At 42.8% G+C, this 72,089-nt stretch overlaps 1 protein-coding gene across 1 annotated transcript; it reads left to right on the plus strand.

Annotated features, from left to right (window-relative positions):
- Positions 1-6,930: 6,930 nt before the first annotated feature.
- SNX18 (sorting nexin 18) lies at positions 6,931-33,628 on the plus strand. The gene is made up of 2 exons (XM_017533214.2): positions 6,931-8,787; positions 30,952-33,628. Exons 1-2 carry the CDS (start codon positions 7,167-7,169, stop codon positions 31,203-31,205), a joined length of 1,875 nt encoding a protein of 624 aa, XP_017388703.1. The 5' UTR covers positions 6,931-7,166; the 3' UTR covers positions 31,206-33,628.
- Positions 33,629-72,089: the final 38,461 nt, after the last annotated feature.

Here is a 72,089-nt window from a genome sequence, read left to right on the forward strand (position 1 = left end):
GCTGGTCTTGAACTCCTCAGCCTCTGATTCTCTCACCTTGGTCTCCCAAAGTGCTAGGATTACAGGCATGAGCCACTGTGCCCAGCCAATGGCTTCTTTAAAATGCGACTTATCTTTTCTATTTAAACGCCTCTCTCTCATATGTAAATAGCAGTTCTGCTGGTACCCATCTCATGTAACTAAGATTCCTGGATTTGTACAGTTTTACCCTTAAAAAAAAGTCTATTTTGTAACTTGCTATACTCTCCTAGAATACTATGCTGATTAAGTTCTCAATGTGATAAATATTCTATTATATACATATTCATTTCTCTTCCAAGTCATTTCCTTGTCTTATAGACACATTAGTTAGTTACTTGCTATTCAATGAGTATCAGTATATTGTGAAAATCAATCTTTAGTACATTTTTAGTTAGATTTTGTTTGGTTGTTTATTCTTTTAGGCTTGATTGCTGATTTGCTTCTCTGAATTTTAGGTTCTTCTGTAGTTTCTGACCTCCAGGCAAAGGTGGATGAATGGAGTTCTGATATATTAATGAGCTAAAGGCCTCATTAGAATTCATCCAAGAGACACAGCTGCTCTGGGGAGGGCCACTGTCATTAGCAGTAAGGGAAAGTAAGAGTACAAGGCTCTTTTCCTAGAGCAACTGGGTGCTTATTTCATTTTTTCCCCTCTTTTCTTCCTGACCTCCATATTCTAACTTTACAAGTGATTTTTTTTTTTTCTTTTCCAAACTAAAGGATGAGAACTGAAGATTCTACGTCCACGTCCAGGAACTGAAGCTCACTATATTTATCCCCAAACGCCTCCCTCCATTCTTCTCTCGGATTTGGTTAATGTCCACATTTATATGCTTAATGTTTCCTACAGCTACTACACATTTGATCACTTCTAACATGAAACATTGGAATAACCCTGAATATTACTGCCACAAAGATAGCCATGGAGAATACAGGTTATGAATCAAGGATATTGCTGGTCTGTAAAGGTCATCACTTGAAACTCCTGGAATTTTAATACCTAAAATCCATGTAAATGGGGGCAGACCTAGAGACTGGTAATAAATCCTCACAACATAGTGGGATATATGTACAAAACAGGTCTGAACAGAAAGAGGCAAGAACACAAGGGAGGGAACAAATTGTTCTGAAGAGAGGCCAAGAAAAGCTTCTTGGGAGAAGAGAAACAAGGTCTGGAAGGATGACCTTGCAGTGGCGTGATCTCAGTTCACTGCAGCCTCCGCCTCCCAGGTTCAAGCAATTCTCCTACCTCAGCCTCCTGGGACCACAAGTGCATGCCAACACGCCCAGCTAGTTCTTATATTTTTGATGGAGACAGGGTTTTACTATGTTGGCCAGGCTGGTTTCGAACTCCTCACCTCAAGTGATCTGCCTGCGTCAGCCTCCCAAAGTACTTGGGACTATAGGCATGAACCACCACGCCTGGCCTGGATTTTTTTTCTAAATTCTTTTTTTTTAATGTTTTTAAAAAAATTTTGATCACTTTGTTTGTTTCTTTTTGAGATGGAGTTTTGCTCTTGTTGCCCAGGCTGGAGTGCAATGGCATGATCTTGGCTCACCCCAACCTCTGCCTCCTGGGTTCAAGTGATTCTCCTGCCTCAGCCTCCCGGGTAGCTGGGATTACAGGCACTTGCCACCACACCCGGCTAATTTTGTTTTTTTAGTAGAGACGGGGGTTTCTCCGTGTTGGTCAGGCTGGTCTTGAACTCCTGACCTCAGGTGATCCGCCTGCCTCGGCCTCCCAAAGTGCTGGGATTACAGGCATGAGCCACTGAGCCCAGCTTGATCATCATTTTAATCAGTTAATACGGATTATATTTTTTCCCCCACGAAGTCAGAATCAATATTATGGAACAAGAAATCTCCTACATTTTAAATACTGGTCAAATTAAGCATTAGACTAGATTCTGGCCTAGATTTGACAGTTTGTGGTTTCTGGTACAAAACACTGAGGAACATGCATTTGTAAACTATTAAAATGTGAGCTGGGTGCAGTGACTCACGCCTGTAATCCTAACACTTTGTGAGGCCAAGGCAGGTGGATTGCTTCAAACCAGGAGTTAGAGACCAGCCTGGGCAACATGTCGAAACCCTGTCTCTACAAAACATTCAAAAATTAGCCAGGCATGGTGGCGCGTGTCTGTAGTCCCACCTGCTGGGGAGTCTGAGATGGGAGACCTGCTTACACCTGGGAGGTTGAGGCTGCAGTGAGCTGTGTTCATGCCACTGCACTCCAGCTTGGGCTACAAAGTGAGATCCTGCCTCAAAAAAATAAAACAAAACAAAATGGGACAGTTACAGAGAAAATGGGAAAACACATCTACAAGAACACACCCATCAATCAAAAGCTGACTTAATTTAGTGAAATACATGTTGGAGAAAAGAGGAAAATTTATTTATTTATTTATTATTATTATTTTTTTGTATTTTTAGTAGAGACGGGGTTTCACCATGTTGACCAGGATGGTCTCGATCTCTTGACCTCGTGATCCACCTGCCTCGGCCTCCCAAAGTGCTGGGATTACAGGCATGAGCCACCGCGCCCAGCTAAGAGGAAAATTTATTAAGGGAGGTGTCAGGTAATGAATATTGAATCAGGTCCTTGATTTGATTTTGGAGCAGAAATGAGCTATATATAAAGGAGGTCCAGTAATAAAAACAATGGGAGATTTCTTCAATAGGGGTGGATAATTTTCTAGGAACTTGTACATTCTCAGCTGTAAAAACCACTGTAGAAGCAGCTAACATCATAGAACCCAAATATGAACATTATCCATGCTAATTATTCACTACAAGGATCAATTGCACAAGTTGGGAAATTGATTTTAACTAATGCTTGGACTATATTTTTAATTATATTAAAATTACTTTTCATCTTGAGCACTGTGAAACACTATACAAACTTATTACTTCATTAAGTCCTGATATGATCATATGAAGTAGATTATTTTTTTCTCACATTTGCTAAGAAATTAAGGTTTGGAAAGTTTCATTCATTCATTTGACAAGTATTTAATTTAGTATGCAGTAGTGAACAAAGCAAACAAAACCCCCTGCCTTCATGGAGTCAAGGAGTTTAAATTCCAGGTGAAACCAAATAAACAGATACAGTAAATAGCCTTCCTTTCAGATGCAGCACTGATTTTAAATGTAGGCTTTTTTTTTTTTTTTGAGGCTGGAGTACAGTGGCATGATCTTGGCTCACTGTAACCTTCACCTAATGGGTTCAAGCAATCCTCATGCCTCAGCCTCCTGAGTAGCTGGGATGATAGGCATGCACTGCCACACCTGGCCAATTTTTTTTTGTTTTTTTTTTTCAGTAGAGATGGGGTTTTGCCATGTTGGCCAGGCTGGTCTTGAACTTCTGATGTCAAGTGATTGGACCACCTTGGCTTTCTATTAAACCTCAGCTACAAAACTTCTAGTAAGTGGCTGATGCTGCCCATTTTATTTTATTTATAAATATATAAAATATATAAATATATAAAACAACATTACATATATATATTATATATATATATGTAGGTGTGAGCCACTGTGCTGGGCCTGGATGCTATATAAAAATAATCGTAGTTTTGAGGCACCAGCAGACTGCAGACCTGTGACCCTGTGAACAGAAGTTCTCAGGACAGCCAAGTAGCTGCTGGGTCACTCCCCAGCCACCTGACCTCAGCAGACCACATTCTCTGCAGCTGGCTGTCCTGCTCTGTGACAGTGGGGATGCAATATCTGCTCTATGCGTGGACGAGCTGGTATGAAAATACAGCAGGAAATAGCACAGGAAACGTGTAAGTGCATCTAAATTCATATGTACATATTTACATAATGCTTAACACATTACATGAGTGTTTTCCAGGGAAATATAAATATGGTGTTAATTATAATAACAATGACCCACTCCACAATAGTGAAATGTCTAGCAATCTGAAAATTTGCAGTGGTGATCTGTGTGGTTGTGACACTGTTAATATTGTTGATTTAAAGAGGAGTGTTACGTAGCTGCCTTAGAAACATTTAGCCACCCTCTGGGTGGCAGAGGGGCCCAGGCAAGCCGACCCAGACTCAGAGGTACTGAGGAGAGCTGACTTCATCCACGGAGGATGTAAGTGGGCATTCTTACATTCATCAAACAAATATTAACTGGTTTCCTACCATATCTGTTTTGTTCATTGCTATATCCTCAGTGCTCAGAAAAACTCATTGCCCTGAAAAGGTTTACGTTGTAATAGGGGGAGGCAGTTATCTTAGGTCACAAGTGCTTCAAAGAAAAGTGAGACTGGGGGATGGACAGGGGATGGGAGAAAGGGAGGGAAATTGTGTTAGGATAATTAATAGCAGCTGCCTCAACAAATAAAATCTGCAATTTCAGTGGCTTAGCCTGACAAAGCCACTGATTTTTCTCTCACAAAGTACGATTGGGGTCAGTGACTCAGGGACCCAGGCTCCCTCCGTCTTCTGGGGTCTCCAAGACAGGAGAAGAAAGGAGGGACAGAGAGCCCCATGATTCTGAGCGAATGCAGCGATGATGTAGCACGGTGGATCTCGAGGAAGAGGGCTCCAGGGAGGGAGGACAGCAAAGGCAAAAACGTCAGCGAGAAACGTGCTTGGCTTGTCCCAGAAATAGCAAAGAAACCACTGTGGCTTCTCTCAGTGGAAAAAGGGGTTAGAAAGATAGCCAAGGGCCAGGCCATCTAAGGCCTCTCAGGCCAAGGGAGGAAGTAAGAAAATGCAATTATTTGGGGTCATTTTGTGTCCCTTAAAAACTTTATAGAAGCATTATGGATGGTTATAATGATTGTGTAAACTAAACTATGAATAATATGCTCCATTTTCTAGAGAGATCTTTACAAAATGTGTTACTGCATCTATTTCCCTGATGGAACTGTTGTGGGTTGTTAATCCTTGAGCACAATTTTCTACCTATCCAAGACCCTCTAGAGGTAGGATTTTTCCTGCCACTAGAGGCATAGGGCCAAACATCATGGCAGCCCATCATGACAGCCCATCTTCGTCCTTCTGGAAGCCCGATGTGTGGCAAGCACGAAGGTCTCCCACTGGACTCCTACAAACTAAGCACCTGCAGATGGCTATGCCCCAGTGCCACAAACAACCTCAAACATGCAATAGTTCCTCAGCCACTGTTTCTAGAGTAGCTCAACCAGTTTGTAAAAAGCATCACTTTAAACTCCTGGAATTTTCACACCTGACATAAGCCCAAAGTTACTGTACTTAATTCTAAAGATGGAGTGAAACTAAATTTATTTATCTTACATATTCCAGGTTAACTTTTCAGAAGTAAAATGAATTGTTTTCTAGAGGTTTAGTTAATGTTGAGTAACTACTAAATGAATAGATGGGGCGAAACTAACTTTATGGATCCTACATATTCCAGGTTAGCTTTTCAGAAGCAAAATGAGTTGTTTTCTAGAGGTTTAGTTAATGTTGACTTCATGTTTCTGACCACATGAAATGTCTGCATTGAAATTCAAAGACCCCTGTTGCTTACTCTGAGAATCGTCAAACCCCAGAATTTTCAGCTAAAAATGTAATCTAGAATTTGCTTACTGAATTGAATTAAGGTTTTGCATTAGGATAAACACTGTGGGAGTAATTCTGGTATAGTGGGTTGGTGGTTTTGTACAAGATGCTTAGAATACCACAGCCCTTACAATAATTGTACACTCTTCTGGCCCGTTTCCCAGATTTCCTTGAAAAGGGTCAGAGGACAGGCTGCAATTAATGACACATGAATGCTGAAGTCCAATTAGAAGTGTCTTCAAAGGAATAATTAGCCTAGACTTAATAAGAGGGGATTAAGAGAAGAAAAAGTTTGGGCAAATTATACACTGAAGGAAAAGAAGACAGGAAACAAGGCAACCATAGATTGGAGCTGATTATTTCAGGAAGTGATTTTTGATCTGTTTATCTTAAAAATAATATAAATATAGTGAGACATAGAGACAACAGATGGATGGATGGTCATTGACTGCAGACTAGGAGTGGCACTGTGAACACTGGGACGCTTCCTGGTGCATGCACCCTGCAATTGTGGGTTTAGTACCCCTATTCTTTGTGAAAGAGGCCAGGAATTTTGCTTTCTCTAAATAACAATAACAGCAGCAGAAGCAGCAGCAAACGCTTCAAATCTGCTTACCCTGCCAGATACTGTTTCACTTTCCTCATCTGTGAAATAGGGATTACCTGATGATCGAATCCCCACAGCCACCCCTGGAGGTAGGTACGATCTAAGTGACTTGCTCCAGGTCATACAGCTAGTTAGTGTCAGAACACAGACTGAGATTCAGAAGCCTGGCTCCGAAGTTTGAGCTCTCATTCACTGCACTGCATATATCTTTGGGAGGACAGGCGACACATGCAGGTAATAAACGTGTGCGCATTTATTGCACTGGAAATTCTCCAGTTCCTCCCTCTGCACATAATCCTTTGCTTTTAGTTTTGTCAATCACAGCACCTTCCCTGGCCCTTACTTTGTTCTTGTCAATCTCCTCTCTTTGAGCAGAAGAGGGAAGGGAGCTTGCTTTCATAGGTGAACAACCCCTCGGCAGAGGAATCCTGTTTTCTTAGTGCAATCGCTAATTTGCATTGCAAAATGCTTTATTACGTGAGTGGGTTAAGACATTCTAGGAGCATTCACTGAGCTCTCAGATTGGGAACGTTTATCATGCGTGCAAATACTAACTTACCTTCTGGAGAATGTTTAACTTAAATGCCTAAAAATTCTCAGATAATTCGGAATAGAAACCCCAGTCAGCCGCGCTCGCTCCGGTGCACGGCTTCGCAGCGCCGGCCACGAGGGGGCAGTGGCAGCCGCAAAGCGGAGGCGGGCGGTGGGCTCGGCGGTTCGGCCATCGCTTGCTCTCGCCTGGCACGCGGCTCTCGGCCGTGGATTAGCGCAGCTGGAGACGTGGGAGGCCGCGGGCCCCGCCCCCGACCGGCGGCGGCGGCGGCCCAGCGCGGCAGTCGGCGCTGGGAAGCGGAGGTGCTGCGAGCCGAGCCGCGCGGAGGGCGCGACTGGCGGGTTCGGGCAGCGTGGGTGCACCGCCTCCCGAGCCCCAGTCCGCGCGCCAGGGCTCGAGCAGCACCGCGGGCCCCTCAGGCGAGCCTCGGCTCGGGGCGCCGGGAGCATGGCGCTGCGCGCCCGGGCGCTGTACGACTTCAGGTCGGAGAATCCGGGCGAGATCTCGCTGCGGGAGCACGAGGTGCTGAGCCTGTGCAGCGAGCAGGACATCGAGGGCTGGCTGGAGGGGGTCAACAGCCGCGGCGACCGCGGCCTCTTCCCTGCCTCCTACGTGCAGGTGATCCGTGCCCCCGAACCCGGCCCGGCGGGAGACTGCGGCCCAGGCGCCCCGGCCCGCTACGCCAATGTGCCCCCCGGGGGCTTCGAGCCCTTGCCCGCCGCGCCGCCCGCCTCTTTCAAGCCGCCGCCCGACGCCTTCCAGCCGCTGCTGCAGCCACAGCAGGCGCCGCCTCCGAGCACCTTCCAGCCGCCCGGCGCGGGCTTCCCGTACGGCGGGGGCGCCCTGCAGCCGTCGCCTCAGCAGCTGTACGGCGGCTACCAGGCCAGCCAGGGCAGCGACGATGACTGGGACGACGAGTGGGACGACAGCTCCACGGTGGCGGACGAGCCGGGCGCGCTGGGCAGCGGCGCATACCCGGACCTCGACGGCTCGTCCTCGGCGGGCGTGGGCGCAGCCGGCCGCTACCGCCTGTCCACCCGCTCCGACCTGTCCCTCGGCTCCCGCGGCGGCTCGGCACCCCCGCAGCACCACGCGTCGGGGGCCAAGAGCTCGGCCACCGTGAGCCGCAACCTCAACCGCTTCTCTACCTTCGTCAAGTCCGGCGGGGAGGCCTTCGTGCTGGGGGAGGCGTCAGGCTTCGTGAAGGACGGAGACAAGCTGTGCGTGGTGCTGGGGCCCTACGGCCCCGAGTGGCAGGAGAACCCCTACCCGTTCCAGTGCACCATCGACGACCCCACTAAGCAGACCAAGTTCAAGGGCATGAAGAGCTACATATCCTATAAGCTAGTGCCTACGCACACGCAGGTGCCTGTGCATCGGCGCTACAAGCACTTCGACTGGCTCTACGCGCGCCTGGCGGAGAAGTTCCCGGTCATCTCCGTGCCCCACCTGCCCGAGAAGCAGGCCACCGGCCGCTTCGAGGAGGACTTCATCTCCAAGCGCAGGAAGGGCCTGATCTGGTGGATGAACCACATGGCCAGCCACCCGGTGCTGGCGCAGTGCGACGTCTTCCAGCACTTCCTGACATGCCCCAGCAGCACCGACGAGAAAGCCTGGAAGCAGGGCAAAAGAAAGGCCGAGAAGGACGAGATGGTGGGCGCCAACTTCTTCCTGACCCTCAGCACGCCCCCCGCCGCTGCCCTTGACCTGCAGGAGGTGGAGAGCAAGATCGACGGCTTCAAGTGCTTCACCAAGAAGATGGACGACAGCGCGCTGCAGCTCAACCACACGGCCAACGAGTTCGCGCGCAAGCAGGTGACCGGCTTCAAGAAGGAGTATCAGAAAGTGGGCCAGTCCTTCCGCGGCCTCAGCCAGGCCTTTGAGCTGGACCAGCAGGCCTTCTCGGTGGGCCTGAACCAGGCCATCGCCTTCACCGGAGATGCCTATGATGCCATCGGCGAGCTCTTCGCGGAGCAGCCCAGGCAGGACCTGGACCCCGTCATGGACTTATTAGCTCTGTATCAGGGGCATCTGGCCAACTTCCCGGACATCATCCACGTTCAGAAAGGTAAACCCTGGCCCTTAGAGCAGGCGATATGGAGTGTATTGTGCATGCTGAAAGGGGTGACTTTGACATCAGTACCACTGTGGGTTTCATACTCAGTCATATTCTACAGGTGGGGAAGCGAGCAAAGACGTGGACGCCTGGGTCTTTTCCCTAGAGTGGAAGGTGGATTGCTCGACAGGCAGCTTCCTCCTCGAGTATCTCTCAGTAGGGAGTGAGTACTCTTCCTGGAAGGTTCAAAGAGTACCTTTGACGACAGTGCTATCATTTTAGAGTTTGAATAGTTGAGTCATGAGCTGCTCAGATCTGTAATCTTGAGACTAGGGTAGAATTAGAAGGAGACCCAACCATGTTAGGCATCTGTTTGCACAGTGCACTGTCACTTAGTGGTGGGTTTCAAAAAGTGACGAAATAATGGGGAAGAACCGGTGTCTGCAAATAAAGAGAGAAGTCTGCTTTCACCCTTCCATACCTCTCCATCTCTGCTTTGGTAGAGGAATTGAGATAATTCTCTGAGCTAAAGAGCTTCCTGCAAAGAATTCTTGCCTGCAGCCTTTGCGAAGTGAAGTAAAAGGCTCATTCCAATTTCAGGAAGAGCGTACTCATTTTGAGTTTGGATTCTATTAATGTACTGAAATTGAGAACATTGTTTAGGAGCATTGTATAGAGATACCACATAGAGTGAATCTAATCTGAGTACTGTACCTGAGAGCAGTGTTACTGGTATCCCAGTGAGTTAGCTGTCCAACTGTCAGAGCTAATGAGTTATTAATAGTTGTTAGTGTCTCTGACCTTTGCTAAAGCACTGGAATTTGCAAATTAAAAAAATAAAATATAGCAGTAGTGCTTGTCTTAACATTTCTCACTAATGCGCATTCTGATAGAATGCCTTGATTGAAAGAATGGGGAGGTGTGGGAGTTAGGGAGGCAGTCTTGCCTGTGAAAGTCCACTGTAGGGGCGGCTGGGCAGAGGGAGTCATCCAGTCCCACCTCCTGAGCAGGAAAACCTACATTTTCTGAGCCGGTCTGGTCGTTAGTGATGAGTGCTGGCTGGTTTTCTGGTGGGCCAGTCTGTTTATGAGCAGCCCTGATATCTGGCATGTCTTTCCTTGTATTGAACTGAAGTTTGCCTTCCTTGATTGTCTTTCTGTTCCCTGGAGCCGCCTTCAGACATTTGGAGACAGCAGTCTCGCTTCCTTCCTCTCTGCTTCTTTCCTTCCCTTTTCAAATGTGTGACTGGTCTTCTGACTCTTACTGGGGAAGGGGCTTGCTGGGGCAATGATCAAAGGCTTTGAAACTTGTGCTGCTGCTGAAATGGAGTACCCTGGACATCAGTACTAATTTTAGTAGAGAATAATAACTTTCTTGGCAATTTGCAATTTGTAAATGCAGTCTAATACTGAATTCGCTTTTTGTGCAGTCATACTGCTGTTGGCCTATATTAAACCTGTATTTACATTCCCTACATTCCCTATGCCCCTTTTTTTTTTTTTTTTAAAACATACATTGTTATGAATCTGACTTTTTTGACTGGTGTTGGTGGAACTGACTTTGTAAGCCTTTAATGGAGGAACTTAGCATTTAAATTCCATTGTGTTACATCATTCTGGACCTGTGCTGGCTGCCCTTTCACACAGTTCTGTGAGTTTGCGCAGACTGTCGGTAAATAGTTGAAAGGAGGGAACCGAGTACAGACACTTGGACATGTGTGCTGGGCTGCTGGTGTCTGTGTACTTTAGATTGGTATCAGTTCATTCACTGTCAATCACACCCTGCACTCAGCCTTTGTCCAGTGCCCTGCTTTTGAAATTATGTATTAGAAGAGTTATGGTGTGTGTTCTAATATCTATTTTGAGTTTACAGCAATGGTCTTCTTAGTCTTTTGAGCCATCTGGTTATGGCCAGGCTCACACCTGTAATCCCAGCATTTTGGGAGGCCGAGGCAGGAGGATTGCTTTAAGGCCAGAAATTTGAGACCAGCCTGGGCATCACAGTGAGACCCTTGTGCCTACAAAAAATAAAGAAGTTAGTGTGGCATGAAGGCTCATACCTATGGTCCTAGCTATTAAGGAGGCTGAGGCTGGAGGATTGCTTGAGGCCAGTAATTTGTTTGAGGTTGCAGTGAGTCATAATCACAACATTTCCCTCCAGCTTGGGTGACAGATCAAGACCCTGTGCCTAAAATAAAAAACAAAAACGTATGGTTTGTTTATTTATTTTGTAGAGACAGGTGTCTGGCTGTGTTGCCCAGGGTTGTCTCTAACTCCTGGGCTGAAGCAATCCTCCTCTCTCAGCCTCCCAAAGTGCTGGGATTACAGGTGTGAACCACCATCCCTGGCCTAGATTATCTTTTTTAAATTATAGAACTGGATTTGTCTCCTGTCACTTGGGATTTGAAAAACTTCCTTCATTAAAACCAGTATCATTTTATATGGCTTAAACAGATTCAAGAGCACTAAACATAACCTCTAGGAACTTTGCTCTTTCTATCGACCTCATAAAAAACAGCTGTTGATATTCAGTATAGTTTGTTTCTGCTGTAACCTTGGTTGTAATGTACAGTGAGCCTGTGTGTCCCTAGATGACATGTCTTTAGACTAAAGTACTACTGTTTAAAGTGACAGTGCGCAATACTTAAGGCTGAAAGCATTTGCTTACAGCCAGTGTTTCTCAAGGATGTGGATGTAGGCCATTTTTAGGAGCATAGATGAGACAAACATCGTAAGACAGGGTAAAGCTTTTTGAGTGTATTCAGGACTTGTGGTTGTAAAGAGCATCTCAGTTCCATTACCTCCCCCACCCCAACTGTTACACACTTGAAATCTGGCTGATGTGACTAAGGAACTGATTGTTGGTCAACAGAGATGATGGAACTTTCTGTCAATGCTGAAAGTTCTATTGAACAGTGCTGTGTTAAACTGCTGGCTGTGGTTTAACTATCAACCCCATCGTAAGTTTCTCCAGCAAATTATTATCTTTTGATGTGCTTTCCTTATAGCTTCATTTTTACTTGGTCATCTCATGGTATCTCCTCCTTACCATATAGGCTTAATTAATACAAACTGGTAAGGGGGAAGCAAGATCCTTCTTTGCCGAACTTCCCAGGCATTCAACCCGAGTGACATTTCAGTAGTGTGAGCATCTCTTGCAGTGTGCCTTTGTGTCCCATTCAGAAAACAACACTCCTTTCAGGATGGATGTTTGAGGCCATCCTGGTGAGAACCCAGCTACAAAATGAGGGTGGAAAACCCAAATACTCTTAAATATGGAGGGCTGACATTTTCCTGACTATACTGAATACTGAACCCATCCTTCAATAATGGTTTTAGTGTACATACTTTCTGCAATAGTGAAGAAAGCCATATAGTTCCTTCAGCTAAAAGAGAATTCTGGAATTTTGATTTTTTTCTGTCAACAAATGGAGTTTTAGATAAACAGAACTATGTAGGTTAATGGAATTGCATGAAGAAAGATGGCAGTTTGCTGTAGTTTGCGGTACATTAGATGGGAATTCAGAATCTGTTGTGATTTTATTTGTGTTTGGCTTTGACCTAACAAGAGTCCTTTAAGTTCTTTGTTCATAGCGAGCTCATTGATCCCGACCAGGCAGTGTGCACGTTTATTACCAATATGTAACCCCTGTGGTCCTGGTATTTTTTTTTTTTTTTTTTTTCCAAAAGTGTTAGTATTTTATCTTCTCCCTCCTTATCATGCCTGTCTGCAGTATACCAAATTCCTGATGTTGGTGAGTTTGGGGTTGTACTGAGGAATGTATTTTATTATTAGTTTCTTGGCATATTCAGTTTTGTTTCCAAAGATACGATGGATCTGTAATATTTAATAAAGCTAAATCTGGATGGCAGCAAATTGAGGTTTAAAAGCTTTAGGTTTACCTCATGGGGCTGTTGCAAAAAGGAAAGACTGTAGAAGATTATGAGAAGTATTGGTTTCATTCTTGTTTAGGAATTTGGACTAAATATAGATGACTAGAGGGAGTTACTTTAAGTGAAATGTCTTTATTCCAGAGAAAAGGTGTAAAATCGTGTTAAATTGATTTGTCAGTTTGGGTTGTGTGAAGCAGGGAGGCAGGACTAAATAAGTACATAAGCAGTCCTGTTTTCTGTCCTCTTAAATATGCAGAATCTACTTCATTGCTCTCTAAATGTTCCAGATATAGCCCTTTTTCAATAAAAAACAGTGCCAGGACCTCAGGAATGGTATACCAGTAGTGGGCCTATCAGTCTTGCTGGGTAGAATTTCACCATTGTGCTTCCTTTTACCACTAGTAGAGTTGACCTGATGTCCCTCAGACATTAATTAAAGATAGCTGGAGTCCCAGCAGGGCACACAAGGTACGGCTGGTCCACACTAAGACCTTCCCTGTCTGCTTCCCATTCTCCTGTAGCTAAAAATAGCCCTGAAAGGGTGGTGCCAGGAATACAGAGAAAAGCTCCAAGAAGTCAGGGCTGTTAGCAAATTCATCCTTATTTTTGAAACCTCTGGAATAGAGTTGAGGCCGTTCATCCTTTTTGTTTTCACTCCATCTTAGTTAAACCCATTTTTCCTGTCCCCTGCATTTACCCCAGCTATTATGTAGGAAGATGTGAAGTCTTTTTAGAGAACACATCTGGGGCTGCTTAGCCTTTGCCCCCAGTTTGTGTTTTCTTAGTGACAATAAGGTAACCTTTGGGGCTTTCGAAATACATGGCTCAGTTCCTTGGTTAAAATATAAATGTGATTGGCCAAGGACAGTTGGGCATGAAACTGGGTGTGGTCACTGCTCATACCACCCTGTCACGGGTTTCTCAGACTTCTTTTTTGAGCTGCAAAGCCTTCAGAGTCACACCGATCAGTGAGATTGGAAGGAGGCAGAGGACCTGCACTCCCACCCACCTTCTCCCAGTAACTCAGGGAGCCTATGGGGTTTCCTTGTTCAGAAATGCCATCCTGTGTGGTCATCTTAGGACTTCCAAGCATGATGCCAGAACTCAAAACAAGTGAGAAGTTCTGTGATTCTCTTAGAAACACTTCCCTTAAACTAATATGTTCCTTCTTTTTGGGCTGAATAAAAAGCTATTATTGTATTGCCTCATGTATTTTTAAATCTAAGTTTAAATATCAAGTTAGATTTAATTTGCCGCATATTTTTGAAGCTCCATTATCATTAACTAAAGGATTATAAAGTGGCAGAGTAACGCTGAGCTCCGTTTGATGCAGTTATATCTGGAAGGCAGACTTGTATCATATTCCCACGTTTATACAACACAGACTAGAATCTGCCCGTCTGCCAGTGTCTGCAGGAGGGGTGAATAGGCCTCTGGTCTTCAGTGAGTTCTTGGACTGGTGGTAAAGACAGGTCAGCTAGCCTCGGCAGCTCCCTGTGCCAGGTTTCTGAGAGCCTGGTTGAGGGGCTAGTCTGCCTGGAGTTGCACCAAGGGGATGAGATGGGGCTGGGTCTGCTGAGGGAGCTGTGCCAGTGAAGGGGTGGCATGCCAAGCCGAGAAGTCGTGAGCGCAGAGCCTTGTCGCAGTGGGAGCTGGCCTGTCTGGACCAGCGTGAGCTCTAGAAGGCCAGTGTGTGAGCGTGGGGGAGTTTTGGAAAAGTTACTTTAACCTGCATAACCCTCAGTTATCTTTGGCCAAGCGGGGGCACTTCCTCACAAGGTCAGCATGAGAATTAAATGTTATAGTTCATAGTAGCTAGTCACTAAATGTTTATTTTTGAAAAATCGTTGGGTTAATTTAAAAGGAGAAGGCAGCCAGGCATGGTGGCACATACCTGTAATCCCAGCTACTTGAGAGGCTGAGGGAAGGAGGATCACTTGAGGCCAGGAATTCAAATCCAGCCAGGGCAACACAGTGAGACCTTGTCTCTTAAAAAAATAAAAGTAAAAATAAAAAATAAAATTAAGGGCACTCTCCTTTGAAGGACAATTCCAGTAATTTTATCATTCTTCCTGGCAACCTATTGCCACCCGAATGGCAGGCAAAAGTACAAAAGCCTAAAGTCTTTAGCAATTAAATATGTACTTTAAACAGTTTGCCCTGTATTACACACCAGAAGTAATGGTAATAGGGATAAATGTAGATGTTATTTGCAATCACTGGTTTGCGGTTTTTACCTTGAAGAATGTATGTAAATTGTCTCCTGCTGGCTCCCCCAACCCATATCACTTATATTCTGGTGCAAATCACTTAATGTTTCTGAGCTTCAGTTTCCTCATCTGTAAAAGTGAGCTTCATGATTTCCCAGGTACCATTTTGTTAGTTGACTTCTAAAATAAATAAGAGTAGTTTTAAGTATGCAGGAAACTTTTAGATGTTGTTTCAGGCTAGTTTTAATAGTGTTCTGTCTGCTTATGTGACTGTTATCTGGGAACCTGAAAAGCCCTTATTAATTGATGTGAAAGAGCATTTATGCACATTTAGTTGAGATCAATGAACATGCATTGCAGGCTTACCTCATTAGGTACTTCCAGTGTGAAAGTGGCCTGTTGCCTCCTGGTGAGGGTTCCCAGGTGTTCCAAAACTGTGGTATGGTAGACAGCTGGAGCAACTTCTCTCTGACCCAATTTAATAGGACCACCAAAGAGATAAATTATGATTTTTTTTTTTTTTTTTTGAGATGGAGTCTCCCTTTGTCGCCCAGGCTGGAATGCAGTGATGCAATCTCGGCTCACTGCAACCTCCACCTCCTGGGTTCAAACGATTCTCCTGCCTCAGCCTCCTGAGTAGCTGGGATTACAGGCATGTGCCACCACACTTGGCTACGTTTTGTATTTGTTTATTAAAGATAGAGTTTCACCATGTTGGCCAGGCTGATCTTGAACTCCTGACCTCAAGCAATCTACCCACCTTGGCCTTCCAAAGTGTTGGGATTACAGGTGTGAGCCATCACACCTGGCCTCTGATATTGATCTTATAGCTTGATTAAACTTCAATTTGAATGAATTTTAGTTTACATGTCATTTCTGTACCTTTTCTTATGACTTATCTCTCACTGTGATTTGACTTTCCTCTTCTGCTAAATAAATTGTTCTTTAGCAGGTAACGGGACAGTGAAGGTAGGGGAGCTAAAATCATTAGATTTATTCGTAGAACCCTCTAAAAGATAAACTGGATTTTATTCAACAAATATGTATGTACCCATCATTGTCCAGGCACTATTCAAGATACTGGTGTTGCATCAGTGGCCAAAACAAAGATCCCCACCCTTGTGGAACTTGCAGTCTAGCAGGGTGGAGACTCTCATTGAAAAACAAACACAGGAAGTAAGTTTTAATGTATGTTGGAGTTCGGTATGTGCTAGGAGAAAAAAGTAGAGCAGGGAAAGGAGGGCATGGGAGGCAGGATGAAGTACTGGAAAGAATGCTCAACGTCGGTCTCATTGAGAAGGTGAGATTTAAGTGAGACCTGAATCATTTTGGAGTCGGGGGAGTCATCCAAGCAGGTATCCTCAGGGGAGAGCTTTTCAGGCAGAGGGGATAACTAAAGTAAGGCTCTGGGGTGGGCATGCGCCAGGCAGGCTGAGGGACAGTAAGGCCAGGTGGTTGGAGTTAAGAGGATCCTAGTAGGAGATGAGGTCATGGAAAGTCAGATTTGCAAGGCTTTGCAGGTCACTGTTAGGACTTGGAATGAAAGCCCAAGTCAGATGGAAGCAATTACAGGGTTTTGAGCCAAGGTATGACATCCAGCTGGACATATTAACAGACTTACTCCAGAGCGATGAGAATAGAATGGCGTAAGGCAGTCAAAGGTGGATGGAATCAGGGAGCCAGTAGGAAATACTCCAGTAATCCGGGTGAGAGATGCTGCTGGCCTGGACCAGAGTGAAGACAACAGAGGTGGTGGTGGGGCTACCCCTCTGGATATATTTTGAAGGTAGAATCAACAGGTTTCCTGAGGGATGGGATTGTGAAGGATGCGGCATGCCAGAGAAAGAGGAGTCATCAAGGGTGACTCCACAGTTTTGGCCTGGCCGACAATAAGAATTGTCAGAACAGGGATGGGGAGTGGCAATCAGGACTTGAGTTTTCTTCCTTTAGGTAGATGGGTCTCACGCATTCTCCCCCCACCCCCACCCCCAACACAGGCATTGTCAAGCTTCAGGTCTAGTCCCCTTCCTTGGAGTTATCCCCCTTGGATTGTAGTCCTTTTGTGAATAATCGTCATATGCAGTGCTCAGTTATTAGTGTGTGAATTATGTTTTTATGTTCCTGCGTTGTATAGCTGTTAAATACTGTTTTATATATGTGTAGCAAGTACTTAATGAATTCTTGTTGAATTAATAAAGTAGGCACTCAGTAGCCACTTGGTTGATCTTGAAATAGATTTATAAGATGTTTTGTTTTTCCATTTGTATTATGATGGATAACAGTCTAAAAGTGTACAGGAAGTAAAGATATAATCTGGATGTATTTTATGGATGAAGTCATTAACATGTGAGTGATTTAAAAGTCTTAGAATTATGTGTTTATGAGATGACTTTCCATAATTCATTGGGGAGGGGAGAGGAAGTTTGCAAATGCTTAAGGCACCAGAAAATTAATATTGTATGCCTCATGATTTCACTTTATATTGATTCTTGGTGTTTAAACTTATGCATGCACACACACACATTTTCCTCATTGGTAAGTTTTAGTTATATTTTTACTGGAGTCTCATTTGCTTAATTCAGAGCATAAGCTCCAGAGAACAAATTCAACCTTGTTGATTGACCTGGATACACATGGAGCACTGAGCTCATGTGTGGAGCAGTAGGTACCTGCCCTCCAGGAAGGCTCACTCAGCTCCACGAGGGGGTAGAATGTGTGCACAGAGGACTGAAACAAAAGGTAGATTTAACTTAGTGCTGAGAATAGGACAGTGCATGGGAGTCCAGGAGATAGAAGGGAATTGTCAGTTTGTGTTAGAGGCTTGAATGGGCAGCATTTGGAATCCCCATTTGAAACATGGTCACAGTGTGACTTTTGGAGGAGCATAGGTGGAAAGTGCACTCCTCATCTTGAAATGCTTTAGGATAGGCTTGATAAGCATACAGTAGTTGTTAAGCGAGGTATCCAGTGCTCAGGTCATTGAAGTGAGGAGCTGTCACTATACCGTGTGACACACAATTGTGGACATCTACCATGATGTGAAATAGGACAGAGGGAGTAATTATGGGAGTGGATGGGAGGGTTCAGGGGTGGCTTCTGCCAGTCTCAGTCTAAGAAGAGTTTTGAAAACAAGTGGAAGTTTACCAGGCAGGCAGAGTGGGGGAAGGGCATTCTGGGCTGAACCGTATGGGATCAGTCCTGGCAGCCTCTCAGAACCAGCCGCTGAGGGGATACAGCAGAAAATTGGGCCCCACCCTGGATCTGAATCAGAATGTCTGTGCTGCCTAGACATTGATGTTCTTTGAAAAGCTCCTCACATGCTTTTGATGTGCTGCTGTGTTTAGAGCTGCTGTCGGAGGTGATGGAGGAAACACAGAAGATCAAATGGGGTGCTGACATGGTCAGGCCTGCTTTAGATGGGCACGTCCTGGTGGCAGGTGTAAAACGTGGTTGGGGGTTAAGTGAAATGCAGAGCTCTCACATAACGTCCTAATGGGGGCAGTATCCATGGGGGTGAGAGGAGAACACAGAAGGGGCTGCTTGGCTGCAAGAGTGGGGTAAGGGACAGGGAGAAGTACAAAATAAGCTGCAAATGGGAGGCTCTGGGTCACCAATAGAGATGCCTGGAGATGGCCCGGAGCGGGGACTGCAGACTACAGCCCACGGGCCAGAGTCACTAGGCACCTGTGTTTGAGCTAAGAATGGTTTTTGTATTTGTTAATGATTCTGTGTTTAATGGTTCTCTAAGTACCTACATAATAAACTCAGTTTTCCCTCTTGACCTGCAAAGCCTAAAATGCTTACTGTCTGGCTCTTAAAGAAAATGTTTGCTGACCCTTGACTTGGAGGACAAGCAGGTTAGGGGAGTGGGAGTGGCTACTGTTTATTGAGTACTTACTATGTGATAGGCAGTATTCCAAGCATTTTATATATGTCTTTTTTTTTCTCCAATAGAAAATTCAGAAGCAGTACATTGTCTTAATTCCACGCAGGAGGGGGTAAGACAGCAGAGTGATTGTGAGCATGGACTAAAACCAGTTGGGTTTGACTACCTGCCAACTTCACTGTGCAGCCTTGAGCTCTGTTTCCTCGTGTGTAACATGGAGTAACTATGTTATTAATACGATAGCTGATCGTGCAGAAAAATATTTTTTTCAGCATTAATTTCAGCAAAAATATTTTTCAGCATTAATTATTATCTATTGCATTAGTTTCCTATGGCTGCTGTAACAAATTCCTACAAACTGGGTGGCTTACAACAACAGAAATGGATTCTCTTAGAGTTCTAGAGATGAGAAGTCTGGAAGGACAGTGTGGCAGTGCCATGCTCCCTTCACAGGCTCTAGGGGAGACTCCTCCTTTGCCTCTCCAGCTTCTAGTGGTTGCCAGCAGTCCTTGGTGTTCCTTGGTCTGCAGCTGTATCACCTCAGCCTGTGCCTTCATCCTCATGTGGCATTCTTCCTGTGTGTCTGTCTCTGTGTCTTCCCTTAAGGGCACTAGTTGTCCTAGATTTAGGGTCCACCCTAATCCAGAATGACCTTACCTTAACTAATTACGTATTCAGAAACCGTATTTCCAAAAAAGGTCACAGTCAAAGATTCCATGTGGATTTTAGGGTGACATTATTTAATGCAGTACAGTTTTTAACTCCCCCAAAGTGGTGTCATCCCACTTGGTGGCTGTGAAAACTGAGGCTCAGGGAAGTTAAGTGATTCCCAGGGTCACAGAGCTAATGAGGGGAATTAGGATTTGAGTACGTTATTTGCCTTAACTTGAGACTGGTGCTTTTTACACTACAATACGTAATATGCTTATTAGAACATTGACTTATTCTACAGGCAGCCAGGAGTCACTAAAGGTTTCAAACTGAAGAGTGACATTTAATTGTAATTAAAATAGCTAACATGTTTTGAAGATTTCCTGTGTGCCAGGCATGATGCTTTGTATTTTATATTCATTATATCTCCTTAAGCTTCATAGGAGCTTTTGAGGGAAACATTCTTCTTCTCCCCATTTTACAGACAGGAACTGAACCACAGAATTTTTTTTTTTTTTTTTGAGATGAAGCTCTGCTCTTGTTCCCCAGGCTGGAGTGCAGTGGTGCAATCTCTGCCTCCCGGGTTCAAGTGATTCTCCTGCCTCAGCCTCCCAAGTAGCTAGGATTACAGGTGCCTGCCACCATACCTGGCTAATTTTTTGTATTTTTAGTAGAGATGGGGTTTCACTTGTTGGCCAGACTGGTCTCGAACTCCTGACCTCAGGTGATCCCTCTGCCTCAGCCTCTTAAAGTGCTGGGATTACAGGCATGAGTCACCCTGCCTGGCCAAACCACAGAAATTTAAACTGTGAGTTCCCGGAGGCATCCTTCACCATTGCAGCCTGGCTTCCTGAGGCAGGGATTTTGGGAGTTACTCCTGTTGGTGGGCAGAGATGAGGAGGCTCTTAGGGTAGTCCAGGTGAAAAGGTGGCTTTGGAAAGGAACAGGTGAACCTGAGATACCTGCTAAGTAGCATGGCAGGACCTGGTGAGGCACTGGCTCTCCTGAGAAATCTAGTGTTACCTTAGAGGTTTTAAGTTTGGGTGACAGGAAGTAGTGAAGCCAGTGTAGAAGAAGTAGGCAGACTGAGAAGAGGAGCAGGATTAAAAGGAAAGACAATGAATGGGGCCGAAGGGAGTCTTAGAAAATCCTATTTTCCAGGTCTTTTATTGTGTTCAGTTATATTGACATTTGTGATTTTCACAAAAGCCACCTATTGTCTGCAGCAAGACATTTTTAAATACGAATAGATGTTAGCATGGATAATCTGCAAATTTTCATGTTTTATGACTTGTATTTCACGTATATTTTAAAATGTGATACATTTTTAGGTGCTTTGTTTTGTCTTTAGTTGGTTATTTATGATTTCATACAAGGAAGTCCAGATGCGGTCAGAGTGAAGACTCACAGTCACCGGATACCTGGGCGCTGCCAGCGCAAGGCAGCAGGAAAACCACAGGAGTAAGGAGTGTCCTTAGGTTTAAAATAGCTGATTTAGGAATTATCTCCACAGCGTCTGATCGTCTGATGGTAAAGGGATGTGAAGCGGCACTCAGGATAACAATGAGTGCTGTGCTGCTCACCGGTCAGTACCACCGTGGCTTATGTGGCAATTGGGACAACGGAGTTTACAATTTCAGATAAAAACTGGAGAAGTATTTGAAAACAAGAAATGCATTCTTTGCATTTCTGCTAACTCCAGCATGAACCACAGCTCTCAGATGGGGTCCCGTAAGTGCCTGGGCTCTGTGTGTGTGGCTCACCTTGCATTGGCATCTCTTCTAACTAAAGAGCGGGGGCCACTTTACTCTCCTCCAGATCCCATCTAGAAGGACATCTGTTTAGATTTATTTTAGCAGCTTCTATTTAGATTTATTTTGGCTTGGGTCTCCTTTTGTCTTTCTGGAAAAAAAGAAAATAAAGTTTTACCTTTCATTAAAGATACTTTCCAAAGTTCACTCTTTTCTTTGGTTACAGATATGCTTGTTGTATGTCATGTGTCAAAAGTGTTGGCAGCTTGCAAACATACCTATTGTTGCCTTTTTGGTAGAGACCAGTATCCGTGCACATGTCTCGGGTAATTAAAGAACTAGGCACTCCAGACCTCAGGCATCAATTTGTATTCTCTGAATTTGAACCATTACATGAGTTTTACTTTACAAAATCAGTTTTTTTTAAGTTTTATTGTATGGTCAGCATTGTCAAGGATATTATGTCTACCTTATTAAGATTCTATGGCTATCAGATCTTTATGAAAAGAAACAATACATGGTTTTCTTATTCTAAAAGTCTTCATCTATCTTTGCTTGGCTATAGGCAAATCAACATTTTAGCCATCATACCCAAAAACACTTCTTAAATAATGACACCGTGTTTTCAGAATTCTCCTGAAACTGTTACTCTGGTAATTTTATCACATATTTAATATTCATTATAAGCTAGAACACCTTTTTTATATATTTAAAATTACTCAGCAAGAAACAGTTTTACCAAATAAACCACAAGAGGTACAATCATGTGATTTCTCTCTTCATTTTTGGAATGAGGCAACCTGTATGAATATATATGCATAGTAAGTAAAAGTAATCATGTTTTAAGGTATTTATACTCAAGTGAATGTTTGTATTCAAACTGAATGTTATTCTTCCCTTAGACATTAGGTGATTGCTGAATGAGGCTAGAAGAGGTACTTAATTAGAATATAACAACACTTTTACCTGGAACAGACTAATGATCTTCAGAACGAAATCAAGCTTAGAGGCCTGAATTCTTTATGTGATTTCTTTTTTTTAAATCATCAAGCAACCAGGTTTTTTCTTTTTGCATTTGACTATGCTTGTCTTGACCCTCTTCCCTCCTTTTCAAAATGGTTCAAAAGTTCTCTTTGTCGTTTATTATATTTATGAATTAAAAGTGAATTTTAAATTCTTTGAATTTTGATTGTTACTAGCTTTAGGGACCTTTATGAGTCCCTTCAGAAAATTGCTTTCCCTGACTTGAGTTCAGTATTAATTTTGTACCCTCCAGAGTTTATTAATGTGGTCCAAACCTGGAGCCCACTTAGTATGAATCCATGCAGGAATAGTATTTAGGGTCTGGAGGTGCTTTGTGGGTTGCTCATCCCTATGTTAGTGGCATAGGCTCCAAGGAGGCTTGGGGTACTGGTGTCGTGTGCTGTGTTTTGAGGTTGATGTATGGGGCTTTGCGATCACCCTGGGTGAGGCATTCCCCCTTGGGCCACATCCGAGGGAATTGCCTGAATTGGGCAGACCCAGGTTCACATGCAGCTGAACAGTGAATAAAATTATTTAGTTTCCCTAAGTTTCACTTGCTGCCTCTGAAAATGGGAGCAGTGTTTACTGTTATTTCAGGGATAAAGAGAAGAAAATGAGACATGCAAAGTGCAGACCATAGTTGTGCACAGAGCAGGTGCTCCTCTGTGATTATTGCGTGGCTGGACGACTGTCCTACTTCTATATTTTAGGTGGATGCTGGCCTTGCTTTTTGAGACATTTTGCTCAAAACAATGTGAAAAAGTAAAAGTAAATATTAGAATAGAGAGGGGAAAGGGTAATCAACAAGTAGGTGGAGACCAACAGGGAGGAAGGAAAGGTGGGGGAAAGAAGTTAATGGGAGTCAGCAGGGAAGGCCAGGGTGTGGATCCCAGTGATGAGAGGGTAAGAACCCAATAGGCCACTTTTACCAAATTAGCATTTTCTTTCAGCATGTTACATGTGCCAGGGAATGAAGAAAAACAAGCTGAATCCAGTCTTGAGAGACTTCTAAGCAGCTGTCCTGGTTGCCCTTCAGCCTGTCTCCTGTTCTTTTCTGCACACCCTGGCTTCTGTTTTTTGGGGAAGCGCCCCTGGAAGACAGAAATTGAGTTAATGTTTTTGGCATATTCATGATTTCAAAATTAAATAAGGTGCTTTCTTTCTTTTTTTTAAGGGAGAAAATGTAGCCTTTGGATTCCTGTTGCTTAGTGACTGGGCCTTTTGTATAATTAGTCTTTGAAGAGACAAGAGACAAAACATACTGAGAATAAGAGATCGGATTGAGGAAAGGAAGGCAAAGTTCAGGTGCAAGAACTGGATGGGGTTGGGCTGGGAGCTCCCGGAGCCATGCCAAGCCCTGTGGGGGCCTGAGTTTGGGGGTAGGCAGAAAAGAAGGAAAGTGATAAGAAGGCCACACAGCTTCTTTAAAGGGAGGGCAGGGCCTTGCCTGGTTAAAATGCCTGAGGCAGTCCAGTGTATGCGGGCTTTTTTTTTTTTTTTTTTTAAACGCTGTCTCACTTTGATGGGTCAGAATTTTCCAGGAAAGTTGTTTCTCCCTGCAAATGAGAAGCCGAGGAACATGGAATAGAAAAGTTTAGTGTAGTGCAAGTGAATCTGCTAGTGTGCTCGTTGAGTTTCAGATTATAGTGAGTTCTTAATATGTGCTGATGGGCTATATGACTTGAGAGATTCACTACTCTCCTATGCGAAAACAATCAGCATTGAAATCTTTCTTAAGTGTTAGTTTTTTACTGATGGAAATAGTTTAATGATATGCTGTGTAAGTAGTGTGATGCTTTTGAAAACGGTGCTGATTTCTAATTCATATTTTTTAATTTCTTAAAATTTGAGCCTTTTAAGGTAATGTACCTTGTCACATGATTAAATTCTTTTGTTTTCATTGTTTTATATTCATTGCAAGCCATGAGTAATATAACTTCTAAAATTGAGAACGTGTGTATTATACAAGGACAAAGTTATTCCTTGCTTTGCTCTTTTCAGCCTGAGCATCCTTGGAAACTGTGAGATGGCTTGCATTGGTTAGATACAAAGAATAAAGGTAGTTAGGGATGGAAGTGAATTTAGGACATTGGATTTCTCTGGAGCTGGGACAGGTAGAGAAGTGGGGCAGAGTACCTTTCTCTGAGCTTGGGCAATTGCACTAATATGAAAAATGTGCCCTGTTGGGAAATTTCCAGGTACAGAATCAGCATGGGAATCTAGGAGGTTTTGTTAATAACAAACCCTAAAGCAAAGTAAAAATATTGGTTTAAATTTCCTTTTAACTCTCAAAATGTAGAAAGGAAAGGACCCTTTTCAACAATGTAGCAGGGTTAAGGCTTTGTCACAGGCCGAATGCACTCAATCTATGCCCACAGAGAGGTAACAGCTCTCCTGAATGAGGATGCCTTGCTTGGAAGGGAGACTGGGACATGCTGGGGCTGGCAGGCAGGTGGAGGTGGCATCTTTGCCATGAATTAGCTGTGGGACTTTGAACAAGTGGCTCAGCCTCTTGCTTGTAGAATTGAGATAACTGTACCAAAAACTCTTCTAAGACCTTTTTAAAAATCTGAGAGCCAGCTCTGCCCTTCTCACCTGGGAAGCAGCTCTGCCTGGCCTTCCCCAGAGGGCGTCTCCAGGTCTGGAGAGATGGGAAGGTGTCCTGGGGCTCCTGCTTCTTCTTTAGGAATTAGCCCTCAGGGTTATAAAGTTCCTGAGTGCACTTTCTGTCCTGTGGAAGAATTCAAATAATTCACCCAACTAATTCAGTAAGTAAGTTGAACTCTCAACCAAAACTTCACGCTTTTTAGGAGGAGCGTACTCTAGGATCCTTCTACCTCCTTCACAGAATACCCTCTGAGGAAGGAACAACTGCAGTGTGTCAGAGGCTCAGCCTGGAGGGCACTCTGGGCTTCTTTTGCCTGTTTGGGATCACTGTCATGGAATGTGGTTGAAGTCTGTTACTTCACTTTCAATAATTATTTTTCCTGTACTTCAAATTCCTTTTAAGATGTATTTTCAGGTCGGGCGTAGCAGCTTACACTTGGGATTCCAGTAGTTTGGGAGGCTGAGGCGGGCAGATTGCTTGAGCTCAGGTGTTGGGGACTGGCCTGGGTAACTTGGCGAAAACTTGTCTCTACAATTTAAATTAAATAGAAGAAAAAATTTCTTTTTGGTTGTGTAACTTGGGAAGGCTGTGTTACTCATGTGTTACCTTCTTGTAAATAGTGTTTTCTTCTGAATTGGAATCGTTAATACTTCATTGTTGGTGTTTTTAAAGATTATACTCACACTGCTCTGTATTGTCAGCCTCTTAATCTCAGAATTTAATATGCACCTGCATTTTCTTTTCATAATAAAATCATAATATGCTCATACTATTCCAGTTGCACCTAACTGATAACCGATACCTAGTATCTGTTAGCCTAAGAAGCAATTTCAATTTGGAGTGACATTGTCATTGGAAAATGTTTTTCCTTCTGATTACACCTGTTTATGGTTTTCTTTCATCTTAAAGCTGTTCCCCTAACTATGAGTACTGTGGGATCTTTTGTTTGTTCTAACAGTGGTGCTTTTGACCTTAGACTTCCTTGTATAATTGCTTTCCCATTCTTTTGTTTCCCTCTTCTGATTTGAAAGCAGTGTGGTGGCAATATGATGTTTATGAGGGGAGGGGGCTGGCAGGGGGCACATTCCTCCTAAATTAGCCACTGATGTAATTGCCTGTTTTCATATTGGTTGCATGATAAAAATGTGTAGTCCTTGTGTTACTCAGATTCTGGGCAACGTTTTTAGTTTTCATTTATGCTCCTCACATTGGGTTAAAAAACAAGGCACTGCAGCCGCCAGAATGCTTAAAAAATGCTGTCATACTTTGTTACAGCCCTGCAGCTGGTTGCATTGTACCTCTGCCATTGTTTCTTAGGCAGCTACAAATTACTTAATTTCTAAAGCTATCCTAGAAGTAGCAAGTCTATAATGATCTAACTGCTCCAATAGTTTCCACCTCCAACATGCCAGAGCTGAAACTTGTGCCTGCTGCTTTTCTTGTGATGTTTAAAATTTTGAATATGAATATAATTGTGAAGCCTAAAGATATGTACACATAATACCCAGTTTGAGCATTGTCAGATCAACTGTGAGAACCCAACCGTTTGTAACAAAACCCAAATTCTACTTCTAATCATAATACTATTTCACTCACATCTATCCAATGCTTGTAATACTGTTTCTATTGGAAAAATATGTTTCCACTTTCTTTTTGAGTGAACTCAGAGCTTAGGAGCTCAATGGGCAGAGGTGGGCAGAGGGAAGCTTCCTGGGAACCCCAGATAGTGGTTCTGTGTGTTAGTTCCCAAGTGTTAAGCACTCTTGCTCTCTGTTTATGGATCACTTGAGCTGTTTAAAAGATGTCATTTTTTTTTCTACTTACTTCTAGTCAGTAAACTAGTAAATTGACTTCCATAATTAGCTCATCTCTTTCATAGGGAGGAAAACACTGATACCTTTCCTGTTTGTTAAAAGGTGTATAGAAAAAGCTAATTGGAAAGTTGTGAGATGAATTTTTTTAAAAACCAAATGATTTTCCTGGGAAAAGATGTATATATTTTTAAACTTTGCAAAATATTTTATGAGTTCACTTTTTTATTTGGCTTCAGATGTTGGAAGGCACTTGGCGTTGTCATCCTGAACATTAACAGCCATTCTCTTCAATTCAGGATATATTCAGGAACTCTTGATTTTTAATTTGTATTAAGTATGTTACTATCAACTTGTTTTATTTTCAATCATCTTTTATCTTTCTTTTGAAGGTGAGTATGGGAGAAAATCAATTGAGTTACATTTCAGTTAAAGGAAGTTATTTTTGTTTTTAAAAACTTGCTATACATTTGTGGGTACAGTTCTATGGAGATATAATCTTTCTTGATTACACATAGCTCTCCTTATTCCACAAGTTTGCACATTTATAGTATGCTATTTAATATCTTCATTTGCAATTTTATATAGTTTTTTTGATTTTTTTTTTTTAACTTTTTAGACAGGGTCTCGCTTTATTGCACAGGCTGGAGTGCAGTGGCATGATAACAGCTCACTGCAGCCTCAGAACTCTTTGACTCTGCCGCCTCAACCTCCTGAGTAGCTGGGAGTACCGGTTTGCATCACCACACCCAGCTAACAGTTTCTCTTCTAAATAGACTAAGATGTTCTATTCTAAATAGTAGTGTTTGCTTTGAAGTCAGTTATGCATTCAGATCCCATCTCAGCCTCCTGCTGGGTTAACTGGATGACTGTTAGGCTCAAAGATGTTGAGTAACTTCCTCAATTTCCTTGTAGTAAAACTACGAGTAATGTCTGTTGTAAAGTGGTATTGAAGGTTAGAAACAGTAGATGGAAAGTGCCTTAGCATATGTTATTACTATTTCTAGCAGCTACCATTTACTGTTCAGATATTCTATTCCCTGCCCTCCACCCCGCCACCATCCATAGCGCAGTGCTGGGCATGTAGCAGGCCCTCTGAGCATTTTCCATTGTGACATTGGTCACGTGCCTTGGAGAAAGCCTCGTTCAACTCCTATGCAGAATTGTGTGCTTTGTGGACCTGTTTCACTTTGTGTCAGGGTAGTGTGCCTGCCCTGATGGTGCTTTGCGGTGTGGCTCCTGTTTCAATCTCGCTGTTCTATCAGTGTGCTCTATACATGCCAGGCTTTCCGTAAATGTTCACATTAAAATTCTTGTCCCAGAGCCTAACCTTTTGGGGAGTTTAAAAACAGCAACATTTTGTGTCATTTACGTAATAAATTCACACTTGGGAAAATAATGAGTCTTTGGGGTTTTGTTTTGTTTGTTTGTTTGTGTTTTTTTGAGATGGAGTCTTGCTCTGTCGCCCAGGCTGGAGTACAATAGCACTATCTCAGCTCACTGCAACCTCCACCTCCCAGGTTCAAGTGATTCTCCTGCCTCAGCCTCCCGAGCAGCTGGGATTACAGGTGCCTGCCACCGCACCTGGCTAAAAATGACTCCTAAATTCTTCTTGGCACCTCTAGTCTGTATGCTTAGCAAGCTTGAAGGTATTACATGCTGGCAGATCCTGGGGCCTAAGAGATGTTAATAGTCATTGCTGTATCCAAGAGCTTTGAAAATGTATGCTGATATGGTAAGCTGTAAAAGCTTTAGACTTGTTCCTTTTTTTTTTTTGAGACGGAGTCTCACTCTTGTTGCCAGGCTGGAGTGCAGTGTAGTGATCTCAGCTCACTGCAACCCCCGACTCCCTGGTTCAGGTGATTCTCCTGCCCCAGCCTCCTGAGTAGCTGGGAGTATAGGTGTGCACCGCCATGTCTGGCTAATTTTTTGCATTTTTCGTAGGGATGGGGTTTTGCCATGTTGTCCAGGCTGTTCTCAAACTCCTGGCCTCAAGCCATCCACCTTCCTCAGCCTCTCGAATTGCCAGGATTTTAGGCATGAGCCACCATGGCAAGCCATGGACTTGTTGATTTTTAAATTAGTTGTTATGGATGCACATCTGTAATTCTATATAATACAATGCAGTTTTTCAAAATATGGTGAACTCATTTGGAGTTTGTCAAGCTGGAACTTAGTTGACATTCACACAATTCAAGGCCAGGTTTTAGAACTTCTCTCTACTGAACTCTATTCACTATGGTGAAAAGCCAGGCTCTAGTAATTAGAGCAAGTAATACTTGCAGAATATTACCAATATAGGCAACAACCATTACACAGATCAGGATATGTGGGATCCTGCGTACTGGTCCTTAGCATTTGAACATTGGACTATAGGTACCTTGGATTGGAATCAGATGAAAATATAGTCAAATCACTTGAGATTTTTCTCCTTTAATTTCCTATTCTCTTCCTTATCATTATAAAACACGTATTTTATCACTGCACATTCTCAGTCTTTTTGAATTTTTTTTTCCTCTAGTTTTTACATGTTTTATTTTCCTGGTCTTTTCAACTTCAATTTCTGTAAATGAAATGTGAAACCTGTACAAATATAACAAAGATAAATGTTTTACGAGAAATTATTGGTTTTTTATGTTGGGGAGATGTCTTCCTCTTCAAGCAGTCATATTTTAGTGCTTTGCTGATGCTGTCAGCCATAGTAGAACTGTTTAAAGGGCTGCACTTTCAGAGTGATGGCTTCTTAGTAGAACTGGGGCAGGGGTCTTTCTATCAGAGCACACTTCTGTGCCATGGGTTAGGTGGAAGTGGTGTGTGGCTTGCATGCTCCGTGCACCTACAGTACCCATGTGTTCTTGTTTCAGAGCTCCGCCGTTTTTCACTTAAAGATCTCATTTAGAATAAATCAATGAAAATAAATGTGTACTTATGTGCATAGCTGCACATACATACATATATATGGATGAAGTTTCCTGTTGGTGGTTTTTCTTTTCTCAGGTCTTTGAACTATGCCAAAAAAGCATACTGCTTTACCTTTAAGGGTTTTGTTTAGTACTAGATTTATATTATATTTTTCTGTAGGAGATTTAAGGAAATGTAGAAATAGGGCATCTTCCCTTGTGTATTTCACCATTGGGTAAAACAACATTTCCGAAACAAAGTCTCTCAGTTTCTGTACCTCCTCCTACTCAGTGTTCCTGGTTCTCTCCTCAGTAGTACTGTGTTCTCAGACTACCAAGCCAGGCACACTAGCTGTTTCTCTGTATTCTGTCTTGTCTTTCTGCATAGTTTGGTGGAATCAGTGCTAGGCAGAGTTGAGAAATCTGAATTCTTAAGCTGGCTTTTTTCGAGTGATTTGAGCTTCATCATCACTCATTCTCAAGAACCCAGGAATAGCCTATTTCCTACCCCTAAACATCCTCAATCTTTTGTGTCTTTGTATGACTCTGCTTCCAGGGGAGGGCCTACCTTCATATGGCACCTGCCAGATTGGTTGATCCCCCACTTCCTCCCCTGGAATGCCCTCTGTTGATACTTCTTGGCGAGAGATTATGGAATCACTGGCACCATTCCTAAGACATCATTAGGGCAGAGTTAACACTCACCGATCCTTATAGTTCCAAAAAAGGGGCAAATCTTATTAAGGCCCTTGTACTCCAGGTGTGGGTCTCCTGATGCAATGTGAAATCAGAATCAGACATGTGTTCGCAATTCACCCCTTCACCAGGCACTTTTCAGCTGGGTGTTTACTCTGGATGACAAGATATGGGCTTGGCCAACCCTAATGGGTGGCCTCCAATTGTAGACTGGCAATATTGCCAAGCATCTTCCAAAACACAACCTGTGTTGGTACTAACTTGTTTCAGAGAGTGGTTCAAGAGTCTTAATTATTTAGTGAGACATTCTGAGGAAGTGGGTTTGGATCCTTTATGGGATGTTTTTATAAACAGTATAATTCTCTTAATGTATGTGGAAATAATGATGTCACACCTGTTAAGCCTGTGAAAACTGCAGTTTTTTTGTCTTCTTAAGGACATTTCCTTGCAGTTTATTATCATTTATGTATAGCTTCTATACTTGGAAGAGATGAGATACTATACATACTTGATCAGTATGTCAAACACTCGTTTTTGAAGAGAAATTTTAACAAAGAATGTTTTCAGAAACCAGATTCCTTCTTTTTTTTTTATATGAGTAATTATGGTTCTCACTTTAAATTTCAAAGGTATTTAAAGTGGCTTGAGCAACTATTTATAATGCCCAAGATTCTGTTTAATATGTGGTTATGTCAGTGGGATATTCGGATATGTAGGTTGTTAATTAATTGTTATCTTTAACTACAGGAGCTCTTACCAAAGTCAAGGAGAGTAGGCGACACGTGGAGGAAGGGAAGATGGAGATGCAGAAGGCTGACGGCATTCAGGATCGCTGTAACACTATTTCTTTTGCCACTTTGGCTGAAATTCATCACTTCCATCAAATTCGAGTAAGAGACTTTAAATCACAGATGCAGCATTTCTTACAACAACAAATAATATTTTTCCAGAAAGTGACCCAGAAGTTGGAAGAAGCTCTTCACAAATATGATAGTGTTTAATGACTGGACATTGGATTGTGGACTTTTTTCAGTTCAAGGATAATTTCTACAGCAGAATAAAAACTGCTATCAAAGAGCTATTGCCAACTATCAGTGGTGGTACAAGGACGGTTTTGTGTTCAACTGAAACCCAGCTGAATTTATAATTATGTAGGAAATAAACAGTTAATATGGTTATATAATAGAAACAGTACCACACATTGTAACTAAATTATACTATGTATGCGTACACTACCATTGTAACTTTTGGAATAATGATTATACTATTTGCCTTATTGCTTTTTGAAGTATGGGTATTTTAGTGCATACTTTGTAGACCTCAAAACCCATGAAGGGTCTCAAAGAAGCTGGCTGGATAAAGGCCTGCTGTGGATGCCTTTTTACTCTCATAGATTGGGATTACCTAAATTTGACCTATTCTCTGTTTACAAACTCCAACTAGAGCAGCTATGCGACTTTGTGCCTTTAGACTCTTGGTTTTTCATTTCTCCCAGTCCCTCCCTCATCTTTTTAAAGTAAGTCACAGCTTTTCTGATTGAAAGAGTTGAAAGGCCAGTGCATATATTGACAAACTGATGACAACCTCATATTGGCAGTAGGGGGTGGGGGTGGGAGGATCAGCTGTCATCAATTTGCACAGCAAGTATTATCTCCTGATAAGATGCTCGTGAATGCAGGGGAGTGAGATTCATTGCTCATCTTTGGATATGAAGTCTATTAGGGAAGAAATGGTGCCACTATTCCCTTAGATGCAATAGTAGCATAGCCTCTTCACCCAGGCGTCCCGAAAGCTTGGCATGAAGATTTCAGCAAACATGTCTTACAACATGAGAAGGAGGAGTCTAAATCAGTCAGGGGATAAAAGTATCGAATCATTGACAACACACACTTGGCTTTAGTTCTTAGGAGAGCTTTGTTTTTGTTTTTACCTTGAAGATTTTCTTTTAATATTCAGTTTTTTTTTTTTTTTTAAATGGATCTACACTGTTAACTGATTGAGACTCCACTGTGATTTACTTGTTTACTTAAAATTTTTCAGGGATGTCTGTAAATTTCAGTGTTATATGTCATGAAAAGTGATGTTGATTGATTTAAGGAGGGACCAGAAATAATTTTTGCTATTCCAAATACTGAAGGAAAAAGATAATTGATTTATACTGTGTTTTTTTTTAAAAAAAAAAAAGTATTCATAAGCCCCCAGGACATTTAACCTTAAAATTTATTTTAAATATATTCTTTTATTATTATAAGGGAAATACAGATGGCTGATAAATACCAAAAAAAAATTGAAAAGCAGCTTAATGTAAAAAGCACAAAAAGATTCTGGCTTGCAGTGCCACAATCTCAATGTTTTTATAGTTGCTGAGTTAACTAATGTGATTATTGAGTGTACAGATTTAAAAACTGTCACTGTTAAAGTATCTACTGTTTTTATAAAGTCAAACTTATGCTGCCTCAGAAATCCCTGGGTACTGAAATAGTAACATGGAAATGAAGAGGTCACTTTGAAATATTGGTGAGTCACAAAGATTAAAGAAAAGGATCAGTTTGCAGATGCTCATAAAAAAGGGTTATTGAAATAATTACTCAACAGCACATTTACTCTCTAAAAAGTAGTTTCATATGGGTTGAATTTTTAAGATCAGATTATCATAATTTTGATATTTGGTCAAAATTTTGTACCTTAGGTTACTTAGAGCCAGATTTAACATCATGAACATTATGTGGCTTTGTATTTACTACAGATATGTGGAACTGTAACCAAATATATTGTTTTCTAAAACCCGTTGATTACAAAATACAGTTCTATAAACAAAACCCATATGTATATATAAATGCTAATTTTGCAGAAGTTTGGAAATTCTAGCTATAGCATTTAAGTTTGAGCCTGTATTGGACAAATAAGCACCATGCTTTTCAAATGATTTAAAAATTACTTTTATTTGCCTCTTTATTTTGATGGTGGTTTGACTTTTTTTTTTTTTTAATAGTAAAATTACTAAACTTGTGCAATGGTAGGATGGAAATTATCTGAGGTGTATTGTATGATTGTATTGTATGATTTAGCCAGGGTGGACATAGCTTAAATTATAAAAACTAAAGATGAAAGTACAAGGAAGCATAAGTATAAATTGATGCTGCCTACTTCTAAGAGAACTTTCATTCTTCATAACCACATAACATTATAATGCCACTGATTCATAAGGGATTTAAATTAATTCTATGGGGGAGGACACTAGAATTATTAGTGTTCATTTTCATCTAAGATCTTTATTCTCTAACGTTCTTGGTCCTATTGAAACATTGCAGTATGCAAAAATACTGCAATGTTAAATCCAAGAGAAAAGCCATTGTCATGTGTATGCTGGTCATCATGATCAGTGTGGTACAATTTTTTAAAATAAACTATCATGCCCTTCATGCCATTATTTGTCTTTATTTCTATGATTTGTAATCCTGATATGTGATGTGTTTAACATAAGGGTGTGCACTTGAGCCTCGTTTTACTTAGGCAGAGTTGTTTATGTGTTGTAACTGTAATGCAGCGAGACTGGTCCTACAGCCATACGTGGTAACCTCATTCCCCATCCAGGCTGTTATATCTGAAGGTACCCAGTTTGCACCCAGCATGAGGGAACGCATTCGAAAGTGAAATGTAAAGCCAGTGCATGTATAGTATAGTAATTGAAATTTTCCCAGGCTTTACTGATAGAGTTGTTTTGCATTTGTTCACAACAGTACAGCAGATTCTTAAATGCCGATTTTTAATTGTCTTAAATTTTGCTGCTGTTCTCATAATTAAGGACTTGAAAAATGTTTTAGTTTGTCACGTCAAGTATGTAAAGTCTGTGTATAAACTTTTAAATGTCATTCTTAGGTTCATTGCCATAGCCGTTTTCCATTAATGTCTTTTTTTTCTAAAAATCAAAAGCCATCTCTGATACCTTTAAATCCATAAGCATTCAGTTTTCTCATTTCCAATTTCATCTTTGGTTAACAGAATAAAACAGGGTATTTATTTTTAGTCTAGAAATGTTGAATATTGTTTTATTTCCTTCAAAAATGTTATGATTAGTGCAGATCAGCCATGTTTATCTTTTTAAAAATAAACAGGTTGCTTTATTTCTCAGCTTCAATGGAATATTATAATTATTATTTCTCCACCCATCAAGGAGTCATTTATTTAATGTGAAGAATTACACAGAAAAACAGAAGAGCATGTTCTCTGTTTTGAGCTTCATCTGTAGTTACCATATAAATTGTTCATCAAACACTGTAGCTAATTAGACTAATTTAAAACTGTAGTCTTTCAGGTAGTCCCCATGGAGTATCTGCTTACATTAGTGACATCAGAAATTAAGCATATAGCAGTAAGTTGTGAGTGAGAGGTTTTGAAATAATAGCTGTCATGAGTCCAACACCTGAGACAGAAGCAGGTGCTTAAGCAAAGTCCTTCACATACTGTCTGTTGGTTGCCATAAACAGGCTAACTCCAACAAGCATAAGCCAAAATATAACGACCTGGTGAATATTGCAAAGGGCCAAAGTCCCATCTGGCAAAGCTTGCCGCCTTTATGGGGCTTTGTCGTCTCCTATCTGCTTATTTTTGCAGATTCGTTTTACATAGATATTTTTCTCCTGGCTTGCCTTTCTTAGCATCTTCTAATGTCTAAAATAGCCTAGCCATTTTTTAGTTCACAGATATATGCTTGGACCACTGATGGACATCTGGACAAATCACCTATGGTTTGGGGAGACTTTTAAGAGGTACGCTTAAAAGTATGCAAGAGAAGAAAGGACATGACTGGTACCTGTTAAGATGACCTTTATCTGATCATCCTTACAATGAACCTATGAGGAAGATAGTGTCTCTAGTTTATAGGTGAGTTAAAGAGATCAGTGATGTTTCTTTTGCCCAAGATCACACAAACTAAATGATGGAGCTGAGATTCAAATTAGGATCTGGCTGAAGCCTATTTTTAAACTAGATTACACTGAATGTGATTTATCTGCTTTTCAGAAATCTCTAACATCTTCCCAGGTCTCCACTGCTGGATTGATAGGGATTCCATCATTCTTTGGGCACTGGGCACAAAAGTACAAAGGGAACTTCTCAGAATCTGCTCTTTGCACCCATTTCTGCTGGGAATGGTGAGAGTCTGTGCTGCTCTGCTTGGTCTCAACAGAAGGGCTGACTGCAGCCTTACATAGACTGGGAAGCATGCCAGATGTTACCTTCCGGTATTGTTATGAAGAGTGAGGGAAAAGGTCCAAAACTGACTGTTTCCCCTTCTCTCTTTCACCTCCATGCAATGCCAATAGCAGCACATTCCAGTTGCCATAGAATGGACTTGGCAGAACCACAGGTCAAAAATAGTTTTAACTCCAGTTAGTCAGTCGGGTTTACTCATGAGTACCACTTGGTCACAGGTGTGACCCAGGTGAGAGCAACAGAGAACTCGCTGAGTAGTAAGTTCTAGAGAGTCTGAAGAGTGGCGGGGTAGACTTCTAGGCAGAGTATAGAAGGATGCTGCTGTGCTAGGGCTCCATGGTCAGGACACCAGAAAAATCCAGCAGTGGAAGCCAGGCCTCTGAGGTGGGGCTAGTTAATCTGGGATAGGGTTGTGGCTGTAGCTTTTCCAGGGATCACAAGTCCTTCCCACTTGGTCCTAATCCCAGGATGTCTCAATCCTGTCATCCCTGTGTCAGAGTTTCTCAAACTGCCTTCCTGTCTTAAAGGCCATTTCAGCTTCATTGGGTGACTTCTACCAGAAGCATGTCAAAAGCAAGACCAATTGTCCATGTGAAGCCACCTTCCAGGGGGCTTAGAAACCAGCTGTGTGATATTTTGTTGCCATGTGTCCCATCGGCCTACCCTGGAACTGATCTCTAAGTTGGAAATGGCCAGATGCATCAGACCTTATTTTTGCAGTGGTTTAAATTTTCTGTCACTCCAGGAAATGGCTCTCAGGATGGAATTGCTGAGTTGTTGAGCTGCTCTGCAAGCTGACCCAGCATATCAGTGAGAAAGGACTTTGGAGCCAGAGGCCTGGGTCAGATCCTAGTTGTTCCACTCTCTGTGACCGCAGGCAACTCACTAACCCATCTCTGACCCTCGGTTTCCTCAATTGTGTGATTGACTGACTTAGATTTTATTGAATTATTGAGGGTATTAGATTAACCACCATGTGAAGCCTTAACCATTTTGTAATCCTCCATCTCTGACAAACATGGGAGATAACAATTCTAGAAGCAGGTACTTAATAAAAGCTATATTCCTGAACAGCATGTGACCATGTGCTAGTCATGTAAGCTCTCTGAGTCGGTTTTCTTATCTATAATGGGGTATACCGTCACCCCTCAGTATCTTCAGGACATGGGTTCCAGGATACCCCCAACCCCACCCTACTCCCTGCAGATACCAAAATCTGTGGATGCTCAAGTCATAAAATGGCATAATATTGGCATATAACCTATGCACATCCTCCTCTATACTTTAAATCATTTCTTTATTCCTTGTCATACCTAACACAATGTCAAGGCTATGTAAATAGTTGTTACACTGTATTGTATTTTTATTTGTATTTTTGTATTGTTATTGGTTGGGGGTTTTTTGGGAATATTTTCAATCATCCATTGGTTGAATCCACAGATGTGGAACCCACAGATACCGAGGACCACCTATAGAATCCCCTTTGTGGACACATTGTGAGAATTGAATGTCAGGCGGAAAGCCCTGAGCCCAAGGCACGACAGTGGGGATAGAGTAAAAACCCTCTGTGGTTATGTGAGAAAGGAAGAGCTGCAGGATTTAAATAATAAGAACGTTGTGTCAACTGTGCTATGGAAAGTTAAGGAGTTCACCCTTGGGTCCCAGGCAGGCAGAGGTTCCTGCTTTAGCCCTGGTAACTTCACCTTCTGCCCACTTTGCCCATCTAGGTCACAGGACCAAACCCTATTCCAGCTTCCTGTCTTGCAGAGCCCTGGCACAGCACACTTCTTAGTCTGCCTGGAAACCTACTTCTCTACTGCTTCTCAGACCCACCACCACCTCTGTTAGGGTGGTGAGGGGCCCAGCTCTCCAGAGATAGCCCCTTTGCAGCAAGGCTTCCCTTGGTCTCCAAGAGCTAAGTACTGATACGTTTAAGAATTTGTCCTGTAGCTCCAACTACAAATATCTGAAAAAGACAGCTCAGAATTTGTCTTTGTTCACCAAATTAATAGTGATTTTAGTGAATTCTTTTCACATCTTAAAGGTATGTACTTGAGACCTAGGATAGAGAGAGGCAGCCTACTCTGTGTTTACTGTCTGAGCCCTGGCCTCATGTTACGTACAGACATTGTAAGATGATGGCCGATGTGTCACTCTGGGAAGTTGAATTTAGTGCCTATTAGTGGCTTTTGGGGCTGCCATGTCTTGAATGAAAATATTAGTATAGACCAATTTGATTAGGCAACTTATTTGTTCCACTTTTGTTCAACCCAGCAGTTTTGAAAGAATGCAGAGTCTTAGTTCAAAATAGTTCTCTTTGGATGAAAAATCTTAAAAAAAATTGGAGTGCAGTTTAGGATTTACCCAGTTTAGGTTCAGCTTAAAGCGGGTGGTGCTTCTCTTGGCGTTTGATCAGAATCTGTATTTTTAGTCACTTTTTAAAAAATCACTGGGCTCCTATTTGTGAACTCTTGTAAGCCAACTGAGTTACCTAGATGCTAACTACCTATTGACATGTGCCTATAACCTCCTGAGAGCGTCAAGCCCATAAGTTCGTGTTCTTTGTATGAAACAAAGTACCTACGGGGAAAGTGAAACCTGTAATTCCAGAGAAAAGGAGCTTTCTTCACAAATGTTGCTTTTTAATGGCTCCTATCCCAGAATCAATGGAAAGAAAATTTTACCTTTGAGGTAGTCATGCTGATAGGTGGTCTCAACAAATTTCTCAGCTATCTGAAAGATTAAAAACTGTAGGTATCTATCTTAAAAAAAAAAATGAGGAAGCTCTTTATATACCAATTTAAAATTTTCCTGAGAAAAATTAAATGAAAAAAAGAGGCAGAAAATATTTATATGCTGCCCTTTGAGCGAAACAAGGTAAATGTGTTTGCTTATATATGTGTAGATGATGATGATTATCACTATTTTGAGACAGAGTCTTGCTCTGTCACCCAGGCTAGATTGCAATGGCATGATATCAGCTCAGTGCAATTTCTGCCTCCCAGGTTCAAGTGATTCTCATGCCTCAGCCTTGCAACAGGTGCCGGCCAACATACCCGGCTAATTTTTGTATTTTTAGTAGAGACAGGGTTTCCATTTGGCCACGCTGGTCTCGAATTCCTGACCTCAGGTGATCCACCTGCTTCGGTCTCCCAAAGTGGTGGGATTACAGGTGTGAGCCTCTGCACACAGCCTATGTGTAGTTTATTTATGAAAGTAAATGCAGAAAATTGGTAGCAAGGCAACATTGCTTTTGAGAATGGGAATGGGGGTCAGGAGGGAGACGTATTGTATTCCCTGTTATCTCTTGAATTTGAATGATCGAATGTATTTCCTGTATAAAAAATAATGACATAAATGTTAAATTTGACAAGGGGACCAAAAAAAAAGTCAAAACGCTCTGTGCCAACCCCCTTGAGACCTGGAAGTGAATTGTACGAGTCACAGGAAGAACTATCTTGTTCAGACGATGGACCCAAAATAATGATCAAGTCAATCTTCATTGTGTTACTTTGTGAAAATTCCATAGCATTAGGAAGTGGGCTGTTAAGAGAATGTGTGATGTCACTGGACACAGTCTGTTTTATATGGTACAGGTTACTCTTTTGTCTTCTGAATGAAAAGTGCTTCCTCCTCCTCCCTTCCCCGTGAAGCCTTCCACGATACTCTAAGCTCAGTGTCTTGACCCTTCTCTGCTCTTGTGCTATTCAAAATAGATTATGGACTATAATTATATTAATTCATAGTTCATAATGAATACAATTAATACAATACTTGTATTAATTCACCTTTGTGATGGCATTTCACAACGATTTACATATAGATTTTGGGCTAGTATCAATTTCTTTTTCTTACCACATCGAACGTTTATTTTGCTCTAGGAATGCTACTGCCACTACATTCATTCTTTCATCTTCAGCAGTCTCCTACAGAATCGTTTTGCAAAGAAGAAAACAGGCTTATAGATATTCCACAATGGTCATGCAGCCAGAAAGGGGCAGAGCTGGGATTTGAATGCAGTCACCTGACCACAGCTTGCAATCTTACTTCTTTTCCAATTTACTTGAAACTACCAGGCAAACATACCAGCCCCGGTTAGGTGGTGATGTGGCAGTCTCCTGGAGAACAAGGCCTATGCCATCTTATACTTACTCTGGGGTCCCTGCAGCACGCTGGGCACACAGCAGTAAATACAGCAGAACTGTGGTTTTAGGAGCAGACACGTTTGTGATCCTCTATGTGTACACAATGCTAAATTTCCCTTTATGAAAGAAAGAAAATAGTGATATGCTAGCCCTCAGTGTTGGCATCACCAGCACCAGCAGTCAGCCTTCTTAGGAGGGCAGCTTTTCACAAAGACCTCTGAGCTAGTTCCAGGAGAATGGAGGAGTCGGCCTCGGGAGGAGAGAGCAGCCACAGTGCCGGCTTTGTTCCACCGTGGGTGTCGCGTCTGTCCACCAGCCTGTGGAATTCAAATCTGTGCCTCGGAGACGTGACCCATTACCACACATCGCACTCTTCTGAGACATGCATGAGCCTGGCGTTTCACTGTCAAATCTGCGTATGCCAAGTTGCTGCTGTTTGTTCTCCCTGAACACATCTAGCAGAGTTTAAAAGGCGTAGGCTGAGCCACAGGAATCGTGAGGAAGGCTGGCCTCCGAGGGGGTGGCCCAAGGGGTCTAAAGAGGCTAAAACCAAGGAATTCACCACCATCAAAGATTTTGGATTCTGAAGCCCTTAATTAGATGAAAAAGTAATAAATCACCATGCTGGCTCTTTTACTCTTTCAATACAAAAACTTTCCATGAGACCAGACTTCAGACCAGCATATTCTGTCCTATGGACAGACCCTGTGGGAAACCAAATCATCATCATCTGAAGGTTGCTATGAGAAAGGTAGTCACCCCAGCGCCAGCACACATTTGAGTCATTTTGCTTCAAAAGCTTGACAAAGCCCTCGGCACAGTGGAGACATCCTAGATGCTGAGACTGATAGATTCCTTCATTCCATAGGTATTTACTGAATGCTTGTTATGCTTCAGGCACTGTTCTAGGCACTGGGAATATAGCAGTGAACAAAGCCAACAAGAATTTGCATTCTCGGTGGTGGGCGAGGCATAGCAGTGAAATAGATTAGTGAACTAGATGATATGTAGAAGGTGGTAAGTGCTATGGAAAAAATTAAGGGGGGACAGGGAAGGAGTATGACGAGTGAGGGGAATTTGTTATTTTAAGTGAGGCGGTCAGGAGAGGCCTCCAAACCTGAAGACCTAAAGGACTGAGAGTGAGGCATGGGGAAGACCAGGGGAGGAACATTCTGGAGCTTCCACAGTCGGTGCAAGGGCCCCGAGGCAGGAGCACAGCGGGAGGCAGTGTGGCTGCAGTGGGAGAAGGGTGGGAGGGGATGGGGCGTGCGGGCTGGGGAGGAGGAGATGCACCCAGAGGTGAGTGGGGGAGGGTCCAGATCGTAGAGGGTCCTACAGGCAGCTGAGGACTTGGGCTTTTTCTCTGTGTGAGATGTGGAGTTCCTGGGGCTTTGAGCAGGAAAAAATATGATCTGCCTCACGTGACAAGGGCACTTTGGGCAAAGGCAGAAGCAGAGAGACCAGATCAGAGGTTCTGTGATAAACCAGACATGGTGGCCCACACCAACTCAGTGGCAGTGGAGGCTGAGGACTCGGTGGTTACCATATCCCCAGTATACAGCTTGGCAAGCAGAGCAACAAGTCTTTAAAGATGGAGCTGATGGCCACCATGTCCTGTCCCCAGGCTTGGCAAGCACAGCAATGGGTCCCTCATCTGTATTCTGTGCTTCCATAGCAGACAGCCACCTGCTTTTGATCAATAACTTGTAGTTTCATTAACAATCATCTCGGTGTGATGCAAGGGACATTCTCCTTAGGGTGACTCTTATAATCTATTAAATACTATTTTATGAGTTAGCTCTTAGAGAATAATTTTATTTATAGGTTCTTGGGGCCACTTCACTACTGTCCCTAGGTATAATAGACTGACTGAGGTCAGACACAGAAAACTGCCTTCTAAGTTTCTGGGTGCACGCATCTGTATTTCAGCAGTAGATTATCAGCCATCCTGGTTATGGCCTGAGAACCTTGTTTCCCTCGGTACAATTATGTCTGCCCAGTTCCCATAGGGGTTGTCTCTGATCAGCTCTGGCATCTCCAACACAGGGGTTGAGGCCCAGTGATTGCCTCTCCATGCACTCTGGGGACCTCATAACTGCCCAGTCAGGGTGCTGCCACATGACATTTGCAAACTGAATCAGCAAACTTTAGCACACTGTTCACAATTCTTTTGGATTCCTTCCCATGCCCTAATGTGCCAACACTGGATTCGCTGCTCTGCATGGCTGGGCCTCCGTGGAGCTCCCGTGCTCTGCCTGCCGGCCAGGGCTCTGCTGCTCTTTTACCACCAGATTGCCCTTGGCGAGGCTTGTACTGAACCTTTCTTCTGCTTCCATTTGTTCATCTACTGTTCCCATTGTTTGTCTTCTAAAAAATATCTGCAACTGAGCTGATAAAATTTTAAAGGATTCTCTCCTCCATCTCTCCTACTTTTGGTAATGGTATTTTTGGACCCTGGCTTTACTTAGCATCACCTGAAGAACTTTTAAAAATATTATGATGGCTGGACCCCACTTTAGACCCATTGAATCAGAATGTAAAGCGGGGCTTGGGCTTCAGTGTGTTTTAAAAGCTCCCCAGATGATTCTGATATACAATTTCACTTTCTTGCTGCAAGTAGACATAAACAGGGCCCAGCTCCGCAGGCTGTTCAGGCTTTTGGTTCACCAAGGCACTTAAAGGTTCATCTCTAAATGAGGCCTTAGAGAGTCACGGAGTCAGTGAAGGGGCTGAAACACATGAAAACGTTCATTATATGAATTAAATTCTCTGTTCCATTACCAGAACACATGGCCTGTAATGAACTATGAATTAATACAATTGTAGTCCATAATCTATTCTGAATAGCACAATATTTCATTGTATTTTGTGTGTATGTATTAAAAGCAATGATGTGCTAATTATAAGTGATTAAAATATAACACAAAAATATGTTTTCCATTGTTTAATGCATCATGGCTTTAATAAACCAGAAGTTGCCCCAGTCTGCATGGGAAGGGCAAGGGGACTTTCTGAGGAGCAGCCATGGCCTGGGGGAAAGAATGTAAGGCAGGAATTTCCAGATTATATTGGGGTCTTCATTTTTCTAGTCCTGAGAATCGGGCAGATTCCTTACGGAAGATTTTATAATTCATTTATTGCCAAGGTGGGAAAACTGAGGTTCAGAGAACGTCAGAAAGATAATTGTGTAGAAGTCCTTTGTGCAGAGTTTGCTGGCTTTCTTATATGCCACCCTCCCGTACAGCCACACACCCACACTGGCTGTCATGCCAGCCAGCCCTTTGTAAGCCGTTTCCTCCACTGGTTCAGCCTTCCAAGTCTCCTTTGTCTGGCCGAATCCTACTCCTCCTTTGGGACGGGGTTCAGGCACGATCTGCTACTGGCAGCTGCCCCTGTCCCATCTTCCCACCCTGTCTTGGTTGGGTATTCTCTGTTGTACCCGAGGTACCCGATGCTTTCCGCTACTTTGACATTTGTCACGGTTGGTATAATTCTCTTGCCTTCCTTCTTCCTCTTTCTCTAGTCAGTTGGCTTCTTGTCTCTCCATTTTCCAGTGTTCAGCACAGTACCTGGCATATCTTATTTTTTTTTTTTAGATGGGGATATCATTATGTTGCCCAGGCTGGCCTCAAACTCCTGGCCTCATGTGATCCTCGAGCCTCAGCCTCCCAAAGCACTGGGATTATAGATGCACATCATGGCACCTGGCTAATGCCTGGCATATCTATAGATTTACTGTAAGAATGAAATTAAGGCCAGGTGTGGTGGCTCATGTCTGTAATCTCAGCACGTTAAGAGGCCAAGGTGGGCAGATCACTTGAGGCCAGGAGGTCGACACCAGCCTGGTCAACACAATGAAACCCCGTTTCTACCAAAAAAGCACAAAAATTAGCCGGGTGTGGTGGCAGTACCTGTAGTCCCAGCTACTCGGGAGGATGAGGCAGGAGAATCACTTGAACCCAGAAGGCTGCGGTTTCAGTGAGCCGAGATTGCATCACTGCACTCCAACCTGGGCAACAGAGTGAAGACCCTGTCTAAAAAAAGAAAAAAAAAAAGGAATGAAATTAAGATTGGAGACTCCAAAGTGTTAAAGCTTCAGCGTTGTGCTACATTTGCTATACATTTACAAGCAGGACAATTTATTAACTGGAGTTTCTTTGCTATCGTTTCATTTTTATTCTAAACTGCTTGGTCAGCCCTCACCAAAAGCAGAAAGAGAGGGTACCACCAGTAGCTCTTTCTTTGGTGAAAGCCTAAAATCTTCAACATCCATAGTACTAACACAATATTTTATCAGCTTCCTAGCAGTGGGCGTTTAGGTTGCTTCTAATTTTTTTATGACAAATGATGCTGCAATGAACATCCTTAGTCATTATGTTATTCCCTATTGTTTTTATAACGAATCACCACAAACTCAGTGGCCTAAAATAACACAGATTTATTACCTTGCAGTTCTGGAGATCAGAAATCCAAAAAGAGACTTAATTGAAAATTAAGTTGAAAATTAATGCCTTAATTGAAAATCAAGGCATCAGCCGGGCTGCATTCCTCTCTGGAGGCTCTAGGGGAGAATCTATTTCCCTGTCTTTTCCAGCCTCCTTCATTCCTTTGCTCATGGTTACCCTCCATCTTTAAGGCCAGCAAAGGCTCATGGAATCTTTCCCACATTGAATCACTTTGACACAAAAATATTCTTGTCCACATTTAAAACATTCTTGGGATTACATTGGCTCCACCTGGTATAATCTACGAGACTCTTCTATTAAGGTCAGCTGATTAGCAACCTCAATTCCAAGTTGCAACCTTAATTTTCTCCTGCCATGAACATAGCATATTCACAGATTCTCAGTCTCTGGGCATTAGAATGTGGACATCTTTGCGGGGGGGGGGGGGCATTACGCAGCTTACTACAGTCCTATCTTTGAACACCTGCATGATTATCTTTGTAGGATAACTAGAAAGGAACTTGCAGGATTGGGGGTATGCACAAAAAACATCAACTGCCCCCGTAAACTGTGTAGATTTCCACCAGCACAGTGTGTCAGGCCTTATTTTCCTCACTATGACCTGTCTTGAATATTTTAATGTTTTAATTCTTGCCAATTCTATTTTTAGAATTAAATTAATACTTCAGAATTTGAAACTAACCAAATCTGGCATGTCCATTTCCATTAAGAAGCTGATAGGACACCAAAGTGTCTATGATCCAAAAGCCAACTGTGTTTGCCTTTCAAAGGACGAGAGCCGCATTTTTCATCTGCTTTATTTTTCGAACTGTGTTTTGCTTAGGTTAATGTTTAAATAATTTGGCATTTTTTTTTTTTTTGAGGACACTCAGTTGATCAGCAAAGATATAGCACAGAATCAAATGGCAAGGGAAATGCCTTATGATGAACATTTTCTTGCTAGCAATTCATAAAATAGTATCCTAATACATTTATTAATTTAATAATTAGTTCATTAGTATTTATCATATACCCAATGTGTGTCAGGCACCTCTTGACTTCCAGGAATTTACAAAGCAGTAAAAGGGATAAGACACAGTGCAGGATGCATGGCAGGGGATTTGAGAATGGACTGTACTTGTGTAAAATCCATCCATTGCAACTTATGTGTTCTAACTTGTTACAGTGAATCACCTTTGTTTTGGAAAACTTCATGTCTTTAGCTAAATAGTTGGATAATCACACAATATGGTAACATAGCATGCACCTGCCAGAACTTTTGTTTGAATGCAACAATTTGTCAAGCCTGAAAGAGGAATCTACAAAAATCGATGATCTGAAATAAGCCAACCAAGAAAAGACAAATGTTGTTTGATTCCACTTATATGATGTGCCTCGAGTAGTTAAGTTTATAGAGACAGAAAATATAATGGTGGTTGCCCAGGCTGGAGGGAAGGGAGAACGGGAGTTGTTAAAATGGTACAGATTCAGAGTTTCAGTTTTGCAAGATGACGAGAATTCAAGTGTACAACAACATGAGTGTACTTAACATACTGACTTGTACACTTAAAATGGTTGAGATGGTAAATTTTATGTTGTGTAGAGTTTATCATAATTTCTAAAAAATTTGAAAAAAATGGTTATCGTTTAAGCAGTCATGGGAGAGAGTTACTCCAACATTTATTGATTGCCAACTGGGTTGGACACTCCATGTGTTCTTTTTTAAATTTTTTGTTTTTTTAAAATAGAGACAGAAACTCACCATGTTCCCCCTGGCTGGTCTTGAACTCCCTGGGCTCAAGCAATCCTCCTGCCTCAGCCTCCCAAAGTGCTGGGATTACAGGTGTGAGCCACGGTGCTGAGCCCCAGGTATTGTTAATCCTCTCAACAACTGTCTGAGCTAGGTATAATTGACCTATTTTGCAGGTAAAATAGACTCTGTAACTTGCCCAGAGTCACACAAACTGGGATTTGAGCCCAGTTTATCTTTCTCCTGTGTCTTTGTGCATAAGTAAGATTCATTGTAAACATCGCCCTAAATATTTTCTAAAGTAGAAATACCCATATTAAAAATGGCACAGGGGCACAATTACTTAACTAGAATATAAAGTTTCTGGAAATATTTACTGGCTTCTCCAGATAAAGTTTATCTTACTAAATACTTAGGACTTTCATTTTTTCCTCCTTCCCTCCCTCTCTCCATTCCTTCATTGTTTTCTCATTCTTTCTTTCAAGATTAGAGTAATATCTAAATCACAGTCGTGCAGAGCAGTACAACCCATGTTGAGGTAAGTTATAATTAAATCAGCCCCTGACCATACCTTACTATTCAGAGGGCTGGGAAAGATCTGTAAGGGATCGGACAAAGGAAATGCTCCACCTGTTCCTCCTCTGACATGGGCCCTTGATGATATCATGTAAAAAGTCATTTCCTGCTTGGTCCTTATCTCTAATGCTGACTAAATTAAGAGTCTTACTTCCTTTACTTGTGTGTATGGAATTTGGGAATAAAAGTAAAATCACTTCCTATTGAGTTTTATACTTGGTTCCTTAAAGTTCATGTACTTGGGTGATTTTTTCTTCTTTGGGGACTATAGGTTCTTTGATGTAGAAAAAGAACAAATTATAATATATGCCATGCTGAAATTTAGTGATAGTCATGGTTTACCTGGTACTCATGTTCTAATGAATGTCTTTCCAACCCATAAATTTACTGCAGATTTGGAATACGTAAAACTGAAATCATACTCATATGGAGGTTTTAAAACTAATTTAAAAGGGTGAATGTACATTCACAGTTGGTACAAAAAAAAAAAAAAAAAAAAGAAATGCCTAGGAATACAGCTAACCAGGGAAGTGAAAGATCTCTACAAGGAGAACTGTAGAACGCTGCTCAAGTAAGTCAGAGATGACACAAACAAATGGAAAGACATTCCATGCTCATGGATAGGAAGAATCAGCATCATTAAAATGGCCATATTGCCCAAAGCAATTTATAGATTCCATGCTATTCCTATTAAACTACCACTGACATTCTTCATTCTTCACAGAACTAGATAAAACTATTTTAAAATTTATATGGAACCCAAAACAAGCCCAAAGAGCCAAGGCAATTCTAAGCAAAAAGAACAAAGCTGGAGGTATCCAGTTACCCAACTTCAAATTACACTATAGGGCTACAGTAGGTAAAACAGTGTGGTACTGCTACAGAAACAGTTGTATAGACCAATGCAATACAATAGAGAACCCAGAAATAAGGCCGCACACCTACAATCATCTGATTATCAACAAAGCTGACAAAAACAAGCAATGGGGAAAGGAATTCCTATTCAATAAATGGCACTGGGATAGCTGGCTAGCCATATGCAGAATATTGAAACTGGATTCCTTCCTTATATAATATACAAAAATCAACTCAAGATAGATTAAAGACTTAAATGTAAAACCCAAAGCTATAAAAACCCCGGAAGACAACCTAGGCAATATCATTCTGGGCATAGGAATGAGGAAAGATTTCATGACAAAGACACCAAAAGCAATTGCAGGAAAAGCAAAAATTGACAAATGGGATCTAATTAAACTAAAGAGCTCTGCACAGCAAAAGAAACTATCAACAGAGTGAATAGACAGCCTACAGAAAGGGAGAAAGTATTTGCAAACTACACATCTGACAAAGGTCTAATATCTACCATCTATAAGGAACTTAAACAAATTTACAAGAAAAAAATAACCCCATTAAAAAGTGGGCAAAGAACACGAAAAGACACTTTTCAAAAGAAGGCATACATGCAGCCAACAAGCATATGAAAAAAAGCTCAGCATCACTGATCACTAGAGAAATGCAAATCAAAACCACAATGAGAACTAATTTACACCATTAGTGGGAATGTAAATTAGTTCAGCCATTGTGGGAGACAGTGTGGCAATTCCTCAAAGATCTAAAAACAGAAAAACCGTTTGACCCAGCAATTCCATTATGAGGCACATACCCAAAGGAATATAAAATCATTCTATCATAAAGACACATGCACGTGTATGTACACTGCAGCACTATTCACAATAGCAAAGACATGGAATCAACTTCAATGCCCATCAGTGGTAGACTGGATAAAGAAAATGTGGTACATACACAGCATGGAAAACTATGCAGCCATAAAAAAACGAGATCATGTCCTTTTCAGGAACATGGATGGTGCTGGAGGCCATTATCTTTAGCAAACTAATGTAGGAACAGAAAATCAAAGACCACATGTTCTCACTTGTAAGTGGGAACTAAACGGTGAGAACATATAGGCACATAGACAGAAACAGCACACACTGAATGATGAGATGATCTGTGCAACAATCCCCCGTGATATGACTTTATATAACAAACCTGCACATATACCTCTGAACTTAAAATGAAAGCTAAATTAAAGATAAAAATAAAGTAAAAGAATGACTATCATTATAAACTAAATCACTTTCTGTGGCACTTTGAAAGATATCCCATGCAACGTGGGACCCTGAAAAGAGCGTTGGACTTATATTCTCATTTTGGCAACAGAATCCAGCACTGTCTAAGGGGGGCCATGGCACCAAGTGACAGTCACGTCTGTGGAAGTGCTCAGCACCATCAAGCAGATCCTTCAGGCTTCCAGCCCTACAAGGAAGACAGAGTGGCACCCAAATCCATGTTCCTCTTGAGGCAACCAGGCTGGAAATTGAGTAACCACCACCAAAGTGGTAACCTCTAAGATGTTACATTTGCACAGTTATAAATTTACATAGTCTGTATTTATATAGCTCTACGATCAAATCAATAGTCAAACGTCTCTTTTGTCTCCTTTTATTTATTTTTTTATTTTGACAAGGTCTCTGTCACCTAGTCTGGGGTGCAGTGGTGCAATCATGGCTTACTGTAGCCTCAACTCCCAAGCTCAAGTGGTCCTTTCACTTCAGCTTCCCAAGTAGTTGGGATTACGGTTCACGCCGGCATGCCCAGCTAATTTTTTTGTAGAGACAGGGTTTCTCCGTGTTGGCCAGGCTGGTCTCAAACTCCTGATCTCAAGTGGTCCTCTCTCCTTGGCCTCCCAAAGTGCTGGGATTACAGGTATGAACCACCACGCCTGGACTGCCCCCTTTTATTATCACCAATGGTCCCCTTTGTCTCCCAAAACATTTGGGGTGCCGTTGTATTCGTTCATTGCTAGATGCTGAAATATGCATTACGTGTGCAACAGATCAAGGGTGATGCTTGTTGTGTAGAAATAATGGCCTTGAGAGTGAACATACGCAGGGCCTTTTGACTCTGAACTTTTAAATAGAACTTGTATGTATTATTTTTCTTATCAACCGGAAGCAGATATACAATGGGCAGAACCTGATGCAAGGCAGCAAGTATTAAAGTTTAATACTTTTTTATCAGACTATGGTTATTTTACATTTTGAGGAAGATTAACATCCAGCTTGGATTTTTCTATAATGAGGTTTTTTTTCCTGATAATTAAATTAATATATGGTAAGTAACACTTGCTATGTATAGTGCAGTATTCTAAGAACACTCGCTATCATTTAGTGAGTCATTTTACTGGATTCCCTGCTAAGTGCGTGCCCTCCGTTAGCTCTTTCAGTGCTCAGACAGCTCTTCGCGGGCGGGCACAAAATCACCCCGTTACTGATGCAGGTGTTCAGACGCCAAGAGGGAGCTGACTTGCCAGAAGACCATGGTAGGGGGAGGTTGTGCTGGATTTACATTTTCAGCACCTTTTCTTAATGACGATGGATTCTGGGTTTCTTCTAAAAATATGAAAACTATGAAGGCAGAAAAATGTGGTGGTTAGGTTTAAATATTCCTTATACCATGTAAGTATAGCAGTTATGAGAAAGGAGTGAGAAAAGGGACCATCTCATCTCCATCACCTTTTCAATGCACAGTTAAGCACCAAATAACAATGTTGTGGCCAAAACAGACTGCATGTAGGTTGGTGGTCCATAGGACTGTAATAGAACCCCCAAATTCCTGTAGCTTAGTGACATCACAGCCATGGTAATGTAGCACAATGCATTACTCCCGTGTTGATGGTGATGCTGGTGTACACAAACCTACGGCACTGCCTGTCGGGTGAAAGGATAACACGTACAACTATGTACAGTACCTAGCACCTGATCATCTTAATAAATGACTATGTTTACTGGTGTATGTATTTCCTGTACTATACTGTTTATGGTTGTTTTAGAGTGTACTCCTTCTACTTACGAAAAGTTAACTGTAAAGCAGCCTCAGGCAGGTCCTTCAGGACGTATCCAGAAGAAGTCTTTGTTATCATAGGAGTGACAGCTCCATGCTGTCATTGCCCCTGAGGACCTTCCAGTGGGGCAAGATGTGGACGTGGAAGACAGGGGTGTGGATGATCCTGAACCTGCGCAGGCCTTGGCACAAATATGTGTTTGTGTCTTTGTTTTTAACAAAACAGTTTAAAAAGTAAATAAATGAAAATTTTAAACATAGAAAAAAGCATATAAAAATAAGAATATTTAAAAAGAAATATTCTTTTTAAAGTTATACAGTGTGCTTATGTTTTAAGCTTAGTGTTATTACAAGATTCAAAAAGTTAAAAAAGTTAAAAAAAGTTTGTAAAGTAAAAAAAGTTACAGTAAGCTAAGGTTAGTTTATTATTGAGGGAAGAAAAAAATGTAAATAAGTTCGGTGTAGCCTAAGTGTACAGTGTTTACAAAGCCTACCAGAGAGTATGGTACTGATGTAGTCCTCACATTCACTCACTGTCCACTCACTGGCTCACCAGACCAACTTGCAGTCCTGCAAGCTCTGTTCATGGTAAGTGCCCTATATAGGCATACCATTTTTTTTATCTTTTATACTGTCTTTTTATTGTACATTTTCTATATTTAGATATACAAATGCCATTGTGTTACAGTTGCTTACAGTATTCAGTCCAGTAATATTCTTCACAAGTTTGTAGCCTAGGAGCAATATGGTGCTCCATATAGCCTAGGTGTGCAGTAAACTAGACTGTCATGGTTTGTGTAAGTGCACGCCGTAATGGTCACACAGTGATGAAACGCCTAATGGTGTATTTCTCGGAACGTGTTCCTGTTGTGAAATGACACATGACTCTATGTTTTCGCTCTAGTGGCCCCAGCCGATACCCCACCTTTCTGATCCAGATACAGGTAGCTGTGAACCTGGCAGTCTGATCTGACCTCTAAAGAGGCCCCTTGAGAAACCACTCCTACAGTTTTCTCCATGATTTTGTATGGATCTGATTCTTTACATTTCTCCTTCAATTTGAAATAGCTTGACTGGAGCTCTTTTCTGCAGCTGAACCCTAACTGATAAAACATATGTATTCTATTTATCTATCTAAATATGTTATATATAATGATATAATATATGTATGTAATTTTTATAATTGGAGTCAGATAAAGGGTTTATACATTTCTTTTCCAAGTTAACATTTCCTTGTAAATACTTTGCAAATTTTAAAATCAAGGCTGAGCATGGTGGCTCGTGCCTGTAATCCCAGTACTTTGGGAAGCTGAGGCAGGCAGATCACCTGAGGTCAGGAGTTCAAGACCAGCCTGGCCAATATGGTGAAACTCCATCTCTACTAAAAATACAAAATAATTAGCCAGGCGTGGTGGCAGGTGCTTGTAATCCCAGCTACTTGAGAGGCTGAGGCAGGAGAATTGCTTGAGCCCAGGAAGAGGAATTGCCGTAAGCTGAGACTGCACTACTGCACTTCAGCCTGGACAAAAAGAATGAAACTCCATCTCAAAAAAAAAAAAAAAATTAAAAAATAAAAGTGTTTACTGATTCCATAATATTTCTCCAAATAAGTACAGATTCATTTATTTTCTATTTCCTTATAATTGAACACTTAGATTCTTTCCATATTTTTATTTGCATAAATGAGTATTTCTTTGAATCAGTTTATCAGTTTTCAGTTACTGCTATATCAGATTAATACAGGCTTGGGGGATTGAAACAACATAAATGTAGTATTTTGTAGTTTTGGAGCTCAGAAGTCCAAAATAGGTCTCACTGGGCTAAAATCAAGATGTTGTCAGGCTGGGCACAGTGGATCATACCTGTAATCCCAGCACTTTGGGATAGATGGATCACCTGAGGTCAGGAGTTCAAGATCACCCTGGCCAACATGGTGAAACCCCGTCTCTACTAAAAATACAAAAAGTTAGCAGTGCATGGTGGTGTGCACCTCTACTCCCAGCTACTTGGGAGGCTGAGGCAGGAGAATTGCTTGAACCTGGGAGGTGGATGTTGCAGTGAGCTGAGATTGCACCACTGCACTCCAGCCTAGGAGACAGAGAGACTCTGTCTCAAAAAAAAAGTAAAAGAAAAAGATGTTGTCAGTCCAAATTCATGCTGGCAGGTCTAGGGTAACATTTATTTTCTTCCCTTTTCCATCTTCTTGAGGCTGCCATGTCCCTTGGCTCATGGCTGTCTTCCATCTTCACAGCTGGCTATGGCTAACTGAGTCCTCACACGGCATTACTCTGACACTGATTCCTGTGTCCTTTTTCACCTGTAAGGACCCAATTTGGGTCTACCTGGATAATCCAGGATAACCTTATTTCATAGGCACCAGATCAGCCACTTTCATTTCATGCAACCTAATTTCCCCTTGCCATATCATGTAAAATGTTCACAGGTTCCTGGGATTAGGATGTGGGAGCCCATTTGGGAGACCGTTATTCTTCCTCCCATTCATAACAATTCTGCTTCTAGGAGTCCATCCTGGGAATCACAGTGTAATCCCAGCACTTTGGGAGGCCAAGACAGGAGAACTGCTTGAGGAGTTTGAGACCAGCCTGGTCAACATAGTGAGACCCCGTCTCTACAAAAGAAAAAAAAATACTGGGTGCAGTAGCACGCACCTATAGTCCCAGTTACTGAGGAGGTTGAGGTGGGAGGACCACTGCAGCCCAGGTCACTGAGGCTGCCATGAGCTGTGATTGTATCACTGCACTCCAGCCTGGGTGACAGAGTGAGACCTTGTCTCAAAAAAAGTGCAGTAAATATTTTCATGTTTATAAGTATATATATGTTCTTTATATTGTTCTGCAACCTACTTTTAAAAAAGTATATCATTTTGTGTAAATGAAACTTTATATATCTGTTTAAAAGAGGCCAGAAGGTTCATATTTCAAACTGTTATCAGCAGGGACTTGAATTTGTCAGCAGTGGAATGAGAAGGTTGGAGAGTTGGGGATGGATAGGTCGAGGGGTAAATTTGTACTTTCAACTTTATACAATTCAAGTCTGAGATTTTTCTCATCAAATGAGCTGCACTTTTATTATTAAAATTAACCAATGAACATGTTCTCATTTAGGGAAAAGAACCCACTGACTTTCTCTGGGCCATACCAGGAGATGCAGAAGAGTACCCATTGCCTTAGAACAGCCTGGCAGACTGTCTTTTGAGGGTGCTCACCACAGGCCTTCCCCATCCAGGTCAATCAACTGTGTCCATGTCCTGACCTGCAGCCTTGTGAGTCAGAAACCTGGATGTGGTCTTATTAGCCAAACTCAGATGGTCCAATGGCTACAATCAGAACAAGTAAATAATAGCCACATGGACTGAAATGGTTTGCTCTGCCCTTGAATTCTCTTTCACCAGGCTAGTCTTCAGAAAGACGAGGTTAAGAGCACAGACTTTGGTACCCAATATGAACAGCCTGTGTTCAAATCCTGACTGTCAGTTACTGTGAGAATGGACAAGTTGTTGAACCTCTCTGAATCTCAGTTTTCTCAACAAGAAAGGTAGGATATTACAATTATCTCATAAGATGTTGTGTGGAGTGAGATGACGAAGTTAGAGCATTTAATGATTAAATGTCAGCTGGTTACAGGGCATCTTGCCACTGCTTCTGCTTCAGCTGGTATGGACAAAGTATATGCAGCTGGCTGGATGCAACAGACATTGGGGTCCTGGTCAGAGAGCTTCGAGTTTTCACCTAACAAAGAGACCTCATGATATAGTGACTTATGGAAGTTTATTTCTTCGTCACATAGCTTTGGGGGCTCCTCTGTTCCACACAGTCACTTAGGAATCCAAGGTTCCTTTCACCTGTCCCAGATTCATGTCTATGTGCGTTGTTTTAAGGGTTAGGCCAGAAGTGGGAAATCACCTCTCACCTTCCCCAGCTGGGGACTCATTACTGTGGAGGAAGGAAAGAACTGGCGTTGGGTGGACAGCTGTCCTTCTCCAGCACAATTGCTCTTGCCAACGGGATTGGAAATAGTCTAAGTTCGTTACGACGCCTCATCCCTGCTTCAGAGAAGGTCTCACCATTGGGGCTTATGGCTAGAAATCATTGAAGTTCATTGGCTTGGCCTCACCTTCCCTGTTAGCACTTAAGTGGATTTGGCCACGTTTTGCTTCTCTAGTACTCTTCTTTTCTAGGATTTGAAAATGTAGTCTTCCCCACCCCGCTCTCCTTGGGTTAGTAAAATTTGTGTTATTACAATCAAATTTTGCTAGCTTGGAGGCAAAGGTGATTTTGTCATTAAGGTTCAATATAGCCATTTGGACCAGAGGCATGGGTGCGTGTGTGTGTGTGTTTGCGTGTGTGTGTGTGTGTGTGTGTGTGTGTGTGGGTGTGGGTGTGTGGATGTGTAGATGGGAGGATGATGTCCCCAGTATGTCATGGTCCTCAGGAATTGTGTGTGAGGACAAAGGCAAATGAGTGGCAGTGAGCTTCCCCACCCCCTGTGAGATGGAGTCTTGCTCTGTTGCCCAGGCTGGAGTGCAGAGGCGGGATCTCCACTCACTGCAACCTCCGCCTCCCAGGTTTAAGCAATTCTCCTGCCTCAGCCTCCGGAGTACCTGGGACTACAGGTACGCACCACCAGGCCCAGCTAATTTTTTTTTTTTTTTTTTTTTAGGCGGAGTTTCACTCTTGTTACCCAGGCTGGAGTGCAATGGCGCGATCTCGGCTCACCGCAACCTCCGCCTCCTGGGTTCAGGCAATTCTCCTGCCTCAACCTCCTGAGTAGCTGGGATTACAGGCACGCGCCACCATGCCCAGCTAATGTTTTGTATTTTTAGTAGAGACGGGGTTTTACCATGTTGACCAGGATGGTCTCGATCTCTTGACCTTGTGATCCACCCGCCTCGGCCTCCCAAAGTGCTGGGATTACAGGCTTGAGCCACTGCACCCGGCGCCCAGCTAATTTTTATATATTTAGTAGAGATGGGGGTTTACCATGTTGGCCTGGCTGGTCTTGAACTCCTGACCTCGTGATCTACCCGCCTCAGTCTCCCAAAGTGCTGGAATTACAGGCATGAGACATCACGCCAAGCCAGCAGTGACATTTTTCTGGTCAGAAAAGGTTGGTGAGGGGTGGAGCGTGAAGGATCCTATGCAAGCTGTATCCACAGGGAAGGCCAATCAGAACAGGACCTGCTGCACCCAAGGTGGGGATTGTGGGGAAACAAAAGGAAGAAGGAGATCTGGAACAGGCTGTGGGTATTGTAGGAATTCTAAAGTTCAAAGGTTTGGGGCCTGGGAATCGAAGATGTTCATTTTGTCCTTACAAAAACATCAAGGCGATGTGGCAGGAAGAGCAAAAGGAGGGAGTTGGAAGGAAATGCATGATTTCCACAGCACACCTTACTCCCCTTATACAATCCAGAACCACGTAAGTCATTAACTTGAAGCACCTGAGTGTCTGCTGATGGCCAAGTTGGTACAAGGCAAAATGACAAATTTAGCAGAAGTGGCCGTGGGTTGTAAGTACCGTGATGGCGCCCTGGAGGATACTCGGAAAGCACCTCACCTTGGCCCAGCGTTGCCCAGAGTGCCCTGGCACTTGCTGCTTGCCTGGTTTCGGGGGACTCCCTCCACCTCAGGAGCCCACTGGTGCTGACTGGGCCTGGGGCCTCTGGTTTGGAATGTTCCGAAGGAGTGAAAAGGTGCCGCTGAGAGAAAGAATTGATTTCTGAGTTTGGGAACTTCTATTCAATGTAATGAGTGTCTTCCTCACTGACACACTATTTGCTTTTAAAGTTTCCTTAGAAACCATGAATATCATGCTTAACTCACCCTTGGCTCCATTCAAACACTTTTTGTGTGTGAGTGCAAGTCACAAGGTCTGTTCTTTTCAGTTGCAGCCTCTTGCTTCTCCCGCTTTCCCTTGGTTTCTAAAGTGTGGCCATTCAAGAGGGCAAAGACCTCATTTGTCACGCCAAGATTTGTGTTTGTGCTCTTGGCAGCATGCGCCATTACCCTTTGCACACTACGTCTCTGAAGGAAAAGCATGTGCTCTAGTGACGCACTTTATGGTAGGAACTTCACCAGCAGTGGTAGAAACGTCGGCAGCGCACGGTCCCAAATCTGTGTTTTGGGCGTGCACCCCTTTGCCGAGCTGTAGGGACGCATAGATGTTCCTCTCCCTGGTGGGCAAGGAGGCAACAGCACCCTGGTCCCCACATTCCAGGCCCTCTATGGTCCCCTCTCCTTCTCTCATTGCTCTTTCCACTGTCTCCCCTCCCCAGACTTCTGCACATTTCCAAAGGAAGGAGTGGTTGTCCAAACTCAGGGCTTGGCCACCCAAAGACCGTGCCAGAGAAAGTGCCTCTTCCATGTGACCCAGCTCTAAAGAGACTGGGCTCAGCCCTCTGAACGTTACTGACTTATTTAGCTAAATGAGCTTTAGCTACAGAATCATTTGGGCGTTGATTATGGCTGCAGGACAGAGAGGCCTCAACTGCTTTTAGGAGTGCTTTCGTTCTTGCAACTGGAAACACAACCACTGTATTTCAGCGATACAGTTTTCTCCAAATAAAAATTGCTTTACTTTTTTTTCTGATTATTTAAGCAATACTGTACAAGCTTATTGTAAAGAATTCAGAAACTACAGGAAAGTCTAAGGAAGAGGGTTCATGAGCATTCACAGTTTCAGATCAAACCGTGTATGCTTTCCCTGTGCATGCAAATATATTCCTACTTTTTGAAAAAATTCGACTGCGCTATTCATGATGTTTTGTAAACTTTTGATCCATCATCTGTGATCACACAAAACCAGCCTAAAATGTAGAGCTATAAAATAGCAACCGTTTTACTATATCACACGAATTCCACGGCTGAGAAGTTCAGCAGGACACGGTGGCTTTCCTTTGCCTCATCTGGGAGCACTCAAATGGCCAGGGTGACTGGAGCATCTAGGATCTGGAAACTTCTGAAGACTTATTTCTTCGCTTTCAGGGCTGGCACCTGGGTTGAGGAAATTGGAATTCTGAGTGGTTGTTGACTGGAGTGCCTGCAGGCAATATCTCCATGTGGCTTGGGATAATAACATGGTGGCCTCAGGACAGTTGGATTTCTTATATGGTGGCTCAAGGCTCTAAGAGTGAGTGTTCTGCCTAGTAAGTAACGTAGAAGTTGGGTAACCCAAGGCTTGCAAGACATATAATGCCACTTCTGTCATACTACATTGGTCAAGCAGTAGCAAGCCCACCCAGTTTCATGGGGAAGGGGCAAGACCCCACTCTCTAAGGGAGGAGTGCCAAAGAAATTTCAGTGGTGTTTTAAAACTCTGACAGCATTTAATTATTTTTTATATAACATGGATAGTGTACTGGGTTGAGTGATGTTCCCCCCGCCCCCAGAAATGTGTCCAAGTCCTAACCCTCAGTACCTGTGAACATGACTTTACTTAGCAACAGGGCCTTTTGCAGATGTGAGCAAGTTAAGATGAAGTCATGTGGAATAGGATGAGCCCTAATCTAATGACTGGTGTCCTTGTAAGAAGAGGGAAATTTGGACACAGACACACTGGGAGAGTGTCAAGTGATGAGGCAGGGGAACATTAGAATCACACATCTATAAGGCAATACCAGAAGATAGGCAGAGCCAAGGAGGACCCTTCCCTAGAGGCTTCAGAGGAAGTATGGCCCTGCTAACAGCTTAATTTTAGATGTTTAGCCTCCAAAACTGTAAGAGTATGCGTATCTGTTGTTGTAGTTGCCATGAGTTTGTGGCAAGTACTTTGTTAAGGCAGCCCTAGGAGGAAAATACAGTTTTCCATATGTGCCTAGATCTGCGCCATCATTTCATAGGTGCACAGTATACATTGAATGCTTAACATCATGTATTCAATCAATCTTAAATAGGCCTAATACATGTAACCCAGTAATATGCATGAGCTTATATTCTATGCAATTAAGTACATGGCTCATAATCTCTCTCATAGATTTCCTTCATTTCCTCTGCTGAGCCTAGCACAGTTATGGAGTTAGCTTCAGCAAAGATAAGTAACTTGTCACCACTAACAAAAGAGTATCACACAAAAACTGATCCCCTACAGCTCCTACGAGCATTAAATTAAAGGATTCCAAATATTAAGGATATTAAGGATTTAAAGAAATTCTTGGCTCTTCTGGAAACCTGCTTGGTTAGGTGACAAAGAACAGTTAAAAACTTTGGTCTAAAAGAGCGATTCAGTAAGGCTTTGAGTATTTTTAAGTGAAAGCGATTATAGCACAAAAAGGTTAGAATCCATTGTGCTTTACAGGTGTAGTGCTTCCAGTTCTTCAGCCACAAAAAAGGTATTAAACTCTTAAGCCTCTTGCCAAGTGTTAAGAAATGAGTCAGAAATGTAATGCTGACAGACGACATGGAAACATACCTTTGCCTGATAGGCCTTGCACCCCTCGGTCCCTTTCTGCTGTCCCTTTATGATTTCTGGGTTGGAGGAGGCCTCCTGTGTTTTCTTTCTCAAGTTCAGCTCTCTCTTTTCTTTCCTTGGCCCCATTTGTGACTTCCTCTACGCAGAAGGGCAGACATGGGCACACCGGGAAAGGAGCCAGGTGCCCCTCCCAGTCTCTACGTGGGAGAAAGTCGGAACAGCAGACAAGGCTGTCTGTTCTGGAAGTTATGAGGCTGCAAGCTTTCCAGGCTTGCCGTTCTTTTTTCTTCTATAGTCCATGAGTCTTCTAAAAAAGTGCTTATAGGAAGAATAAACCCTGTTCTAATTCTAAGATGCTTGGCAGTGCTTTTGCCATTTTCAAGGGATTTTTACCTGCTCTGGATACAACTGTCTAGAGACTGTTTGGAGTGTGGTAAGAATTGCTCTCTGAAGTCTTCGTTCCAATTTCAATACAGAGATCCAAAAAATAAAATAAAATAAAATGAAATAAAATAAAATAAAATAAAAACCATGCTCCATGAATAGGGGCTCATTGAGGACCAACAGATTGGATTGAGTGGAGATCTTCATATTTAACGCATACTTGGGAGGTGGTGTCCTTGGGCAACACTCTTGCAAGAACTTCCCCTTTTCTCTTGGGGTGAATGGAAAGGGTATTTCCCACCTGGATGCAGAATTCTTTCTGCCACTCCCTGAGCTGGATTCTGTGCCTGGATAGGGAGGGCTTTTCTTTGGGCTCATAATTATGCACAGTGTCAGCCGGCTGGAGGTACTCCATGAAGACTGCGTGTGTGTTTGGGTGGCTGAGGGTGCGGGTGTTGCGGGGGAGATTGTGTATGCTGCACAATGGCCATTTCCACTCCCCTACAAATGACAGTGAATTGTTTGTGGCATCCCCTACTATATATGAGTTCTTTTTTTTTTTTTTTTTTTTTTTTTTTGACAGAGTTTCACTCTTCTTGCCCAGGCTGGAGTGCAATGGTGCTATCTCAGCTCACTGCAACTTCTGCCTCCCAGGTTCAAGTGATTCTCCTGCCTCAGCCTCCCAAATAGCTGGGATTACAGGCATAAGCCACCATGCCAGGCTAATTTTTTATTTTTAGTAGAGACAGGGTTTCTCTATGTTGGTCAGGCATGTCTCCAACTCCTGACCTCAGGTGATCCACCCTCCTCTGCCTCCCAGGGTGCTGGGATTACAGGTGTGAGCCACCGCGCCTGGCCCAAATGTATCAGTTCTACAATCAACCAGAAGACAAACCTGGCTTAAGGGAAAGGATACTGTTGCAATCACTGTTGGATCTTCCCCAAGGTCTGGTGCCCTTCCTCTTGTTAACAGAACTCTGATTTTTTAAAATCAGTGATGCCACCTGCTCAGCCTTACATGATTGATTTACTCATGGTGCCAGCCTCCTTTTCACCTAGAGGTGACCACATGACTGTTTTGGCCATTGATAACTAAGTGGAGTTCTCCTGGGGTCTCGGAGAAGGCTTGTACTTTGTCCAATATAAATGGAATATGGGGCTAGCAAAGCTCTATTCTTTTCTGTCTTTTAACTGCTTTCAATACTGACTTGATGTCTGGAGCTATAAGCAGCCATTTTGTGATGGCAGGAAAAACATGGCCAAGGAAATAATCAGTTAACAAGCATGAATAAAGTGCTGAGAGAGTCTCACCATCACTGGCTCTGACGTCATGGGACACCCAAATCAATGGCAATTAACTGCCTAACTCCTTACTTCCTGCTGTTTAAGTGACTCCCAATTCATAATCACCACACAGTCAAATGCATTCTAAGCAATAAATGCACGCTTCTCAAATCTTATACCAAAGTATGCCAAATACTAGAGGTGTAGTGACCTGCAGCCTCAGGTATAGCAAGAAATGGCCTCATATTTTATCTGAGACACATATAAATGTTGCATTCTATTTCATAATATATCAATGCTTATGTTAATTTATAAAAATATTTAAATTGCCATAAAAATATTTTAAACACTTTCTCTTCCAAATTTTATGTGTGTGTGTGTGTATTTGTTTTTTGAGACAGAGTATCACTTTGCCACCCAGATTGGAGTGCAGTGGCACGATCTCGGCTCACGGCAACCTCCACCTCCTGGGTTCAAGCCATTCTTCTGCCTCAGCCTATCAGAGGTGTTCGAACCGGCGAGACTCCATTTTGAGTAAGGGCTAGGAAAATGAGGCTGGGGCTTGCTGGGCTGCATTCCCAGAAATAAAGGTGCTCCTAGCCTCCAGTTGTTTATTGTTAAGGGAACAGCTTAACAATGTTTATTAACACACCTGGACTTGGGAGTGTCCTAATATCCCAACATCTTGGGAACAAAAGCATTTCTAATTTTGCTTTAATGATAATAATATCGATTCTTGCAAAATATGGTAATTAAGAAAATTAATTCTTTATCACAAACCCTTAGCAGAGCACATCTCCCCATACATACAAGTATGGTACCTAGGGTGGATGCGTTCCTCCTCTTACTTTTGGGATCGTCTTACTCTGTCTATGGAGTAGCTGTTCTTTCAGGAATTGACTCTCTTAATAAACTTGCTTTTACTTTGTGCTTTGGACTCACCCTAAATGCTTTCTTGCACGAGACCCAAGAACCCTCCCTTGGGATTTGATCGGGACCCCTTTCCTGTAACAAGCCTCCTGAGTAGCTGGGATTATAGGCGCCTGCCACCACACCCAGCTAACTTGTGTATTTTTAGTAGAAAATGGGAGTTGCACCATGTTGGTCAGGCTGGTCTCAAACTCCTGACCTCACATGATTCACCAGCCTCGGCTTCCCAAAGTGCTGGAAGTACAGTCTTGAGCCACTGTGCCCAGCCTCAAATTATATACTCTGGGAAGTGGCAGTTTGCTTTTTCCTGGAGCTTTGAGTATCCCCTGACATACTGCCCATGTTCTCAGGGGTGCAAACACCATGATTTGAGAAATCAGAATAAAAGAAGTAGCAGGGATGAAGATAAAGAAGTAGGCAGAGTGGGGATCACGAGGTCTGTGGGGTGTCAGGCTAAGGAATTTGGACTAAATTTCTTTAGAAATGTGACACCCAACAGAAGACACATCAGGGAGATTCTGAAAAGCCACATTTCAGGAAGAGTAGCGCGGCAGTAGGCTTGGGACTGAGCAAGACTAGACACAGGCAAATCAGGTAAGAGATTGTTGTCGTGCATCTGGTAGACTCAGTTCCTCTGTAAGCGACAAAACAGCAGCTTAAAACAGATTTTTATTATTTACTTAAGAGACAGGGAGTTGCTCAGAAGTCAGCAGTCCAGTGCAGGAAAGGTGGTCCACATCACTTGGCATTATCTCATTACCAGTGGCTACACAGCAGAACACCCGAATTCAGAAGCTGAAAGCAACAGCAATCATTCATGTTCCTCATGAATCTATAAGGTAGGCACAGCACGGTGGGAGCAACTGATCTCTGTTCCCTATGGCATCAGCTTAAGTGGCCCAAAGGCCGCTGGGGACTCGACAGCTGGTGTCTTGAGTCACCTACAGGCTTGACTACTCACACACCTGATGGAGAATGCTGGCTGTCAGCTGGGACCTCATGAGGCTGTGGCTGGAAATATGTCTGGGCAGCTGCTCCACGAGGCTGCCTGGTTTCCTCACAGCATAGTGGCTGGGTGCTAAAAGGAGAATCTCAAGAAGTAGGAAGCAGAAGATGCTCCTCCTCCTTTTTTTTTGAGATGGAGTTTTGCTCTTATTACCCAGGCTGGAGTGCAATGATGTGATCTCAGCTCACACAACCTCTGTCTCTTGGATTCAAGAGATTCTCCTGCCTCAGCCTCCCAAGTAGCTGGGATTACAGATATGTACCACCATGCTCAGCCAATTTTTGTATTTTTAGTAGAGACGGGGTTTCTCCATGTTGGTCAGGCTGGTCTCAAACTCCCAAACTCAGGTGTTCCACCTGCCTCGGCCTCCAGAAGTGCTGGGATTATAGGCGTGAGCTACCAAGCCTGGTCGAGACTTCCCATTCTTAACACTTAGATCCAGAAGCTAGCACAGCATCACATTTGGCCAAGTAATCACAGAGCCTGTATTCAGGGGTTGGCAAAGACCCCAGCTCCCAATGGCAGCACCACAGAACATGCATGTCATTAGTCAGAACCCAGTGTCAGAATCACTGTTATTGGCAAGGGAGGCTGGAAAATTTAACCTTTATTCTTGAGGGGGATTTTATGCCCAGTTAAAAATGAGACATTTATTACTATGGAAAAAAGAGAAATAATTTATTGGCAACATTCCAAGAGGAGCAAAAAGTGATAATTTTGTTAGGCCCACGGTTTCTAAAAACTATACTATCTGTGATTATCAAATGATACAAATTAGCAGTCTTTGCTGCTGACAGCAAACCGCAAATGACTTGAAGACAGGAGCTCAGGTGGCAGGTGTGGTAATGGGAAGGAAGGGGGTGTGAGAGATGCTAAGGGATGAGGACCAGCAGGCTCGGAGATGACTTGGGCTGCCATGTTTGGGGGTGTGTGTATGGGTGGGTAAAGGTGTACATGAATGGAGGGCTGGAACCACCAGAGCTGTCTAGAGACTGCCAGCCAGAGGCAGAGTCAAAAACTAGCATTTCTGAGGTCAGTCTGGTACCAGACGAATTTCTTAGACATTCATCAAGACCAAGATGATCAAGAATTACCCTTCCAGAGCTCAGGGCCAGATTCTGAAGCATCTTGATCTTAAGTAGAGCAGATCACATCACAGTTTTCAGAACCTGCCACGGCAGTGTTTTCGGTCCACTCTGCTCTCGTTGCACCTTGCCACTATCCCGTCATCCTTGTGACTGTGCAAATAATAGAATGTGGAGGAAGAGATGCAACATGACTTCTGAGACTGGGTCGGAAAGGTGTTCTGCCTTCCACCTGGCTCTGGCTCAACAGGGACATGTGCCTTGGGAGGCCTGATGTATCTTGGGAGGAGTCCAGCTACTCCAAAGCCACCAGGCTGGAGGGAAAGAGATGCCCAAGGAACCCCTAGTTCCTAGAGAAGGAGCTAAGACCATGCCACCCCCAAGTATGCCAGTTTGGCATAATAATTATTTTGATCTGAAGGCACTTGAGAAACAACAGATGGACGTCCCCCCCCACCCCCTGCTTTTAAACCTGAAGCAGGACATGTAACTTTCCATGAGAAAGATACTATCCCTGCCCCACCATACCAGGAGAGAAGAACACCCTTCTCACTAGAGACTGAGAATCAACAAATTTGTATAAGAAAGTTTACCAAAGAAACCCTTGCCTGCCGTTAGTTTTATACCCTTTACCACCATGTAACTCCTAGTGGCTTCTCCACATTTCCTGCCACTAGCCCAGACCCCTTTCTTCTTATTTCTTCGTGAACTTTTCATTTCTCTGTCTAAAAGGCATACAAGCTTTCTACTTTGGCCATTTATCTGGGTCTCTACCCTCTTGTGAAGAGAGTAAGTATGTATATGCAAAATTATCAAAACATATATGCTTTCCTCCTATTTAATCTGTCTTATGTCGGTTTAATTATTAGATCCAGCTGAAGATCCCACCGCGGGAGAGAAGAGCTTATTCTCTCTCCAACACTAGCCACAGTGCCAGACATCTGAGTGAGTGAGAATTCGCATGTGATTCCAGCCCCCAGGCTTTGTGTCTTCCAGCTGAGACCCCAGACAAGCCATCCCTTGAGCCTTGTGTATAACTCCTGACCCATGGAATCCATGAGCATAATAAATGGCTGTTTTATGCCACTAGGTTTTGGGTGATACGTTATACAACCACAGTAACTAGAGTAACAGGGAACCCAAGACTATGGTGAATGGCAGGTCTCCCCAAGGCTTGGAGTCCTGCAGATCCTTTTCAGCAGAGCAGCCAATGGGAATTAAGCACCTGGGGTGTTTTATGCATTTTAATCCCAACCTGAAGTACATAGTTGGGTTGATCACAAGGTAATTCCACCCACTGAGACCCATAGCCTTTGCGCTGATGGCACAGGTGGGGACTAAGGACAGAATGTCCTGCTCTGAATCGTCCGTGGTGTCGACGTCAGCTTTCTTATGTGCACTCCTCCCTTCCTGATCCTCCTGTCTCCTTGTCCACTTTATCACAGTAGCAGTGTGAACTTCCAGTCATGGCTGAATGTTACAAGGATTATTCCCTGGCCTCCTAAAGAGGCCACAGAAACCTTGAAGGCCTGGGTTAATTTGGCATAGAGCAAGAAGCTGTGATGTTCTTTTTTTTTCTTTTTGAAGCAGAGTCTCACTCTGTTGCCCAGCCTGGAGTGCAGTGGTGTGATCTCGGCTCACTGCAGCCTCTGCCTCCTGAATTCAAGTCATTTTCCTGCCTCAGCCCCCTGGAGTAGCTCAGATTACAGGCACCCGCCACCACGCCTGGCTAATGTTTGTATTTTTAGTAGAGACAGGGTTTCACCATGTTGGCCAAGCTGGTCTCGAACTCCTGACCTCAGGTGATCCACCCACTACAGCCTCCCAAAGAGCTTGATTACAAGTATGACCCACCATGCCTGGCCATAAGTAGCTGTGTTGTACAAATGAGGACTGGATTTTGAGATGAAGTTCAAAGTTTCGAACCTCGAATTCCATCAGTTTGTAGCCATGACACCTTGGCAAGTTGTTTATCCTCTCCCAAATCATTTCTCATCAATGAAACGGGAGATGAGAAGACCCATGTCACAGAAACACGTCATAGGAGTACAAGGATGAGGAACATAGATGTTTCATGAATACATATCAAAATATCACCTCCACCCCCGACTCCCCCGCCATTCCTCCCACCTCAACTTCTCCCGCAGCTGTTAAGAGAAAATATCAGAAGGGATGAATTCTGGAAAGTACAAATTAAAGCCAGCTCAGGGGAGACTGAGCAGAATGCTAGGTCTAGGGCTTTTGCCTTTGGTAAGGGCTTACTTTAATTGAGGAGCAAATTGAAACCCAGAGAGTGTTTAAGCAGCTTGCCCGCAATCACAGAGCTAGTTCACGGCAGAGCTAGGATTAGTTTGTCAGTCTCTGTGCCCTTTCAGCCGCATCACGATGAACAACGTAACTCAGGAAGCAGGACTCAAGAGGCTAAAGCAGATGTGGGGATGGGGAGGGATTCAGCACACGCTGAGGCTTGGCCTTCCCAAGGCATGTCCAAACAGAGAGTGGCTGAAGCTCTGGAAAGGCCACCAGGAAAGCCGCCAGAGTTCCACACAGTCGTTTCCTTCCACTTAGTACTGGGTTGTGTGCGCAGAAACAAAGGAAGTGGCTACACATGGCGGTTGTGGGAACGCCCAAGAATCGGGAGGGTCCAGAGTGTGAAGAAGTAAACTAAGTCAGATCCAAGCCTGACTCAAAGCAAGAAGAATTCTGCAGATCTGCAAGTTAGGTTGCTCATGATTACACAAAAATGCCCAGTTTGCTCCCAGATTGGGCAGGCCCCATCTCCTTCTCATCTGCAATTATAGCTCTTCAAGGTGAGGGACTCATCCCACAGCTGTGGAAGATTCCAGGCAAATCAATACACTGTCTCTGGATGTCAGGTGAGTTCCACAAACATAACTCTTCAGCCATGGCCCATTAATCAGATCTGATGTCTTACTTTGGAAATAAACATGCCACTTGCAATGTGATCTATCATAAACATTTTTACTTCCCAAATGCCAGGGGAGTTACCTCTGGAGAACAGAGAAGAATTAAGCCTTTTGCTAAACAAAGGCATTCTCGCTTTGTGTAACCAGACACAGGAGATAGAATCTGAGTGTGCTTTTACTGTCTTCTGTGCTGGAGATGCCATTTTCTCCCTGTCACCACCACACCTGCCCCTCGCAGCCCTGCAGCAGAGGCCCCACGGTTTTAGCGGTCCTGCCCAAGGAAACCCTGGGGTCAGCCCATGATGCGTCCAGCTGCATACTTGGGAATAGGCAGCCACCATCAGTTAATTAAAGGTCACGAAGACAGAGGAGCAGAAGCTGCCTTTGTGGGGAGCCATTTTTGACCTGCTCTCCTGACATCCCAGAATCAATTAGTTGTACAGCAGCAGCAAGAGGTCCCACTGCCCCAGGGAGAGATAGTGACAGACAATAGGTGAGCTGGTTTCACATACTTTCCTGTTGTCTGCATGAGGCCAGCTGTACTTCCTGCTCTGGTCTTGCGAGATGTCCCCAGAACCTTAGAATAAATCCTCTTCACTTCTGTGAGCTTGAGGGAGTTCTATCTCTTGCAATCACTTTTCTTGATTATGATACACACTGGGCTCAATTTTAGGTGGTGGGGAGAGGCAAGAATGATGAACAACAAGGAGTCACTTTATCCTTTTGAAATAGCCTCCCATGTATTTTGTTCCCTTGTACTTACATCTACACTTACCCAATGTGTATTTCGCTTGTTGGATAGTTTAAGCCATTACTGTTGGCTAATTATTCAAAGTTTGTTAATCTTTCCTAACTAGGTTGAAAACACCCTGATGTCAAGCACCATCTCATAGGCTGGGTGTGGCAGCACTGTGCCTGTAATCCCAACACTTTGGGAGGCTGAGGCGGCAGGATCACTTGAGCCCAGGAGTTTCTAGACCAGCCTGGGCAACATGGTGAAACCCTGTCTCTACAAAAAATACAAACAGTTAGCTGGACATGATGACACGCACCTATAGTTCTAGCTCCTAAGAAGGCTGAGGTGGGAGGATTGCTTGAAGTCAAGGCTGCAGTGAGCCGAGATTGTACCACTGCACGCTAGCCTGGGGAGACAGCGAGACTGTCAAAAAAAAAAAAAAAAGTAATAATGAGAACCATATCATATATATTTTCTGCAACCCCTAACAGTGCCAGATATATTTTAACCAATAATTATATTAACCAAAGGATGTAAATATAGACTCATTGAGTCAACACGTTTATTTAATAAATGCAAATTTCATTTATTCCCTCCTTCATCCATCTATTTATCGAGTTGCTGTTTCACTTGGAGTTGGAGAGAAGCCAGAATAGTTTGAGTTTTTGTACTTACCCAAATGTAAAGGGATGTGAGAGTCTAGTAAATAGGGATACAGAGAAAAGTACACATGTGAGGCTTTTAGGAGTAAAGTCAACAGCATTGAGCGACTAGAATTATCATAGATTGGAAAGAGAAGCTCATCAAGGATCGGAACAAATTTTAGTAGATTCCCAAGAGGATGGGCATGGCGAGGTCCCCAGGAGGGTGGGGCTGGCCTTAGGAATATTGCAAAGTGCATTTTCCTCCTTCTCAAGAAACTTTTTCTCTTGAAAAACAAACAATAGTTTCTAAATATATATTTTTCTTAGATACAATATACGCAATGTATGTTTTTGCATTTGCCAGTTGTACCCAATAGTTTCTTTTCTGTAATTTTTTTGAAGTACTGACACATTTAATGTGTCCATACAGTCTGGCTTAGGTTACACTGGCTGAAGCGCATTACCGTTTGTGTGTGTGTGTATGTGTGTGTGTGTGTGTGTGTGTGTGCGTGTGTGTGTGTGTGTGTGTGTGTGAAAGAGAGAGAGAGAGAGAGAGAGAGAGAGAGAGAGAGAGTTAGGCACTTGCCTGATAGGGACTTTCAAACTGGTCAATAAAATAAAAAGCATTTACTACTGCCAGCCTTAACAAATACTAGTCCCTGTCATTTTCTCTAAGTCTAGGTTTACAGTGGTATTTTATTTATGCTTTTGTATGATTGCCACATTTAGCAGAATGTCTTGAAAGGTATGTTCTTATGGTACTTTTTAAAAAGTTTGAAATTTATTAACTAAGAATGAGGTTTTCTTTCTCTTGCTCCCTCATTTTTTGTGTTTCTTTTAAAATGTTATGGTTCATTTTTATTATTTTAAGGTTCATAACAGCCAAGAAGTTCTAACTCTAAATTTACTTTATTCATTCAATAACTAGGCAAGACACATATCTTCTATTTACCTAAAGACTGGGAATATTTTTTTTTTTTTGAATGTGCTAAGATTTCAAGCCAATTTTTGTATATCTCCAGGACTCCTTCCAAGTGTGTAAAACTAGATTTGTCTGCAAATGACTAGTGCAGAAAGAGAAAAATAGATCCTCTTGTTCATTTTCTCCTGAAAACATTGATCAAGCCTGTATATTAAGTACCCATCTGTCCAAGACAATGTCTGAGAAGAATAAAGCACGATCTCTGAGGGCAAGAAACTCATGAGCAGAGGCATTCCCACCAGGATGAAAACAGTATGTTTCTTGGGTAAATTCAAAAATTAATGTTGCATGTCATAGTAGGAGACAGCTTAGAAATTTTGATCTTGGCTTCAGGGAAACTTTGCTCATTGATGAGTACTGACTGTTGGAAGTGGCGTGAAGCTGGAGTCAGGGGTTCCCTGGAGAAGGGCAATACGGGTGGGCCTCATGGAGGAGGTAGGACTCGAAAAGGTTGCTGAGGAAGCATTGGCACTAGAAGAGCAGAGAGAAGAGGCAAAGGTTGACCCCCGGTCCCAAGGAAGTGGAGGGCCAGTTAAAAAGCCCTCCTGGTAGGCAATGAGACTGGAGAGGTCTGCTTGGCCAGGTTGTGCTGCACCTTTGACTTCTGTGACTGCAGTCTACCTCAATCCTCTTCCATGTCCTCGCTGTGTCAAGGGTAACATGAACAGATCCTGAATAAATATAGTTGCATGCCAAGTTGTATTTGGGAAGATTACTGTGGCCCACTCGGTGGAAAATATGAGAGGCTGCAAGAAACTAGAGGCGACAAGTTAGGAAGCCGTTATCTAGGAAAACAATGAGAATTTCAGGAATTTAGATGGGATTGCGATTGCCCTGTGGTTTTAGATTCCAGAACTACACAAACAGAAAGCATGGTTTTTAAAATATGACTCCCCCAACAGAAAGGAAAATGACCACGTCGAGGTTTCACTTGGGAGTGACTGAAGATGGACGTCTGGCATTCCCATCAGACTTCTTCCTCGGTGAGTCCACCCCTGCCTGGTCCCACATTTCCCCTCCCTTCCCTTGTTCAGGTACTGGAGCTTTGTGTTTACCATCAACCAACAATCAGCAAAGAAATGCTTCCCTTTAGTGAATGTAGCAAAGACTAACAAGACTTGCTGGCAGCTGATTAGTTCTGGGATTTCTTGTCCAGATGGAGCCTCCCTCGAATCATCCTCTTTATCAAAGCCCTCCACGTGGGTGGTGCTGGTTTTATTGAGCCCAATCTCTGTTCAGTAAATTGTTGCTGTGTAGCAAGCAACACATCTGATTGTCAATGCCAGTTAAGATGCTAAGCCCTCTGTGTTAGGGGACAAACCCAGAGACGCCTGTGCTCCTCCCCAGCTGGGATTTTCTCACCAGACTGAGCTTGGGCCATTCACTTCAGCCTTTTGCAGAGCTTCCTCTGGGATGTGAGAGCCAAGAAAGCCACTGTGTTCAGGTTGTCCATGAGAATTTGCTTCTATTCCCTGGCGGGGCCTGGGAACAGAGCCTCCCTAGAAACGAGAAGTGGAGACCTTTGAAGAAAAACTAACTTCATGAGTAAAACTCTGTTTTCCTTTAAAGGATTCTGGTCATTCTGTTAGAAATTAAGAGAGAGAAAAACAGATTACGGTTGGCTAGTATAGGCCCCAGGCATCTTGATCCTTTTTCCTCTGTTAGATTTCTTGCAGTCTCTCAGATGGTAGCAGATGCCTGTATCCTAAACTGAAATTATTTTTCTCTGGGCCAGAATACTCTTAGGAAATCCTAAGACATCCTAGGAGTATTGACTAGAAAAGCTCGTGATGCAATGTTAGATACTTTCAGTTGTAACATGTTTTTTAATGTTGTGTTTATATCATTTTCTTTCCTAAATGTACAATCTGCTTAGGCTGGGTGTCGTGACACGTGCCTGTAACCCCAGCACTTTGGGAGGTTGAGGTGTGAGGATTTCTGGAGCCTAGGAGTTCAAGACCAGCCTAGGCAACATAGTGCACAGAGACCTCTGTTCTAAAAAAAGAAAAGAAAAGAAAAGAAAAAAAAAGAAAACATTAGCCAGGCATGGTGTTGTGCACTGTCATCTCAGCTACTTGGGAGGCTGAGATTGAAGGATCACTGGAGCTCAAGAGTTCAGGGCTGCAGTGAGCTATGATCCAGCCACTGTACTCCAGCCTGGGCAACAGAGTGAGACCCTGTATCAAAAAGAAAAAAAAATTAGAATCTGTTTGGAATTGAAAAAAAAAAGAAAAGTGAAACACATAAGTCAGCAATATTGGCTTTAAAAGAAACCAACCATGATCAGTGGTTTTGGGGAGAGGGTTAGTGAGTGTGTTAAATCAAATACCACTCATTTGTGGGTGTTTGATTTAGGTTGCTTCTTCTTTATAAAACCTTCCCTGAATCAGTAGGGCCCACAGTCACCTCTTCTCTGGGCTACTGTAAAAGTGATAGTTCTATACAATTTAGTCCTTCATTGTAAATGGCCTTGCATTATTCACCACTGTATGTGCCGTTTCTGTTTCCCTAACCAGATGGTAAGCTGTCTTAGGAAGCATGGCTCCCACTAGACTTTGTATGTTTGTTTGTTTAAGATTGGGTTTTACAGTGTTTCCCAGGCTGGTCTTGAATTCCTTGGATCAAGCAATCCTCCCACTTCAGCCTCCTAAAGTGCTGGGATTACAGGTGTGAGCCACTGCGCCTGGCCTTGCTAGACTTCTTATTTCCTAAAAGCGAGCTTCCTTCTGAGAACATAGTATCTGAAAAACACTGGATGAAACACTGAGCATGGAAGTTGGGCTCATTTCAGATCTGGCTCTGGGTCTTCACTACAGGAAGAGCTCAGGCTTAGTGTGACCCAGGCCTTGCTATGAGGAGAAGCTGTGTGATGATAAAGTCAATCACTTGTTATTGACAGCCATGAGTGGCAGTGGATAGTCTGGTTAAGAAGAAAGGCCTTTCTGGGGGTCAGCAAACCTGGGCCCAGATCTGACTTTTCCCACTTACTAGCTGTGTAGCATTGGACAAGTTATTTTACTGATTCTTACCTTCCTCATGTATAAGATGGAGATCAAAATAGTACCTACCACTTAGCATTTTTTTGAGAAATAAAATAAGTTACATAGAACCATATGCCCCACTTCCCCAGCTGGGCATATAAGTAATATAATTCCATTGGCTACACTGTCAGTTCAGCGCCTACATTCCTAGATCAGGAACGTTCAGAATCCCTTCCTTCCTTGTGGACCCCCTTCCAAGGTCCCACCTGGATACCCAGAAGCGCTTACTCGATCTCAAGGGTCAGTTTTGGATGTTGTCGCCCTGCTGGGAATTCCAGCCTTCCCAGATGACTTCTGCTGCAATCATGTTGCTGCCAGAGCCTGATGGTGCTGCTAAATCCGCTGCAGCTTGGCGAGCCATAGCAGAGCCCCTGCCACTGTTTGCCTGGCTGTGGCTCCTCAGGCCAGG

Source organism: Cebus imitator, unplaced genomic scaffold (assembly GCF_001604975.1).
Source record: "Cebus imitator isolate Cc_AM_T3 unplaced genomic scaffold, Cebus_imitator-1.0 Scaffold80, whole genome shotgun sequence".
Taxonomy (NCBI): Eukaryota; Metazoa; Chordata; class Mammalia; order Primates; family Cebidae; genus Cebus; species Cebus imitator.

Coding starts and splice junctions, on each gene's coding strand:
- SNX18 (XM_017533214.2), top strand. CDS start 7,167: ATGGCGCTGCGCGCCCGGGCGCTGTACGACTTCAGGTCGGAGAATCCG. Junction 8,788..30,951: donor CATCATCCACGTTCAGAAAG/GTAAACCCTGGC, acceptor CTTTAACTACAG/GAGCTCTTACCAAAGTCAAG.